The sequence below is a fragment of the Sceloporus occidentalis genome, unplaced genomic scaffold, assembly GCF_023333645.1.
Source record: "Sceloporus occidentalis isolate IW3139 unplaced genomic scaffold, rSceOcc1.0.p SCAF_3, whole genome shotgun sequence".
NCBI classification, from domain to species: domain Eukaryota; kingdom Metazoa; phylum Chordata; class Lepidosauria; order Squamata; family Phrynosomatidae; genus Sceloporus; species Sceloporus occidentalis.
Window position 1 is genome coordinate 187,892,323 of NW_028316983.1, and position 60,948 is coordinate 187,953,270.

General features: G+C 39.2%; 2 protein-coding genes and 1 long non-coding RNA gene across 7 annotated transcripts; 1 reads left to right on the forward strand and 2 right to left on the reverse strand.

Moving 5' to 3' along the window:
- Positions 1-1,664: 1,664 nt before the first annotated feature.
- LOC149317238 (THO complex subunit 1-like) lies at positions 1,665-24,839 on the forward strand. Of its 5 annotated transcripts, XR_016280610.1 has the most exons (23): positions 1,665-1,842; positions 4,382-4,455; positions 4,555-4,615; positions 7,521-7,587; positions 8,004-8,122; positions 10,208-10,256; positions 10,657-10,752; positions 11,967-12,049; positions 12,462-12,535; positions 13,395-13,503; positions 14,309-14,440; positions 15,166-15,266; positions 16,104-16,170; positions 16,480-16,530; positions 17,036-17,106; positions 18,464-18,562; positions 19,081-19,146; positions 20,382-20,465; positions 20,630-20,777; positions 22,079-22,157; positions 22,427-22,512; positions 24,166-24,342; positions 24,446-24,533. XR_016280610.1 is itself a non-coding variant. In XM_089517147.1 (21 exons), exons 1-21 carry the CDS (start codon positions 1,792-1,794, stop codon positions 24,739-24,741), a joined length of 1,977 nt encoding a protein of 658 aa, XP_089373273.1. In that variant the 5' UTR covers positions 1,668-1,791; the 3' UTR covers positions 24,742-24,839. The 5 variants fall into 5 exon arrangements, 2 of the variants coding, with proteins under 2 accessions (XP_089373275.1, XP_089373273.1); XR_016280612.1 differs by lacking the exon at positions 22,427-22,512; XR_016280611.1 differs by lacking the exon at positions 24,166-24,342 and having other exon boundaries at positions 24,446-24,532.
- On the reverse strand, positions 14,109-20,330 carry LOC149317239 (uncharacterized). The gene is made up of 3 exons (XR_016280613.1): positions 18,740-20,330; positions 17,272-17,451; positions 14,109-15,956 (listed from the first exon to the last, which is right to left on the reverse strand). It is a non-coding gene; the product is annotated as an uncharacterized LOC149317239 (long non-coding RNA).
- A 4,330-nt stretch (positions 24,840-29,169) lies between the features above and the next one.
- On the reverse strand, positions 29,170-54,782 carry LOC149317240 (ubiquitin carboxyl-terminal hydrolase 14). Its single transcript, XM_089517150.1, has 16 exons — positions 54,591-54,782; positions 50,721-50,866; positions 50,393-50,425; positions 48,522-48,626; positions 46,359-46,462; positions 44,380-44,438; positions 41,963-42,093; positions 40,615-40,695; positions 39,877-39,965; positions 39,303-39,417; positions 37,776-37,841; positions 36,914-37,006; positions 35,867-35,995; positions 34,169-34,229; positions 31,871-31,978; positions 29,170-29,891 (listed from the first exon to the last, which is right to left on the reverse strand). The coding sequence occupies exons 1-16, from the start codon at positions 54,604-54,606 to the stop codon at positions 29,740-29,742; spliced, it is 1,488 nt and encodes a 495-aa protein (XP_089373276.1). The 5' UTR covers positions 54,607-54,782; the 3' UTR covers positions 29,170-29,739.
- Between the last annotated feature and the right edge of the window lie 6,166 nt (positions 54,783-60,948).

A 60,948-nucleotide genomic window follows, 5' to 3' on the forward strand; every position in this document is an offset into this window, starting at 1 on the left:
GCAACCGCACTGCAGAAATAATCCAGTTTGACACCCTTTCAATTGCCATGGCTCAGTGCTAGGGAATCCTGGGAATTCTAGGCGGGATACATACCGCCATTTAGTACGTATAGGATACGTACTAGGGTTAGGAAGGGGTAGTGCTTCCGCACCCCCCTAACCCTAGTACGTATCCTATACGTACAAGATGGCGGCGCCCCTTCCACATGGGCGCCGCCATCTTTACGTATCGGACGCTGAGCGTCCGTACGTGTCGCAGCCTTTATGACGTAGCGAGTGCGCCCCTGGCGCCTCGCTACGTCACAAACGCGACTGAAAAAGAAGCTCCATTTTGGAGCTTCTTTTTCGGTCCGCACGGGAGCCACGCCGTCTGAAGGCTCCGGCTCCCCCACGGATCTACCGGCGGCGGCAGCAGACCGCCGCAAAGCGGCGGTTTGTACCCCGCCACAGTCTTTGGAGACATTTAACCTTCTCTCTCAGCAAACTCTGGTGTGACAACAAACTACAATTCCCAGGATTTCATAGCACTGGGCCATGGCAGTAAAAACGGTATGAAACTGGATTGTCTCTGGAGTCTGGAGTGAAGGTGCAGCCTGAGTTGGGTCCAAGACACACTGCAGAAATAATCCAGTTTGAGACTGCTTTAGCTGCCCTGGCTCAGTGCTAGGGAACCCTGGGAAGTGTAGTTTTGTGAGACATTGAGCCTTCTTTATCAAAAAGAGCTCTGGTGCCACAACAAACTACAATTCCCAGGATTCCCTAGCACTGAGCCAGGAGAGTTAAAGCGGTCACAAACTGGATTATTTCTGCAGTGTTTTGGACCTTCGTTATTAAAAATGCTCAAGGTCCAATCCATACTGCAGAAATAATCCAGTTTGAGACCACTTTAACTGCCCTGGCTCAGTGCTAGGGAATCCTGGGAATTGTAGTTTTGTGAGAAAGAGCTCTGGTGCCACAATGAACTACAGTTCCCATGCATCTGAGGAAGTACGCTTAAGTCTAGGAAAGCTAGACTTAAGAGGGAGTCGGGGGCTGAGAGAGCGTTTCCTGAGGGCGGGGGCGGCGACCACTCCCCAGTCCTCTCTCCGATTGGCTGAAAACTGTTAGTATGTGGCACTCGAAAGGGTTGGTTGCTCTCAGAGTCAGGGCTGGAGCTGAAATGGGCAAAAGGCACCAAAAATACACTGAAATAGAGCCAGGCACCAAAATCACACGAAAATCTCTGAAAAGTCCCCGTTTTCGTGTGAAAGTCACCACATTAGCAACACTTTAGCTCCGCCCACTCGCTCCATCGGTCGCTAATTGGCTCGCTCGGCTTTCAGTAGACTCAGTGAGGCGGAATGCCTGAGCGCGCGCGCACTGTCAATCACCCAGTCGCGGGAATGCGCGACGCCCCAACTGCCAAAAAAAAAGAGGAAAGAGGGAGAGAGGAGGGGTGAGGAAGAGAAGGTGACGCACGCGACTGGGTGATTGACAGTGCGCGCGCGCCGCCTAACTGCGTCTACTGAAAGCCGAGCGAGCCAATTAGCGACCGTTGGAGCGAGTGGGCGGAGCTTCCTCGCCTCTCCCCTTCTCTTCCTCACCCCTCCTCCCTCCCTCCCTCTTTCCACTTTTTTTTTTTTTGCAGTTGGGGCCGCGCGCATGCGCGTTCGTCCGCCTCACCCGTCGCGCCGCCGGGCGCAAGGGGCGCTCGCTATGGCGGCCGAGCGACGCTGGCGCGGGGCGATGACATCATCAGGAGGCGCCGCCGCTGCTGCCGCTGCCTTGTCGGGTCAGTGAGGAGCCAGGAGGATGTCTCCGCCGCCGCTCTTCAGTTTGCCCGAGGCTCGGCTGCGCTTCATGGTGAGCTCTGCCTTTGGAGAAGGGGACAAGGCGTCCTCCATTCCAGGCTTCTGTCCTGGAAGGGTCCCAAAACGTCCTCCATTCTGAGCATGACTAAGAGGCATGCCCTCCATTTCCACCTTCTACTCAGGAGAAAACCCAAAACGCCCTCCATTTTGACCCTGTCCAGGGTAGCCTTTTGTCCGGGAGAACCTCCAAAATGTCCTCCATTTGGGGTCACAACCAGGGTTGTCCGGGCGTCCTCCTTTTGCAGGAGGCGTGCATTTCCCCTTCTTTCCAGGAGGGCTTTCCCAGTGTCCTCCCTTCTGAGGAGGACCAAGGAGCATGCATTTCGGTTTCTGCGCGCGTTCTTAGCTTTTGTCCGGGGCAAAGTCCTCCTCCTTTCCTCAGTGCCCTCTCTTCTGCGGTGCCTTGTCCTCCTTGGCCGCCTTGCTCTTGTGGCCTCCAGGTACCCTTCTTGGCCCACGATGCCATTGCTCCTGGGGTCCAAGACTCATGGGAACTGCACTCCAAGAACAGTCGGAGGGCGACAGGTTTTCTTCCGTGGAGGCCCAGCTGTGCCGCTGCTTTGTGCCTTTGCTCGCCTGAAGCCATGCGGATGGGGCTGACTCTCTGAAAGCCAAGAGCCACAGTGTACATAGAGCACAGCCCTTCGTTTGGGGCTGCTGTTGTTAATGCTCCAAGCCTTTTTCTGACTTGCGGCGACCCTAAGGCAGTGGACCTGTCACGGGGTTTGTTCACAGGAGGTTTGCCATTGCCTTCCCTTGAGGCTGAGAGAGAGTGACTTGGCCAAAGTCACCCGGTGGCTTCATTGGCTGAGATGGGAACCTTAGGGGTTTATCACACGGGACGGATTCCGTGCAGGGACTGGATTTAAACTGGGGGGGGGGGGGACCTTTTCAGACAACGTTCAGGGTTAACACTAACAGAAAGTAGGGGAAAACCCCACAAAAGCAGGTTGTTTTTCAGACAATGTTAGCATTAATGAGAATTAACATTACATTAACCCAAAGGGAAACTAGATGAAACCCGCTCCTTTTGGTGGAGGGTCAACTGCCCTCAAGTCAATCTTGACTCATGGCGACCCTATGGATGAGACACCTCCAAGACCCTCTCTCCTCCATTGCACTACTTAATTCCTGCAACCCTATAAAACCCATGACCTCCTTAACAGAGTCCATCCATCTGGCATTGGGGCCTTCCTCTCTTCCTACTTCCCTCCGCCTTTCCCAGCATTATTGTCTTTTCCAAAGAGTCCTTCCTTCTCATGATGTGTCCGAAGTACAACAGCCTCAGTTTGGCCATCTTGGCTTCCAGGGAGGTTTCCAGCTTGATCTGCTCTAGAACCCGTTTGTTTGTCCTTTCGGCTGTCCTTGGGATCCTCAGCGCTCTTCTCCAGCACCAAAAATGAATGGATTTTCTTACTTGGGGAAAATCCCGAAAGTAAAAGGGGCATATTTTGTCTACTTTCTGTTTGCGTTAATGTCACATTAACCCTGTCAGGTGTGAAAAATTACCCGCTATTGCATTATTTTTTTCTGGTTATTAAATCCCATTTCTGCATTGGATTTTTGCAGTTTGCCCCCCAGTGATAAACTTCATAGAGTCATAGGATCAGTCAAACCCTGGTCCCCAGAGTCATAGTCCAAAAACCACACCACTGTGCTCCCACACAACCTTTTGAAGCCTTCCACTAAGAAGCAAGACCTGTTTTGTTTCATGGGGTTTCCTCGCCAAAACCCCAAAGATGCTTTTGACTGAGTCCCTTTTGGCAGGGTATCTGTGCCTTCAAGTCACCTGTGGTCTTAAGGTGACCCCAAGAATTTCTTAGGCAAGGAATGCCTTTACTGAAGATATTGTCATAATTTATATCTATATTTAATATAACGTGAAACTAGTTTAACTAGTTTTGGCTTAAGCAAGGCTTGGGGCTTTTTCAACTCTAGACATTCTTTGACTGTAATATTCAGTAACTGTCAGTAGCCTTAGCTAGCATAGCCATTGGGAAGGGATTGTGGGCCTTGCAGTTCAGAAACATCTGGAGTCAACGCAATTTCTATCCTGGTTTAGGTTGTTCTGTGCTAGGCAGAATTGCTGTGTATCCATTAATGTAAAAGTTCCTTAACATGCCTAAGGAGTGCCTTGATTGTAGGCAAAAAATTTTATTTGTGTTATTTAATTAAGCTTACATATGCTTAAACAAATGACAGTGAAGGTAAACTGAATGTAGTTAGAGCAATGCTGAGTAAATATAGGATGTAAAAGCTATTCAGTCACATAGGATAACCTGAAGATAGCTGATGCATCAGTGCCAGAGTTAAACAGGTCTGAATCTTGTGTATGTCCAAGTGTGATTGTTGTTGCTGTGTGCCTTCAAATTGTTTCCGACTTATACTATATGCCATTTTCTGTCATGAAAGAAAGAGTATATGTAAATATTTGGTGTTTAGGAAATATTTATTTAAATTTGCACATATTAATAAAACATTTTAATACTTCTGCTAACAACAAGCCGTTATTCATTCTTTTATCTTTTCAGAATTCTACTCGAGAGGCCCTCAAGGGCAAAAACATTAAACCTTTACTGAGTGCATTCGCTCAGATACCTGGAAGGTAACACATCCCACTTTGTGTTTTCTTGCATAACTTGTACATAATTTAATTAATGTGAAGTCTTCGGCAAAACATTCTCATAGTCTTGTCCATTTGTAGTGAAAATGAAAAAAAGTTTACCCTGGATCAAGCTTTCAGAGTTGCTGTAGAAGAAGAAATTGTGAGTACTTCTTGTTATAACTCTCTATGAATATCGATAAAATTCCCTGCATGTGAATATGAAAATAAAACAATTTAATTTAGATAATGATTACTCAGTTATGAGTTTCATAGTAAGTAAAACATCAATAACATCTTTTATTTATGATGCATCAGAGAAAACATTACCATTAAGGGAAATCACTCCAGGTTGGAACAGACCGGCAAAATATGCCAGCTTCCCGGCGGCTTGGGGGCATGGTGTGTACACAGTGCACACACACACCCAAGGTGGCACTAAATTGCAGTGAAGCCTTCCAGCCATTTACATGACAGCACCTTTTTGACACTTTAGCAGCACGGTGTTTAGATGTTGCATGCCCCAGATGTGCCAAAAAGTGGTGGAAAGGGTGCCCTTTTTCCAGTGTAAAAAGGAGCGGCATTTTGCTGCTTCTTTTTGTGCCGGGAAAAAGCCAAATCGGGGCTGCAGCATGCAATTGCCACGGCCCCAATCTGGTGCTCAAAGGGGCGGCGTCAAGCCACCCCTATGCAGCCATCTGTTTCGTCTCTAAATAATGGTCTCCTTTTTTTAAAAAAAACAACAACTAACCTACAGCTTTATTAAACCCTGCTCTGTTCTTATCTGAATTCATCTATCAGCTGTATAATATTAATAATAATTTCAGCAATAAGGTGCCAAGTATGTTTTAAACAAAGTACAGATTTTGAAAGACAAGGACAGCATCCACCTGGAGGATCACTATCTATTACATGTATTATCAAAAAAGGAGTGCAATGGAGAAAGATTTTTTCTTTCACTGCAGCAGCCCCTACTCTGACAAGTAGATGGGATCTGGTTGGTCTCTTTTCTGGGCAGTGTTCTTTCTGGAATGGAAGGGCAAAGAAAGCTGTCTGAAGCTATTCCTTTTTTGCCTGATCTAAGGTTAGAGAGCTAGTATGGTGTAATGGTTTGAGTGTAGGACTAAGACTGGGAAACCAGTGTTCAAATCCCTCCTGAGCCATAGAAACCCATTGGGTAAGCTTGGGCAAGTCAGAGTGACTTAAAATAAAAAGCACATAGTTAAAACATAAACAAAATACAAATGTTAAAAAAGAGATTAAATCATAAAAAAAAAATTAAAACCAGCTGTGTGCACACACCAGCACAACTGACAAATCCAGGGCTTTTGTTTAGGTTGGGCTGGCCTTATATGTTGACAACAAGGGGCCAGATTGGTCTCCTAATTGACATGATGTTCTTAAAGAGGAACAGAAAGTTCAGTCTTCCCCTGGCCCTTAGGCACACAGCTGGTGGATGAGACCAGAAATTACTGGTATTTGTTACATTTCTATTCCACCTTAAAATAATCCACTTTAGGGCAGTTTACATGGTTTACTCTTCTCTGCTTTATGCTCAGAAGTAAGGTAACAATTTTGAGAAAAAACTAAAAAATTCACATTGTCACAAAATTTGAAGGAGAATGATTGGAAAATGGAAAATCGATGGTATTTAATCACGAACAGATTGGCCAAGATTATTGAGAAAAAACCAAATGTATGTTGGAAATGTCAAGCAGCAAGAGGTACATGGTTTCATGTGTGGTGGCATTGTCCCAAGCTGAAAAGATACTGGAAACAAATACACATAAAAAATGTTGAATATAAAATTTGAACTAAAACCTGAAATATATTTACTAAATATGTTAAATAAAATATCACCAGAAATTGAAAGAAAATACTGGTGAATACTACTTTACTTGATAACAACGGCAATACTACTAATTGCCCAATATTGGAAGAAAAATGACATACCGGACTTAGACTTATGGCTACAAAAATTAATGGACACAATAGAGATGGACAAACTTACAGCATATGTGAAGCAAAAGGACAATTATAGAGCAGAAAGAGATTGGTATCCATTACTGTTATTTTGCAAATCGAGATGGTTATAAAGAAGAGGTCGATTTATAAATTGAATGTATTTGAAATATAAGTACTTATTTTTGGTTAATTAAGGTTAGCACATTTAATGATGTATGACATTTCAGATGAACTTAAAAGAAAGATAACAAATTTATTGATATAAACAGACAGTAAGGGAACTATAATCTTAAAGGTGGGATATGGGAAGACGGAAGTTATTGGAAAAATATTACTGAAGGGGACTAGATACTACAAAACTATGTAATCCTGATAACAATTTGTTGAATCGAGATTTTATGTTTCAAAAAGGAAATAAAAATAAAATATATATTAAAAAAAGAAGTAAGGTAAGTCAGGCTAAGAAAGAGAGCAACTCTGTGCCACTTTGGCTCTCAATCAGAAAGCCTGATTCAGGAGATTCCAAGATCTGGGTCTTTGTGCAACTGCTTCATCTTTTCATAGTATTAGCAGAGCTGAGGCTGCAAAGAATCTCACAGCCTCTTTCTGCACACTTTACACTTTCATGTGAGTAATACTCGATGCAGGCTTCTTTTGTTGACAGTGGCACGAACCACACAGACCAAAAGAAGCAGCTTGTGGCTGCTTTGGGGGCATGGTGTTTAAATTATGCACACTGCCAAAGTGGCCAGAATCCACTCTGGTCCAAAGGGCCAGATTGAAAATTTTGGGAGCAGTCGCTGTGGTCCTGGTCCAGTCACATCTGGAGCAGTCAGAGACCACACCTTCCTGGCTCTCTGCTTCACTCCATAGTCATTATATAGCTATTAATACATTGCAAACAAAATAAGATACAGTAGATATCTGGATCTGCTTGTTCACTGAATGAGTCAGTGAACTGTGTAACTGCAAGTTAGTGAATATGCACATTTAGCTTTTGAAAATAGCTATGTTTCTCTAACTTTTAAAAATCTAATTTATATATTTTAGTAATATTTCAGTTATATGCAACTTACACACAAACTTCTACTACTTTTCCATAGATAAATAAAGCTTCATGTGAAAATGTCTTGGCTATCATCTCTCTTGTTATTAATGGGGTCACAGAAGGTAAGTGTGGTGACAGTTAAAATACTTCAAAATATGTAACTCACATTTCACCATGCTTCCCTTAAATTTAGTGCCCTAAAATATAACTGGACCAAAACATTCTGTTTATTTTGGAATAAAGGAAATTTGTTGAAAAATTATCTTGCATGCTCTTTGTTTGGGTTGTTAGTGGATATCTTCTGGTTTTCCTCACCGACTTATTGCAAAAGTTCAGTAGATTTAGCCTAGATGTATGGCTTATCTACTTTAAGACACACAGAGACTGTAGAAAATTTCTGTTTAGAATTTGCAGAGTCATTTTGATAACTCTTACAAAAAAGATAACTGATACTAGAAAAGTAGAAATCTAAAAGAGTTCTGTTTTTAAAAATCAATGTTACTGTAGCCGATTCATAAAAATATTCTGTCCCTTGAAGGTATCTGCACAGCATCAACTCCTTTTGTACTCCTTGGAGATGTTCTGGATTGCCTTCCTTTGGATCAGTGTGACAGAATTTTTACGTTCGTGGAAAAAAATGTAACTACATGGAAATCAGTAAGTCATATTATTTTAAGAGTCTACTTTTTATGAGACTTTGGATTGTACAAGTTATTTGAATGAATATCTTTTTTAAAAAATATTATTTACCTGTTGTTCCAAATCAAATAATAGAAATTGATTTGTTCAGGTGGACAATATGTGGTACTTCAACTTACTGCTTTTTATCTTAATATTCTGACTTCAAAATGAAAGTGTGTTCCAGTGCTTGTAGCTACTTTGATGGGGGAGCCAAAAAGACAAACAAATGGGCCCTTGAACAGATCAAGCCTGAAATCTCCCTGGAAGCCAAGGCCCTGTACAGATCGGCCATTAAGCACGTCCTGGCAATGTACTAGGGTCGCCTTGGGGCGTTGCTTATATACGCCCCGCAACCCTAGTACGTTGCCAGAACATCAAAATGGTGGCATCCTGTCTACATGGGCACCACCATTTTGACACAACGGCCGCATCGTGTCCAAATGGCGCAGCGCGGCCGTTACGTCCTGGTGCCACTGCATGGCACCTCTGGCACCCTTTCAGCAGCGCTGGAAGGAGCTCTGAAACGGAGCTCCTTTCGTGTCACATATCGCTGGCGTAGCCTTTACACGGCTACGCCAGTGATACAAAAGAGAAAGGGGCCAAGCAGCCCCTTTCCCCACTGCTGTCAGGGTGCCCTTCGGGCATGAAGCCCCAAGGACACCCCTTTCCGGGCCGCTGGGAAGCGACATTTTGCTGCTTCCATGAGGCCTGGAAAAGCAGCGGATCAGGGCCTCTGGGACTGCCGCTGTGGCAGCTCAGGCCCCGATCCGTCAGGGAAAGGGGCGGGTGCAGGCCGCCCCAAAGGAGCGGTCTGTATCCCGCCCAAGATGATGAAATTGAGGCTGTCATATTTTGCCTAAATCATGGCATGACTCCTTAGAAAAGACAATAATGCTAGGAAATGTAGAATGTAGTAGAAAGGAAGACCACATGCCAGATGGATAGACTCAACCAGAGAGGTCATGGTCCTGAATTTACAGGACCTAACCAGAGCAGAGGAGGACAGGGGGTCTTGGAGGTGTCTTATCCCCAGGTTTGCTATGAGTTGGGCTCAACTTGAAGGCAGTTAACAACAATAACAAACAACAACCTATGCCATGTCCATTATCTTAGGTCCATAAGCTTTTCTGTTTCTTACTCCTTTCCTGTTCTTAACTGCTGTCAAGTTGACTTCCATTTATGGTGAGCTTCTAAATAAGATGCCTTCAAGTCACCCTATCATCAACAGCCCTGCTCAGGTTTTGCTTACTCAGGGCCATGGCTTCCTTTATTGCAGTGATGGCAAACGTAACCTTACCATACCAAGCATTATCTTTTTTAGAGAATCATGTGTTCTCATGGTATGTCCAAAAGTACACAGTCTCTTTAGTGACATAATATTTCCAAATATTTTGACACTGTAGACAACTCCTCCCTGGTGCTTTTAGAAAAATAACTGAAATTTTAAGGAAAAAATGAATGATGTGCTATACTTATTTTTTCACCTCAAACCTAAGCTTAATTTAATAGTTTAAATGACATAAAATGATTTAAAATGCTTAAGTTGTAACTTAATTAATATATAAAACCATACTGTTTGGCTGTTTTATTAATGGTAAATAAAATATGAAACCTTAGGTTGGTACAATAAAAAGTGTGAACCTATCTTTTACTAAAGAGATACTCTGTACTGCTTAAGCACATGTATCTTAGTTTTTTTTCCTTTTTGAGAAGTAGGAGGAAAATGAAAATAGAGTATTTTTCTTCATAGTTAGCCAATTGGGTAGCTCTTTATAGTGAAGATTGGATGAAAATATTTGCATCTGCTTTGGATTACATCTGATAGGAAGTGACTGTTCTTACTTTGATCTAAATGAAATTCGTAGTCCCAGATAGTGTATACCAGTGGGAGCTAGCTAAGTGAGCAGTGATGTAAATTCCACATACTGAGTGGGCCTACTGTAGTTTTAACTAGCAGTTGGCTTTAAGGCTCAAGTGAATTTATCACTCGCATCAGTGTAACTAACACTAACTATAGAATATTAACTAATTGTTTCCCTCTTGATTGGTATTTTTTTTTAGAATATGTTTTACTCAGCAGGAAAGAATTATTTGCTGAGAATGTGCAATGGTGAGTAGCTTTTTTCTGCAGATGTACCTGGGAGCTTATTGTGCAATTCATAAAGAGTTGATTAGTCTCCAAATATATTGGATAAAATTATCATATTAAAATTCATTTAAAAATCCTATTTGTATAAAAGCAGTTACCTAGCACTGAGCCAGGGCAGTTAAAACGGTCTCGAACTGGATTATTTCTGCAGTGTGTTTTGGACCTTGGACATTTTTCTCAGTAAGTGAGTTTAGTATTGCTGGCCTAACTAAATAGAAAGGAATTTAAAAAAAAAACTAGGAAAAAGCAATAAAAGTTGATTAATGAAACTGGATTTTTTTCCAAGACTATAATCTCTGCTTGCGAAATTTAACATTACTGGACACGCAATAAATAAATAATGTTTTTGTATCTGTTTTAGACCTTTTAAGAAGATTGTCTAAATCACAAAATACAGTATTTTGTGGAAGAATCCAACTATTCTTAGCTAGATTATTTCCACTATCAGAAAAATCAGGTGAGATTTGATCATTCCTCAAGGCATAATCAACAGTATAAATAAAAGGTTGAAGTGAAATCTATCACATATATTTCAGTTTCAATTATATTCTGTATTTTACAAAGGATCTAATTATTTTAGATGTGTTGTGTGCCATATCCAGGAGTCTCTCTTGTGTTATTATAATTAACATACATTGTAATTATTTTTAAGCTAACTGGCCTCCCTCACAGAGAGCAAATAACTTCATTGCTGCAACAGCTCTACTGGTTACAGGTCTGTTTCCAGGCACAACTTAAAATGATGGTTATGACTTACAAAGCCATGTATAACTTAAATCTTGGCTAGGATGAGCCTGCCTGGGCTCAGAGAACTGCAAGAGAAGTCCTTCTCTCAGTCCCACAATTTTAACATGTGTGTTTCCTGGGAATGGAAGATAGGACCATCTTGGTGCTTGTGCCAAGGTCCTGGTGCTCCCTTCTTACAAGAGTCTAGAATGGCTCTCTCCTTGATGTTCATTGGTCAGGAGCCAAAGACTTTTTTATTCTGACAGACCTCTAAGAAACAAATGTTGTTTTTTTTTAACAAGGACATTTTTGAAAGTGTGCTCTACTGCTTTTAGTTGTACTGTTTTAAACTGCTTATTTTAATTGTGTGCTTTGTATTTAATAACATCACAGTTTTATTACATTTTAATGTAACCATTATATGTCTCAACTATATTGTATTTGTTTTTATTTGTAAGCTACCTTTCGTTATCCTTTTGTGGGAAAGAACAGGATATAAAAGAGTAAATAACAAGAGTAAAAATAATAATACATGTTGAGTATCCCTATCCAGAATTCTGAAATACTCAGAAATCGAAAATTATCTACTTGAGTAGCTGAGATAGTGATACTTTTGCTTTCTGATAGTCAGTGTACACAAACTTTATTTCATATACAAAATTATTATAAATATTGTATATAAAACTACCTTCAGGCTATGTGTGTAAGGTGTACATGAAACATATATTAATTTTAGGTTTCGACTGGGGCCCCATCTCCAAGATATCTCATTATGTATATGTAATTATTTCTAAATCTGAAAAAATCTGAAATCCAAAATACCTCTCTGGTCCCAGTTTCAGATAAGGAATTGATATGTATTGATAGTATCGTCATCTCAGATTATATATCATTATATCTCTTAATACATATTAGTTTTTTAAAGTGTACCTATTTTTCCTACAGGACTTAACTTGCAAAGTCAATTTAATTTGGAAAATATCACTGTTTTTAATACCAGCGAGCAAGAGAGCACCCTTGGACAAAAGGTTACAATAGTCTTTGTATTCTCTGTATATCATGCAAATTCTGTTGGCACCACAAACCTTTGGGAAAGTTATATGGCTGTAACTCTCCAGTAACTCTCAAGTCATAGTGCCAGAGCCTTCTCAGTGGCTGGCCCCCTCCCTGCTTGCTTTTCGCCAGCAAAGCAAGGCATTTTTTATTTAATATATAATTTAATGTATAATTCATATCAGGATGGTTTTTATGAAACAGTTGGGTTTTCTTTATGCTTTTTTGTATTTTTTAATGTGGCTTTATATTGTGAGTAGATTATTTTAATTGTTTTGAATTTTACTGAGATTTTAAAATGTTTTTATCTGTGAACCGCCTTGGGTCCCTTCTGGGAGAAAGGCTGCAAACAAACAAACAAATCCTAAATGTGCTCTTTTCCTTCAGCATGTAGAGGAAAGAGAAGAAGGAATGGAAGTAGAAGAAGGGGAAATGGGAGATGATGAAGCCTCTACTAGTTGGTAAGAGTATGCAAACTAGAGTCATCTATTTGTTTTCAAAGTGAAATATGCATGAAACATCTACAATCAGATTGTTCTTGATTCCTAAACAGTATGAAAATATACTTCTAGAAACGCTAGACATTTCTTGACAGCATGTTTGTTTTTACTTAAATTTTACACAAATGTCCCTTGCCACATATTTGTGAGTTTGAGAAAATGTGGATAAATTGTATCATGAGGATTTTGTTGCCATGTCTAAGGAGCCAAGTGAGAAAAATAAATAACTATAGCATTGCTTAATTACAACAGACAAATACTACTTTTCTCCAGGTGCACATGCCCTCTTAAATGCTGAATTGATAACATTGTAGTTTGTGTTCATGAAATTTCTGAACTATAGTTATTGCCCTTCCAGAGGAGCCATTTCAGAGTTGCTTAAGCAACCTACATCATTTTTTAAAGAGGAGATGTTTGAAAGAGATAATAGAATCATAGAGTTGGGAGAAATCTCAAGGGCCATCTAGTCCAACTCCCTGCCATGCAGGAAGACACAATCAAAGCACCCCTAATAGATGGTCATCCAGCCTCTGTTTAAAAATCTCCAAAGAAGGAGACTCTGCCACGCTCTGAGGTGTTTATTACTGAATTATTGGAGCTTTAGATATTAGTACATCAGCACTGTGAACTGACAAATCACTGTGTGCTCTTCTAGGATATATTGACAGTCTCAGACACACTTCCTGTTTGATTTCCATGTTTATGTCTTCATCTGGATTGGGAGCTTAGTGCAGTAAGGCAGGGAATAAATTTAAGTGAATAAAACAAGTTTGTCTCTAATAACAGAATGTTGGTATGTTTGTTTATTTTTTTTTTCCAGTTCCATTCCAATAGATTACAATCTGTACAGAAAGTTCTGGTCACTTCAAGACTATTTTAGGAATCCTGTACAATGTTATGAAAAGATTTCATGGAAAACATTTCTTAAGGTAATGGCTCTGGTGTACATTTTTCTCCATCTCTGGGAAGATAAGTATTTTTACTATTTCTCAAACTTTCCATTTATAAGATACACCATGTCTACAAATAAGTATTTATAAAAGATTGTATTCATTCTTTTGTAAGTATATAACATAATGAAAGTCTTTATGCACTTTAAAGTTTAAACTTCGTTGAAATCATTAATTCTACAGTTGGACACTGGCTGATAATTATCCATTATAGGGGGATTTTATAGGCAAGTTGGAACTCTGCTTTGTTGTAAGGAAGCATTGAATACCCCCTCCACACACTCACCCAGTTCCTCTCTAGCCTGTGTAATGAGCCAGGAAGGCGAAGGGCCTAGCATACATGTGGTGGCCACCATTTCTACTGACATTTTAGAAAAAAATATTTTAATAGTCTGGGAAGGTATATGGGCATGTCATTTAATTTTTTAAAAACTATTTTTAAATAAACTTCCAAGTTTGGATTATCTGATGCTCCCAAAACATCCAAGACATTTCTGCATAGAGCTGGGAAGTAAATTTGTCTTCCAGAAATTAAAAAACCAACTAACCAGTTTCCTTTACCTTAAGCAGTAAGCATAGTAATGTTATATCTTTTTTTTTTTTTTTTTTTTTTTTTTTTTTTTTTTTTGCATATCTAAACTCCTTATCACCAGGAGACAAAATGGGTGAACAGAAAGGTGTAATAGGAAATATCAGCATCTTTCACATTTGATAAAATTGCAGATATTCTTTGTGACTATGATTTCCTTTAAATTTTGAAATTTGATTTTCTCATTTTCTGAAGTACTCAGAAGAGGTGCTAGCTGTCTTTAAAAGCTACAAGTTGGATGACACCCAGGCTTCAAGAAAGAAATTAGAAGAGCTAAAAACTGGAGGAGAGCATGTTTATTTTGCTAAATTCCTCACAAGTGAAAAGGTATTTACTTAGTGATCCTGCCATAAGAATATCAGTTTCCATGGAAAACGGGCTGATACCTTAACTTGGGTGAGTACAGATCAGCAGGGAAACACCAGCCCTTTTGGCTGTGCAGCATTGCCACAGCAACTAAACCACATGGCACAGCTCCGCAGCAGAAAAGAAGCTGCCTAGAGCGGCTCTTTTTAGCAACATCGTAAGAGCTGTGTAGCAGCCTTTAGAGACGTGTAGGTGCTGAGACACCCACACGTCATCATTATGTCCCGCATGTAGGCGGTGCTGCTCAAAAATGGCACCGGCTGCAAATAGTAGCGCTTGGGAGTGTGTGGTTGGTGCGCGCTCCCTAGCCCTATTATCACCACCAGAACGTTGCTTCCTGATGGTGTGTACCGGGCCTTGGTTAAAAAAATAATTGACAGCCAGTGTTGCTGTCACTAAATCAGTGGTGCTAGAGTACTTCAACTGCTTCAGCAACATTAAATATAATGGCAAAATCTGTGAGGCAACAGATTTGACTCTAATATTTTGAAGCAGTTTCTATGATATTATTTTAAGACCAAACAAGATGTGAGATGAAATGCATCTTTGTTCTTAATGTGCTGTTTTTTAAAAAAAACTGATCATAGCAGATGAGAAGTAGGAATTTAACCCTTTTTTATGCTGTAAAAGACATTTGAGCTGTAGAAAGCCATACATGAGTTGTTTGTTTGTCTGTTTGTTAACAGCTAATGGATTTACAGCTGAGTGACAGCAACTTCCGCCGCCACATCCTATTGCAATATTTAATATTATTTCAGTACCTCAAGGGGCAAGTGAAGTTTAAAAGGTAAGGTAGGAACTTGTCTTGGTTTTAAACTTATACCTTTTTCATAACTTTACCTTTAGTGTATTTTCATTAAGATATGACACACTGCAACTCTTGCTCTGCATTTCATTGTATGCAGTTCTTCGAAAAGTGCTGCTGCTTAATCCAGTGAAAAGGAAGATAATGTAATTCAGAGACTGTGCTTGTTTGGTTTTTACTGTACAGTGCTTTCTCCTGTTTCATGAAATCTTAGGTCTTGTAATGCTTGTCTGTATTCTTCTCATGATGTATTGGAAAACAAATGTGTTCGCATTGCACTTGGAAGAGACTCCTCCTGGTTGTGCATACACCCAACCTAAACAAATTAAGCATTTATTCCAAGTTGTTTTAATTGAAACGAAACTTTGGTTGGATGATGTTTCAGCTTTGCTATCTTTCAGATGGTTATGTAGTTACACTAACTCTTTTAAAAAGGTGTTACTGTTCAGGTGAGTAACTTAAATAGGTAGGATTGGATCCGAAATATGCTTTCTTCTTCTTGTATCTGCGAAAGGATTCTGATACAGCCAAACAATCTTACTGGCAGAATGAGGGATAAAATATTTTTGATCTGTGTCTCCATTCCCCTTCCTGCTGCCACCCATCGTCCACCTGAGAATTTGCTCTGGAAAGCCCTTCAGAATTGAGATGGGGGTGGGGGCTTGCTGGTAACTGCAAGGGAGAGAGAAAATATCAATGAGAACCACTCTCTCTCCCTGCCCACCATCTGATGCGTTGTGAGCAGAACATCACAGATGGAAAACTGTTCTGGATCCAAACCAGTGTATTTCATTTTTTGACTGATTGTTTGCTTTTTAGTTCAAACTACATTCTGACAGATGAGCAATCACTGTGGATTGAAGATACTACCAAATTAGTTTACCAGGTCAGTGCTTTATACTACAAATTATATATAAATAGGTTGTGTGTTATAATTTACAAAAATATCACAATATAAAGTCGGTGATACTTGTTTTTATTGTAGTCTGCTTTTATGGAACTACGTACTGTTGTTTTTATGTTGGGTAACCAAATTAAGCTATTGTAATATACACTGTGAATGAAATACTGGATAACAATTGGAACCCAGAGAGTACTACATTTTTTACACTGATAAATGTCTAATCATAATATTGGTTGGAAAGAGACTTTCAAAGGCACTGTTGCTAATCATGTTGCTTCTTACAATAAGCAGCTACTTTCAGAAAACCCCCCAGATGGAGAGAGATTCTCAAAAATGGTGGAGGTAAGTCTTCATAAACTAAACTGAATTGAATTTCGATTGATGGATGCCATCAACTTAATACAATGTTTCATTTGCCCATTTGGGTGGTTTTCAGCATGTTTTGGGGTAGGGCTCACTCACCTGAAAGGATTAGGGGTTTTCTTTGATCTAATATTGTCACTGGAAACTCAAGAGGTTTCAGGAGCTATGTCTTGCTTTTTACTAGTCTATGTTGATGTACTATTGTGACTTTATTTAGAGAGAGACGGCTTAGCAACAGTTACCTATATATAGGTGATCTCTAAGCTGAATCATTGCAATGCACTGTATTTGTTGCATTTGAAAAGGCATTTAAAAAGGCATAGCTATGTAAAAATATTATATATCAAATATGTATATCCATATAAAAATATTACCTTTGAATGCTATCTGATACAGTCAGATTTTTTTAAAAACAAATCCCATCACTAAAGCCGTAAGTAGTATTAACTGTGTGCTAATACATTTTGTATGCTTGCTTTTACAGCACATATTAAACACAGAAGAAAACTGGAATTCATGGAAGAATGAAGGTTGTCCAAGTTTTGTGAAAGAAAGGTAATAAACTAAAAAAAATAACCTTTAGAAGTTGAATTGGATGAATATTACATTACAGGCTGCATATTCATATAACACCTGCATAAATCCTACCTTGTTCAAGACAATATGTCATTCTCCGTTGTCTTAAACTGTTCTATAATTTTGCAAACAGATTGGACTTACATTTTATGGAATTTGTCATTGTGAATTCTGAATTCTTGCTACTTTCAAGAAAGGTGCCTCGAAATAAAAATTAAAGAACATTACAAGTGTTTGTTTTTTTTTAAACTTTGCACAAAAATTGATGGACTCATTGGCAGCAGATCAAGTGTATTTGGTTCAAGTCCCTTCAAAATGCTGTACCTGTAACAGTTAAAGAAAATTTTAATTGTTAAATAAAAGATTAATTCATACTAATAGTAAAGAACAAGGGAGCTGAAAATAGACCCCCCACATGATGAAAAGTGTCAGAAGCAAAGTGGTGGTAGTGGTACCTGAATCTAACTTCTGAGTACAGAGCTGAGTAGCCTTCTTGACAAGGGTAGGGAAAAATATTAGAAGGCAAAGACAGTTGGAGGAGTGCTACTTATAGGTAAGGAACGAGATTTATTATTTTCTTCATTTATTTGTTTACTTTATTTATATTCCACCTTTCTCCCAGACTGGGATCCAAAGCAGATTCCATAAAAACACATTTAAAACATTTACAAAAAGTTTAAAACTAGTTTAAAGCAGCACATTAAAACACTATGAAACTGAATGAAAAATTGTACAACAGTTAAAAACAAATAAAAAGCATCTATATTCCAAACTTTCTGCTTAACCAAAAAGGTTTTTGTCTGCTGGTGAGAGGAAAGCAGGGAGGGAACCAATCTAGTTCCCCATGGAAAGGAGTTCCAGAGAATTTGAGCAGTGACCGTGAAGGCTCTCAAGTTCTCACTAGGTGAGCCTTTGATGGTGCGGGATTACAAGAAAGCCTTCCTCTGATGATCTTAAAACTGGCAGGTTCATATGGGAAGATAAGGGAGATATGTTTTGTATCCTTTCTAAATTATAGAAAGCTTCTCTTTGGAAGTGTAGAGCAGTGAAATCACCCCTCATAATGCCTTCCTCAAAAAAAAAGTGAGTTCTTAGCTGTCTTAAAAATCTCTCCTGGCCTTCTAGCATTTGCCCAGCTCTGCTCTAAGGAAAGTAGTCATTTGTCAGGTTTACCCCCAGGCTAATGGCAAAATTACAGTGCAAGGCCACTATGCGGGCTCTCCAAGGCCATCCTCTCTGACACAGGGAAGGTAGGGAAGACTTCTGCATACAAGTTCTTCAGAATTTATCAAAGAACTTTGCTAACTTTGATCCCCTCTGCCTTCTTTTTCTGTAGACCAAGTGATTCCAAGCCAATAAAACCTTTTGTGCGTAAGAGACCTGCTCCTGAAGACTTCCTGGGAAAAGGACCCAACAAAAAAATTCTCATGGGGAAGTGAGTCAAGCATGTATATTGTTTCATGCTTTTACTTGTTGCTTTGTGTAGATGTAGAATGGTATGTAGAATGATTACATGAAGCTGTAAGGATGTGCAGATTAGGTTTAATTGTGAATATCAAGCTTGTGCATAAGAATATTTGTTTTAATTACAAGCATCTCTTGCATTCCTTACCTTTTATCCTAGAGTTGGGTTGTTAACTTGTTGTGCAGCTTTTCTTTTAGGAAGCACCAAGACAAAATAAATGCATTTATTATTATTATTATTATTATTATTATTATTATTATTATTTTGCTTTCAAGGTTAAAATCTATTCTGTTACTTGAGCAATTTAGAATAGCAGCAGTCAATGGTGTTGGTTTCTGTCAGAAACTGAAGAAATCGCATGCAGACAGTGATATCTGTTGTTGAGCTAATTACTCTAGGTGTTAGTATGATAGCTGCCCCCCCAATGCTTGACACATTAAAACATCACAAAATGTATCAAGTCATCTGATTTTCATTTCTCTTTACAGTGAAGAATTGACTCGGCTCTGGAATTTATGCCCCGATAACTTGGAAGCCTGTAAATCTGAGAGCCGGTGAGCATGTGAAAAAGAAGGCAAGGAGGGCTTTGGGCTAAAGTCGATTCTAGATCTTGTTGTAGATGCATCCAGAAATATCTCAAGTGTACCAATGATATCAAAATCATTGTGGTTGGGCTCAGGGAGGAGTCCATGGGAAAAAGGCAGAAAGTGACATTTCTTCTCTGGGCTCTCAGAGAACTAAAGAGAAATAGGAGTTTTCAAAACGCAAACATCGCATCCACCTGACTTTTGAGGATTCCACTTTTTTACCTTCATGTCTGCATTACAGCCTTCTCCATTCAGCAGGGCTTCCTGAACCCTGGAGATGCCTACAGTGTGAAATGGGAAGTTGCTCTTTTCTAGATCCACCACTGCATATTACAGGTTGAGTTGCCCTTACTGGAAATGCTTGGGAGCAGAGGTGTTTTGGTTTCGGATTGTTTCAGATTTTGGAATATTTGCCTATACATAATGAGACCTCTTGAAAATGGAGCCCAGGTCTAAACGTGAAATTCATTTATGTTTTGTGTATACCTTGTATACATAACCTTAGTGATAACTTTATACAGTATTTTTAATAATTTTGTGCATGAGACAAAATTTGTGTTCACTGAACAATCAGAAAGCAAAGGTGTCGCTATCTCTGCCACCCATGTGGACAGTTTTGGATTCTGGAGTATTAGAATTCTGGATAAGGGATAACCAACCTGTATTATTATTTTTATTATTTTTATTTAAATGCATATGAAAGGAGCATTTTCTCTCACATATTTTTGCTTCACCTCATTTTATTTACTTAATAGATTTTGTAGTGACAGGTTTTAAAAATTTCAAGTGATTTATCTAAGCATGTAATTGGTATTTGGGAAAGGCTATGTAAGAAGTCTGAGGAAGCGTACTGACTGAATGAATTGGTCAAAGTATTTGGGAAAAATTCTAAACCACTTAACCAAATTAGAGTTAGACTTCCCAACTGTGTGTGGAAAAGGATTAAAAAGAGTTTAGAACATCTCATCACAGGATTTCTTTTTGATTTCCCATTTTGGCAGAAACGCAGGATGTAAGTGCAATAAAATAAATAAATTAGCCACAGCTTTAAAGTTCATTACCGTCCTGTAACTAGTTGTATTTTTCCACAACAGCCATTTTATGGTGGCATCCTCAACACTATCAAAATTTCAAACATATCTGCACTACCAAAAAGTTGGAAATTTGGAAATTTAAGCTTTTAATTTATCTTTGTTTTCTAGAGAATATATGCCAACGCTGGAAGAATTCTTTGAAGGGGCTATTGAACAGGCAGATCCTGAAAATATGGTTGATAAAGAATTTAAGTACGTATTGTGAATCCTTTTCTCTGCTCTTTTACATTTGTATCTGTTCAATTTTACCCAATTTATGTATGTCTGATTCAAACTTAAAGTTTGCTCAGCATGACACCACTGAGAAAACAGTTGTCTTGAAACATGGTGGACTGATTTTGACTTTATCATTACAGAGTTGTGAATAATTCTAACTATGGCTGGAGAGCATTAAGGCTGTTGGCACGCAGAAGTCCTCACTTCTTCCAGCCCACCAACCAGCAGTTTAAAAGTTTACCAGAATATCTTGAAAACATGGTCATCAAATTAGCTAAAGAACTACCCGTAAGTAGTAGTATTGCAAATATTTTATTTTCTCTTTAAATTTCTATGCCAGCATCATTTCTTGTTTCCCGAACCCTAGCATTTTCTCTCTTACATGTACTCTTAATTATGACAGCTCAGAAAATGAAATAAATAAATATTGTTAACTAATCATTAGATGTTTCTAATTATTAACCAAATTTTATGATGATGAGAGTTTTTTTGCCTGTAGTTTTGCTGCTTCATCAATAGAACTATAGTGTCCAAATCAGTGGAAGAGCCACTTGATCGTTTTTGTGACATCCCATTTGGAATATTGTGTCAACTTCTGGGCATGGTATCATATTAAGATTAACTTGATCTTGTTCAGAGGAAGCTGAATAAGGTGGTAAAGGGTCTGGAAACCAGGCCCAGTGGGAAAAAGTGGTTAGGGAAGGGAGCTTGGCATGTTTAGCCTGCAAAAGATAAGTCTGAGAGATAATATGATATCCATCTTCAAATATTTTTAAGGCTGTCATGTGGAAGATGGAGCAGGCTTGTTTTCTGTTGCTTTAGATAGATTCAGACTAGTGGATTCAGATTTGGATTACACATTAGGAAGAACTTCCTGATGGTAGGGAGATATTCTTCAGTGGAACAGATTACTTTGGAAGATGGTAGACTCCTTTTTTGGAGGTTTTTAAAACAGAGGTTGGGTGTCTTCTATTGGGCATCCTTAGCTGTAGATTTACTTCATTGGCAGGATGTTGGACTAGATCATCCTTAGCATCCCTCTATGCCTGCAGTTCTGTGATTTGAACATGCCTACAAACACATTTGCCATCTGCATTGTTTGTGCAATATCTCAGCAGAGAAGAGGCAGAAATCTTGGATTTCCCTCCTGGTTATTTTCTAGTTAATGATATATTAAGAAAGTCATGCTTTCTACATCTACTTTTTCCCTGTCTCATGAGCTTCTTGAGAAGGTATATTTGTGCACTGGACATTCTTTTGGCATTTAATATTCGTCAGTGAAGAAGAATGAGAATGAATCTTGACAATGAAGTTTGAGTGATTTCTGGGAAGTTTATTTGTATTTAGAAAATATCAGTTTTCTGAGTTTCAAAAATGCAGTGAAGTATAGCATAAATATCTTGATTCTGAACTTTAGGTGATAGTTTTGATTTTAGAATAGGTCTCTATATTATTAAACAAGATATAATCTTCAGAAAATTCCAAATGTATTTCTAAAATTTTTGTTCTACTAAATATGCTTCGAGGATCACCACACAGCAGTCCTTTTGAGCAAATTCATCCAGTGATATTCAGTTCTCTCATTATAGCCTCCTTCTGAAGAAATTAAAACAGGCGAAGATGAAGATGAGGAAGATAATGATGCTTTGTTAAAGGAAAACAATGAAAGTAAGACTGTGTTCTTGGGTTTCTCCCCATTTCCTTTGACACATGTTGTAAAATGAGTATGTAAGCAGACCCTTTTTCTTGCCAAGTTGGTCGCTTACTGCTTCTGATCCATGATAGTAATTGTTGCTTGTGTTGTGTATTCAGAATAAAGAACTATAGTTTGTTTCTTTGAAAGCACTGAGCAGAGATTTCATAATCCTACTGTGCAAAAGCTTAGGTTCCTCACGCTTTTATTAGAAATCTTGCCATCTTGATTGTGTTTCATCTAGCATTACTGGATCCATGCTTGATATGAATAGACCTTGAAAATAAGTCCTTTCTGGATGTTATCTGCTTCTAATCATAGCTCCCTTTGGTAAGCTGTGTTCTTCTAAAACAATATCAAACTTGTTTAGCAATATCACACATCAGCTATGGATTGGCAAAATTAATGGTGCATATTCCTGACTTATGAAGTCAATATGATAGTTTTAATCCATCTTCATCTAAAGCATTTCCTGCTCCCCAAGTCCATTTCCTACCCAATTCCATCTCCTTGATTTTGTGAATCAGTGTATGTCTGTAATCTTGGCATATCCTTGACCTTTCCTCCCTCATCCTCAGTCTAGTTATTCCCGCTGCTAAAGTCATTTGCATGATTCTTTCTTCCCCATTTCTCATGTGAATGCTTCATATTCCACTTGCTGTGAATTATGTATACTTCATGCAGTCTTACTATTAATGTTGTTTATTCTGTCATAAATGCTTCTACTTATGACCTGTCTTATGTCTTAAAAACAATATATAAAAGTTATCTTTGTTTTACATTTCCCTTCAACAGAATCCTGCTTATGCTTGTCCTTTTCAGTTGCACTTTCTCATTTTGGCACTATTTGTTCTTTTTGTTACTAATTTTATTTGCCATCTTCTATCTCATTTAGACCGTCTGAAATGCCTCCCAACCCATTACTATTACTTCCTATTACCTTAAAAAAAATCAGAGTACCCACATGAGTTTTTTTTAAGGTGCTACAGCCTCTTACTAACAACAAATACAGTGAGCTCCTCACTGTCCTGCCTATTCAATTTTGGCTTTTTTATTGCCATTTCTTCATCTCAATTAAGGATTACTTTCGGCCTTTCAAAAATTAATGCAAATTGCAATCTTTTACAAAGCATTGAGATTGGCTAGCATACCGTTTCTAATCTGTTACGAACATGGTGTGATTTATAAGCAATTGCTGAGAGGTTTGCCCAATATTGTAGAGCAGTTTAGTTGTTTCAAGCAGCATGAAATCAACCAGAGTAATTTTGCACTTCAGTTTGCTTTCTTTCCTTTTGGGATGTCTGTTGATATCCAGTCTTTAGTGAGAGTGCTATTCAGTGGTCACATAATCCATATATATGTGGTTTGAAATGTAATGATAAAATTGCTGCTAAGAATCAATATAATATACATGTTTATATTTGGAAGCAAGTTCAGCAGTGGCTTGTGGCCTGAGCAGGGAAGTGCCTCCAAAATGGCAAGAGTGAGATCATTCCCCACAGCCATGTTTGGATGATAGGCTGTTCCTGTTTATGCTGTAATGACATTGGCTTAGCTTTGCAGAATAAAAGCAAGGTAATGGTGTTTAAAAAACCAAAAATCCATGCTCACAGCATAGTTAATATTTTCTGCTCTAGTAGTCACCGTGGGGAGTGAAGTCTGGCAGACATGTTGTAATGATTTAACTGTTATATATCATTTCTGTAGCATAGTTATCACGGAGATAAAAAGTCACAATACTGGCATTTAAATAAAATTACCCAAGCATCCATCCAAGACATTGCTGGGCAATTTTTTAAAGCTGGAGCTGCATTAACTTTTTAGGACACATTTTGAACAGGACAGATCACTTCCTGTTTTAAAATAAGTGTCTCCTGGGGATAAATATCCCCCCCCCCTAAAAAACAGTGTGAATGCCCCTCACACTCCCAAGATGATGTTTCATTGCAAAAAAAAAAATTAAAAACTTTTTTTGCAAAACAGCACGAAGGCCCCAAAGGTGATGGAAATGCCTTTCACACCTCTAGAAGACATTTTGGACCAAAAGAATTTTGAGCCTTGGGAGACGGGGAGCAGGGTCACACGAACAGCCATAAGGCTGCATACAGCCTGCACTTTGCCTACCGCTGCTTTAAGAGGAAAATTCTTAACTGATATCTGGTAAATATCAACCAAGTGTGGTTGGTCAGTTTTCAGGAACCACTTTGTTAACTGTCGTTTCTAAAAAGGCTATTATTTAAGTATTCTTTTGTTCTAATTTTAGGTCCGGATGTTCAACGGGACAAACTTGTAACAGGGGAACAGATAGAGCTGTTTGCAAACAAGCTTGGAGAATACTGGGAGATTCTGGCTCCAAACTTGGAAATGAAAGAGTCTGATATAAGGCAGATTGAATCAGATAGTGAAGATGTGAAGATGAGAGCTAAGCAGCTGCTTGTTACTTGGCAAGATCAAGAAGGGATCCATGCTACAATGGAAAATCTGATTACTGCAGTGACCAAAGCAGGATTAAATGACCTTGCTGACAGCCTAACAAATGACAATGAAAACAATAGCTAATTTGGGACTATTTTTTTTATAACAGTTATTGTTGCTAAGTGATGGAGCCTAACATTTGCTAGGCCAATTTAATTTGGTAAACAATAAACATCTTTTAAATAACATTGTCTAGAAATTCCAGAAGACTAGTATTCCTGACCCAACAGGAGTCATTCTACTATGACAAGAAGAGGTGTATGTGTGCGTGTGTGGTGATCTTTTCTATATAATTCAGAACTTAGTGTATGGGTATTTAGAGGTCCATTGCTTTTGATACTGACTCTTCCACAAGGTACATATATGTGAAGATGAATAACCAATTATCCCCTTTCCTATATTAAAAAAGTAGATTGTTCAGTCTGGTCAAGTAAGAAAATTAAGGGTGTACTATATAAGAAGATATTGTATCCAAATTGCTAACAAACCTGTACTTACAGAGAATCACTAAACAAAGTTTTTCTGCCATTGTGGAAGTGTTCAAATGCTGTTGTGACAATAGCATTCTAATTGTCTTGGCCTGCAATTTTGTCACCTTGCCCCCATAATTTTGGATGGGAATGAAAGTCAAAGCACATGACTTCATCCATGAAAGAAAGTGAGGGTTTGGTACTTACCATGAATGTTCATTTTGGGGCAGCCCTAAGATGCAATCCACATACTGTTATTCCCCACATAACAGTAGATGAGACAGGAGCCCTTAGCTCAAAGGTTATTTTCTATTACTGTTGAGTCCTCGTCCTTCTTGCCAGTTGCAGTGTAAAGCTTATCCTATCCGCCTATTAAGATTCAGTGCTCAATTCCACCTATCTTATCCCTACCATTTTCATTTATTATTTATAAGATGATGATGGTGGTGGTGATGATGTAGCTACATGGGAGTGGATGGATTGCTCCTCCAGACCATCCAAAGATGAACATTCATGGTAAGAACAATGAATGTTAACCCTTCATTCTGTGGATGGCATGAGGAGCAACCCACATACTATTGGGATGTACCCAAGTCCTTCAGAGCCACAGTGGATGTAGCCACTCCTTACATTACTAACTGCAGGACAGTCTGCCCAAAGGCTGCCTGAGTTGACTTCAATTTATTGACGTTGTAAGGCTGTATAAACATGGATGGCTTCTTTTACCCTGTGGCATTACAGATACCATGTAATATTGCTGAGACTGCATAAACTGTACTTCTTGCCATGGGTCATGTAGAATCGGGCATACATTTTTTTTTTTTACCTTGGCATCATAGCTAGATCATAACAATGACTGTGGATCTAAAATCCTATTCTGTTACTGTATCTTTTTACTGTCTATCGCACATCTAAAGTGTGCCACTTTTCTAGTGGATGTAAGAAATTTGAGCAGAAATTTGGAAAATGAATAGATTAATTACCTTTATTTAAACAGCATCTGGTTGGGTCCATTGTTAAGGTTAATTTATCCCAGCTGCATAAATCTAGATGCATTGATAGTGCTGCCAACTCTGATACCCTTCTTGCTCATATAATGCCTACTAGAAAAACAATCTTAAAAGTTAGCAATCTTAATTATGCCTTTTTACTGGCTCAAATGGAGGACTTGTTAACCTATTTTAACATTAGATTCAAGTTTCAGTTGGGAAACCTGGGAAATATTGTTGAGGCTGTAAGGTCCCTTCCCTTCAAAAACGTGGGTTTTTTTTTGGGGGGGGGGGGTAGATGGGATCAAAATACACATCCTTTATTATTATGCCCAGTTCTAATATGTGACTGGCTTGCACTAGATCTGTACACCTGGCTCTGAAAGCTTTCCACATATTATATATCCTCTGTGTATGGCTTCCTTGAAGCTTTATCATTGAGTTTGAATAACCTTGCTGCCTCAAGTACAATAGACTTCAACTATTTTAGGTTGTGGTGAAGAAATGGACCCTGATGAAGTAGCTCTGACCTGCTTGGCTTTTTTTGAACATCTGCACTAGCAATGGAGGCCAAGGCAGTGTTGGCCAATATAGTGATGTCAAGACTACCATGGCCCTTTCTATGCAAATCTTTGTTAGCATCTTTTGAACTATTGTCATTGGTTGGAAGGCCTACAATATACCAAGTGCCTTAATTACCTCTGAGGCATCGTGTTATTCCACCCGTCCGCTTCCAACTGGTGAAGAGAATCTTTTTAGTTTGAAATTTGTTCCAGGGGCAATTTAAGTCTACTTGGAATGGACTAAAGCAGCATCTTAAGTATTGGAACACCTGATTTCCCCAATGGGCTTTGTCTCTGTTTAAGTAGTTCTTTTCCATTCATTGATCCTTTCAAATAAATTGCCATGACGACTTTGCTGCTTTCTTGGCTCATCTGAGGATCCTGCCCCCCTCCTGAATTAATGGCACTGAATGTGAACCCACTACTTGCAGATGCGAGACTTGTCTGTGGAACTCAACATGGGTGTTTTTTTCATAAGTACCAACTGCGTTAGTCTCGTTGCTTTTAGCTCTAAATAATCTATGTTGTATTTTAAGACCAATCCAGTCAATTCACCTTGGACCAAAAGGCTTTTGCTATGAGCCTCAGCAGCTGGAAGACTCACATCTGTTACCACTATTATTATGGGAAGAGGGGCTGGAGTTTTATTTTTATGTTGTTTTTCTTGATTTTTCTGTGCCAGTGATGGAAGGGATCTGCTGCTTCATTTGAGGGCAAATATAATTTTGTATAACTACCTGATTTATACATCGGTCTATTGTTACTTCTGCCCACAATCAACCAAAATGTTTATGTGAATACTAAATGTTTTCTAATAGATTTTCTAATGCATTTTCTCCCTATAACCTCCGTTTTTTCAGCTTTAACTCTTTCATTCATTGCTTCTAGCGTCTCCTTCCCTAGGTTACTTTGTAGCTTCTCAAATTTGTTAATTATCTCCCAGATGGAGTTGTGTTGTTTTCCCAGTACTGGAGTTTCTGATGTCATTGTCTTTAAAAAGAACAGGAATGAAGGCTGTGTTTTTGTATTATTCAGAAGATCTGCTGCTCCCTCTGGCACTGTTCCATCTCATTGTTTGCTCTTGGTTTGTCAATCATTTCTTGCACGTTTGTTTTCACTTATCTTTGCTGTCCTGGTTGCAGATGCTGTACACTTCAGCTTTGTCCCCTCCTTGGAACCTCAGTTTCCAAAATGGCAATCTGAAGTGACATATGGAGATTTCTCAGCATCTGAATCCTTAGCTTCTAGCCTTGACCAAGGAGGTAGCTCAGGTTTCTAGCTTTATTGGCCAATTTATTTTCTTCACTCCCCCCCCCCCCCCCCCAAGCACCATCATCTTATCTGGCTTCATTTGTTTTTGTTAGCGTTGTTTTTCTCTCTTAACTGTTCCAGTTCAATTTTGCTGGATGAGATGATTTTAAAAAAAAAATACAGTGGGTCCTTCGTATCGCCTTGGGTTTGGTTACAGAACTCCCCATGGATACCAAAATCCATGGATATGCAAAATCCCATTAATGGTGTCCCTTATATAAAATAGCAAAATCAAAGTTTGCTTTTTGGACTTTATATTTTTGGATATTTTTAAGCATGAATGGTTGAATCAGTGGACAAGGAAGTTCAACTGTACTGTCATTCCTCTCAGAGGCTCACTGGACTGCAGCTATCTGAGTGGGGTGAATCGGCGCATATACTGTAAACCAGTTGTGTGAAGTGTGGGCCTCCATATCTGTTGATGCACTTCTCTCTATACTGCCTGATTTTCTTGCCAAGTTATTTGCCTCTTCTTGATGCCCCCAAAAGCAGCAATTTACCATTAATACCCACTTACCAAAATAAAAATACAACTTGTGCACACTCCTTTTTTTGACAAGTTGTACAGCCCAAAGGTCTTGGGAGCACCAAATGTGCCCACTGCTACACTTTCTCACTCCTATAACATCTTTCATATTATGCTGACCTATGTTTTAGTAGGCAACTCTGTAAGTGAATGCAATGAACAAATGGATGAATGGAATGAATCCTATTTTATATAAAATATAAAGTCTCTTGCTGAGCCTCACTAAACATTTCCTCTACTTTAATTGACTGAACCTAGTTCCAGGTAACAGCTGTGCAGGGTCCGGTTCCCCCAAGCTGAAATGTCTCTCAAAATGGCAACTGAAGTGGTCATGTTTCCTGCCATAATTTTAAGGGAGATTCCAGTGAAAGTACTGGTATGTGTTCTGGAAGTGCTGAAAAATAACCCCCACGGGTTACCTGCAGGTGGCATTGTTGTGACCAGTGCTCAACATAATTACCTCCTTTGCATGGTTTCTGTAGTTAAATCCCAATGAATGGTATTTCAAGATTTATATCTTTCTGTTCTTTTATCATGGATAGTTTTTAAGTGTGGGGAGAGGGAAGTATTATTGTACAAACAGTATGCATAGAAAACCAACTATCCAACCATACTCTTTAAACTTTAACTGGAAGATCAAACAGCAACCATGGTTATGTAAGAAGCATGGTCATTACTGACACCATTTATTTAAAGTCATGAAATGCCAGCAACAGAACAGACTGAGTTGGCACATCAGGCTGAACAAATACGTGATTGCAGCCATTTTTCCATAGGCTATGGGCAGCAGCACTGAATTACATGTTGAGGCAACAATTGATTTTTCACCTTTCTGACAAAGCTATCAGACACAATAGAAAGAATGGAAAGCTACTGAACTGGTAAAAACCATGCAAGAGTTAACAACAGATGATGCATGAGTAGGTGTGTAATAAATATCTTGCTGACAATATTAGAGAAGAGAGGAATCTCACCTTATTTTACCAATAGTTAGATGGTTTTTAAAATGGATTTTTGCAACACAACAATTAAGACTAGTTTGAAATATCAACCTGCTGCCACTATTGAGTGGCTGCATAGTGTAGTGGCTTTAACGCAGATCTTTTAAAATCTGGTCTGGCTTCCTTGCTGGCTCCAAATGAGAGTTCGTATGAACCAATTTTTCAGCATCTATGAAGCTCGGGAGTTAAGAAATTTATTTCACACCTAGATAGAATTGAAGTCTATTGTTCAGCTTCATCTTCCATTAGTTCAATTCTGCGTGGCCCATATAGTAGAACATAAGCTATATGCCAGTCTCCACCCCCAGATAGCCTCAAGATATCTTCAGGTGTAACAATGCTGACTTTGTCGTCATCAAATTTAATCCATTCATCTGTGAATAGAAATAGAGCACTAAGTTATTATTGATCTATTATTGATTCCAATTTACCAAGTTAGTGTTCTAGTGCAGCCACATTATTCAAAGTAAAGGAGCAATAAGACAAAGGTACAATGTATTCAGTTCCGCTAACACACAGTACATTACCGGGGTTCCAGATGTTAGACTGATTAATATGTCTAAAAGAGCATGACCAAAACGATCATAACAGAAGTCTCTATATTGTAGTATACAAGTCAGAGTTTGAGGGACTTCAGGAATCTTACAGCTCTGCTTTGCTAAAAGGAAAATCTGTCCTTAAGATTCTGGCAAATTACATTAGGTAATGTATATACTCATATATAAGTCTAGAAATTTAGGTCAAAAACCTGTCGATTTATCCATGGGCCAATGTAAGTACTGTATCTTAACTCTTATTTAACAGAAGGAACCATACCCTGGTGAAAGGCAAGAGTATAATCTGTCCTGGAAGCACTGACCCTCTCTACTCTCTTGTCCATCCAACCTTAAGAAGTGAGCACAAAGATTTATGCCGGCTGGAATTTTGGATATTCTTTGACATTGTTTTGCTTTGCTTCATTCTGGGCGCCACAATTCAAAAAGGACATTGAGAAACTGGAGCGTGTCCAAAGGAGGGCGACAAAAATGGTGAAGGGTCTGGAGACCATGCCCTATGAGGACCAGCTTAGGGAGCTGGGGATGTTTAGCCTGGAGAAAAGAAGGTTAAGAGGTGATATGATAGCCCTGTTTAAATATTTGAAAGGATGTCATATTGAAGAGGGAGCAAGCTTGTTTTCTGCTGCTCCAGAGAACAGGACCCGGAACAATGGATGCAAGCTACAGGAAAAGAGATTCCACCTGAACATTAGGAGGAACTTCCTGACAGTAAGGGCTGTTCGGCAGTGGAATGCACTTCCTCGGAAGGTGATAGAGTCTCCTTCCTTGGAGGTCTTTAAACAGAGGCTGGATGGCCATCTGTCAGGGACGCTTTGATTTGGATTTCCTGCATGGCAGGGGGTTGGACTGGATGGCCCTAGTGGTCTCTTCCAACTCTACGATTCTATGATCCTTTAGGTCCTTTGTTATTATGTCCTTACGTTTTACCCTCAACTTATCCAAGGGTCATATCAAAATCCATAATTTTGGCACTTAAATCTGACCCCGACTTATACATGAGGTTGACTTATAGTCAAATATATATAGTAATTGCATTGGCCCAGTTTTCTAAAGAAATGTATTGTTCCAACTGGAGAAAAACTGTTTGCAACACTTAGAGCTTGCAAATTCCAGTGCAGAACTAACGTTTACTGCATACATGGTCACCTCAGTGTTCCCTAGCTCCAAAGGTCTTTAAAACTAACACACTCCGTTGTTATAAGGTAGTTTTATATGGACTGATTTGGCCCTTTGACTACAGAAAACGTTGATGCACTTTAGCTGTATTCTGAGGGTACTAAATTGTATCGAACATGCAGTCATATGTCTGGAAATGTGACATAGGGTTTGCAGAAACTAAAGCATAACTCAGGTACTTAAATTTTGACTTTGCCTTCATTTAGTCTTATTGGTGTGTGACTCATATTCTAGTAGTCCTGAACTTTTACTCAGAAATCAGATTCGTGTTTCATTTTAAAATCTCTCAATGCTTTAGCAAGCTTAAGTGTTAACACTTAAGTCTTGTCTTAAAGATTATTTATTGTAATTTATGTATTATTGGGGCAGTAGACTATGTTCCCCCATTTCATCATTTTCTTTGCTTTTTCTTAAGAACATTCAGGTATACTTGTTAGACTCAGTGTTCCACCCATTGCATTTAAATGGTATTTTAAAACTAGCTTTTAAAACTGAAGGTTTTTAAAGAACAGTCTGAGGATGCTATGTTGTAAACTGTTTTGCTTTTTATATTTTAATAGTATCTTTTTCATTTTGAATAACACTGTTACACTGTTATTTTGCTAACATTGCCTCAGTACCTTGTTTTCTTTTAACCCAAGATACATAGTGTCCAGAAGAACTAGATCTTCCCTGATGTGTTAGCACTGCCTGCAGGTCATAATAACCACAGTTACTGGAGCCAATATCTGGAAGGATAAAGAGAGAAAACACCACAGTGTAACCACAGAAAAACACACTTTGCACTTGGTTATCTATGTCCTTTTGTTACCCTCATGAAAAACTTCAGAATTAGAGCCCCAGAAAAATCAAACTAAGGTTTTTAACACAATTTAGTTCTAAACCAATGTCAGTTGGGGTTTTACCACTAAATCCCAGTCCACATACATTTCCATGGAAGCAAGCATCCAAGGTATGTAAGTACACAAAGGACAATATGAAAGGAAGAATGGTTTGCAAAATTAAGCTGAGTGTCTGCTGTTGAGGAACTGTACAGACATACATAGCAAATGGAACAATGTTACATGAAATGCTAACAAAGATCAACATGAATATGGTTCCTCATTTCCAGTTGCACAAAATATCTACAATGAGCTAAATCATACAGATGAATAAATCCACAAGGCTGAAATTGGCCTACGCCCCAAATCCAGCTTGTAAACAGTCTATTTTATGTATTGTTCAAGAATAAGGAACTGGCCTTGCGCACCTCAAAACAAGGTGTAAATCAACCCAAAACATGGATTCAAACATCTAGGGGAGTCTGCTCTGTAAGATGAAACTCCCAAATGTGTTTCTAGACACATTCAAATATATCAACCTGTGCCCATTGGAACAAAAACCAGCTCAAAATTAAGCAACTGGTCTTGAGCACCCAAAACAAGTTGCGAGTTGCTTCTAAACCAGGAAAGTCTCTGTGGGATGGAATTCAAATGTTTCATGTCATAGAAGAGACTCTTCTAGATGTGACATAATTTGGGCTGACGTGCTGCTTGTTTCGGGTATGCAGGACCAGTTTCTTAATCTGAGGCTGACTTTTGTGCAAATAGGCATAGGTTGGTATGTATGAATGGCCTTCAGTTCAAATCAAAATGAGCTTTTCATAGAGAAGACTCTCCTGGGTCTTAAGATGCTGGATATGAGGTGCAAGGGCATTTTGATCTCATGTCCTTATTCATTTGTACGATTTCACAGTATTTCCAAATAGTGACCACATAAGGAACTGTAGCCTGATGAAAATAAGTCACTGACTACATTATTTTTGTTCAAATCAATTACCTGCAGCAGAATACTAAAACAAGTAAACTTCCACTTGCCCTTCAGTAAATAAGTGTCAAAATAAAATTTATAAATAAAAGTTCATAAGAAAATTGAATAAAAAACATTATCAGTGTCAAGAAAAATGAAATCATAACACTGTAACACAGTGCACACAGCTGGAGAAGTAATATACGGAGGGTCCTTGTTATCCACTGAGGTTTGGTTCCAAGACCCCCCGTGGATAACAAAATCTATGGATGCTCAAGTCCCACTAAATACAATGGCACAACAAAGTGGCGTCCCTTATATAAAATAGCAAATTCAAGGTTTGCTATTTGGAATTTATACTTTTTTTAAAAAAAAATTTAAAGCCGTGGATGCTTGAAACCATGGATAAAAAAATCAGTGGATAAGGAGGGCTGACTGCATATGCTATAAAAATAGGTAAAGGTAGTTTCTTGACATAAATGTCTAATTGTAACTGACTGTAGGGGCGGTGCTCATCTCCGTTACTAAGCCAAAGATCCAGCATTGTCCAAGGCCTGCTCTGGTGGTCATGTGGCCAGCATGACTGTGCCGAATGCTGTTACCTTCCCAGTTAAGTGGTACCTATCTATCTACTTGCATATGCATGCTTTTGAACTGCTAGGATGGCAGTAGCTGGGACTAGTGAAGGGAGCTCACTCCATCATACAGCACTCAGTCCTTGAACTGCCAACCTTCTGATCTTCAGATCATTAGAACTGGCGTCTTAACTGCTAAGCCACTGCATCCCTTGTAAGTTTATAAGCTATTACTTGAAAGAAAAAATAGCTTCCTAATCACTCATTTCTGCTCTTCCATGCTCCATTTCTATAGCATTTATGAGCTTTGAAGCCTTTTGCTAATTATTTACTGCAAAACAGTATATGTCATTTAACATAAGCTTACATCTTCACTCTAGTATTCCAAAATATATACTGCATTTTATATTCAGAGAAATTAATGAGAATAATAAAGTCTTCTGGTTGTTTAAAGTTCCTTCTATTAGTGAATATTGTCTTATGGTAATTAAAGTGCGATTTTTAAAAAGAACAACTTGAAATTTGGGGACTATACCTCCTTCAGTGTCCACTTACCATCAGAAAAGGAAAACGGCTCATATTTAACTTCTTTCTGTGCACCATCACCTTTACTAGACTTAAAAATTAACATGGTTTTAGTTTAAATGAGTTAATTTAATGTAAGGTAACATTAAAAATACAATCAAAAGATAACCCTAACAACTGATCCAAGTGCCTCATTCCCAATAAGAAATCATTTAAATATAAAAACAAGTCTTTAACCCACGCTATGTGTTATGGCTCATGGGAAATTTCCTTTTGTCTGGCAGGGTCAGGGAGAGGCTGCAGGAAGATGTGAACATTCAGAAACCCTAATCTTCACATATTCTCTATGATACACACAGTTCTCTGGGGGAGTGGGGATTCTAGATTCAGACCATCACTAAACAGTTCATATTTCCAATCTAATTTCAATGAAGTTTTACTGTTCTGATAATTTCTGATTGAAGTCCATTCTAGCTTCACTATTATATAATAACCACTGTGAAGAATTCCTGAGTTTATTTTGGTTCCCTCTGTCTAAGGCAATATATAGACCATATGATACAACTGCTTGCTGGGCCAATTTCATTCCCCTTTGCTAAAATTCGTGCACCAGAGGAAGAAACCTTGGGGGTTTTTTCCCTTTAAAAAGGAATTTGTTCAGTAAAGGTAGGTGGACATGGAGTGTATGCCTTGTTTAAGAAGAAGAAATGTTTATTGATTAGCCCTTAGGCCACTTCAAAATAACACAAAATAACACTAAAACAAGTAAAACACACTATAAAATCCTATAGAAATTCTATAGCAATTAGAAAAGAGCTAAAATGTAAAAACATAGAATCTGAAAGCCTTGTTTAAGAATAAAAATTGTGTTATTGGAAGCCTGCTTAGCTCCTGAACAAGGTATTCATTCTCCATCAAATTTGTTTTAAATGAGAACTATCTTGTTAAATGAAAGACACTCCCTTTAAAAAACAAATTATGATGGAGTACCAAGGAATATAGCGCTCAGGGAGTTGGGAAGAGGGAGCGGCACACCTATGACCCCTGGCAGATACAGTGCCCATCTTTGCCACAGGGGTTTAACAACAGTTTATTACAGCAAGATTTTTCTGTCAAAATATAAAACATCAAAGTTTTATCAGCCTTTAATTCTAAAAAGGTTGCACTTAACACTGCATGTTTTTTGTTTTGTTTTGTCTGGCACTGGCAACTGGATTTCAAAAGGGATTTCAATGTTCTGTTTAAAGCATTACCAACACAAAGAAATCTGAAAATTGCATATTATTTCAGACACTGGTTCAACCCTCAGCATGTCCTTCAAGCCTGCACATATGTTTCCCCTCCTCTGAACAGCAGTCCTAAATGTGCCAAGTTAGAAGCTCAAACTCCAAAAATAAAAGTCAAGTCAGAAACATAAGTGATGGAGTTAGTCACTTTGCTCTGGACAAGTAGGATTTCTCATAAGCTTTTCTTTCTTGTGAAACTAATGTGAAGTTTGGGAAAGGAGAAAGAAGTGAAACTCGTTATCTATATAAAAACGAGTGTGGCCGCAAGGATTTACTAGACACCACAACAACTCATCATACCTCAAACTGATTTGAAATTATTACTGTTAAAAAGTTCAGCATGGTATACTTCCGCAATAAGAGTTCACCTACACACAACCGACTAGAATTTAAGGTTTAAAATTTAGTAAACTGATATAACAAACTTAATGGGATCACCTACATTTTTTGTCTGTTGATTTACTTTTTTATCTTCCAAATCCTTGAATTTTGACCGGTAGGGAACCATCTTTTCTTGAAGTTCTGGTGTACATAATTCATATACATCCAACATAAGAGGAAACTTAACATCCTAAGGGCAATTAAAAGAAAGGTTTAATGTTTAGCTAATCAACACCAGAGACACTATTGTCCACTACTATTTTAAATGCAATTCATTTAACATGTTTAAACAAGTATTTTCAATAGAGACCTAAGATATTTTTTTTAATGTCTCACTTTATACCAAGTTCGAGTATGGGTCTACGTAACATGATATTATCCTCAATGACTGGTAGTATCTTTCCTGAGTTTCAGAGAATTAATTTTCCTGCCCTATACTGACACACCAGAGTCAAAGCCTGGAATGTCTTGAATGCAAATCATGTTCTCTCCCACAGAGATATGGCCCTAAAAATGTGAAGACTTGCGGGGGAAAATTGAAATACTAGGCATGTTTCACCACATTTATTCCCAAGCTTTAAGCAGACTGTATCATAGCATACAATAGTGCTGAGTTAAGCTGCAACATTTGCATAACAGTTCGTAATACTATGCCTTTCATAACCACTTGCCAGAGAAAGGGAGTTCATAAATTCAGATTCAATAAACACAGTAGAGCCTCGGTATCTTCGGGGATCCGTTCTGGACCATGCTCATCCCCCGCGTATACTACAATCCATGAATACTCAAGTCCCATTGTCCATAATGGTGGCACAGCCACATACACACGCTGCCACTGGGGACAATGCGGGCTTGCCATTCACGGATGCTCATATCTGAGGATGGCATGTCTGCGGATATCGAGGTCCCACTGTAAATAAAAATCCAGTCCTACAAACTTAATTACCACATTTTCTAGCAGAAGAATCTTGAACCTAATCAAGTAGAAGGCATGAGTATGGTGATACAGCTTTCACTTTCATTACAGACAGAAGCTTGGTGACTCATGGGACTGGCCAATCACGAGGCTGACTGAATACCAAAACCTACGGAATCTGAAATACACTACCTTGAGAACTTTGGCATTCACAGATTCTTTCTCTTTGTAGAAGAAACGAACCATCTGAATAGTCAGGTAAGCAGGTAGGCGACTTATTTTTGACTAGAAAAATAAGTCAATTGATCAACAAAACATGATAAACAGTCAATTCTTAAGCTGCAAACACAGACACTCAAGGTTTCAATGAAAAGAGGTTAACAACAGCAAATTATCCATGACTGGACTGGGATGAGCATGCCCCTTCTGGCTTTGCTGCAGTGGGGGCAACTTCTTCTTCAGAGGGCCACTAGCACTAAATAGAAGGGTAAGTGCACCCCTCCAGGTATTACCATGGTGGCAGTTTCGCTTTCAGCAGGAGAAGGCAACTGCCAATGCAAAAGAAAAAGGGCAAGTACACCCTCTTGGCCACTGCCACCCCCACCCCTGTGCACACCAAGTGGGTAAGGATGCCACTGATGTATGTTAGCTCACAGATACTACTGGGTCTGCAAAGCCCAGCTGTGACAGCCACCAGGCTATTTTTCTCTATGCAAGGGAATGGAATGATTCCTCCACCCTTTTCCAAGGATTCCGGGGGACAACGGAGACAACAGGACTCTGCTTTCATAGGTGGAGCTTTCACCCCATCACTTTTCATGTAGAGCAGCATCTCTTCTCCACCCCCAACTTTACAATAAATAGCGACTTGCAGTTCTATGAACCACTGTGAAACTGTGAAGCCAAAGGCATTCATGGCCGGCACTGATGGTTTTTTGTGGATTTTTCGGGCTATGTGGCCATGTTCTAGCTCACAACTGGGAATACTAATTATATTTTGCCTTTATATGCAATTATAAGGCACTCAACACAAGAGATAACCAAGGCTACTTACAGATTTTATGTAAAGGGCATTTCTTTGCAAGGTTGGAGACAGTTTAGTAATTTCTTCTTGAAGGCGCTGAAACAGAAACATAACATTATATCATATCACGTCAGATTATCATCTCAATTTTTAAACCTGCCCTTGCAAAGCTTTTACTTCAATTTCTATTATGTGTAGCATCAGTCAAGACAAAGTTCTTCTGGCAGAACTAAAAGGGGAAGAGTTCTGCAGGAAGGAGGATGGGGAAGTAATGAAAGACTCTCAGTGAGTAGAGTGCACTCTTCCCATCTGCAGTGGTTCCATTCAGGGTGGCCTCGCTGATAGGAAAAATATGGGAGTTCAAGCCTATATTAGTCACTGGATTGTGACATGCACATGCCTGCATTGGCACAGTTGCATGCATGTACTACCATTGACTAATCTGGGGCAGACTGATCTGAAGGAGCTCCAATCAACAGATGGCTAGCCTGTGTGGGCCTACTGTATTTCCAGGAGCCCCCAGGAACACCAGCGATAAGTTCTTTGTTTTGTTCTCCCACCCTCTGCTCTCTGTAAAGAAAAGGATGGAGATACAAAACAATTTCAGATTGTTTCCACAATTCCTGAAACTACTAACTGAAAGAGAAATCCTGGTATCTCCAATCAGACTCGAAATAAGAGTAGGAATTTCTTGGCTAAGTTTATAGATTCAGACCTTCTGGATTAGGCCTACAAATCATCCTCTCTCTGTTTACAATCCGGTGCATAATCATGGCTATCTCAAAAACAGTTCCACCATTAGTACCCTCTGATAAACAACCCATACTAAAACCATGTATGCAATATTTTATTCTGTTGCCCTATTTCAATATTGGTATTCTTATTAGCATCAAATGTTCACTTAGTCATACTCCAAGATTATCTACAGCATATGGAAAGAGGGAGTGACAGAAATAAGATGCAAAATCATGGTGATATAAAAAGCTGCTTAAATTCAAAGCAAGGAACAGGTTTATTCAGCAAGATTTTTAATAATTCCCACTAAGAAGTTAATGTCCCCAAATGCCTATCACAAACTGCTTTTGTATTTTCTCAGTTTCAAACAAAACAAACAGCTTCATTTATATACTGCGTCAAACCGAACTAGCAGTGTCTAAGCGGTTTACAACTGTAAGTTAATTGCCCCCCAACAAGCTGGGTTCTCATTTTAACGACCTTGGAAGGATGCAAACCTGAGTCAAGCTTGAACCCTGGCTAGTATTGAACTTGCAACCTTATGGTTTTGAGTGAGTGGCTGCAGTACAGGCATTTAACCACTGCGCCACCAAAAGCCATCCAAAGCAATTCAAGGGGATCTACTGACACTGGAGTCTGAAGCCCCTTAGGGATTACAGGACTAGTTTTGGTATGTTTTAAAAATCAAAATTTAATCAAATGATCTACAATATTACTGCTAATACCATCCATAACCCTTTCTGGCTTGTTTTGAAGCTAGGGCCTTTCAAATACCTTTTCTATAGAAAGAAAGCTCTCCTAAAGATACTAGAAGTTGCTCACCAATTTAAGACCTGTGAAAAGATATTTAACTTCTTGATTGATAAAACAACTAAGCTGGAGTTGATTCTCTGTTCCTTTTGTGACCTCCTCCTCTTCTGCTTCTGTACATTTCATGCTTTACATAACATTAAGGATAAAAATTGTGAAGACACGTGTTACTGCTCCATTTTAAAAGTTATAGAGCTTAATGTAATATTGAAATGTGTCAACAATGCTTAATTCTTTTTTCAGGAGTTAAGTTCAGTGTTTATATTAACTGTTTTAATTGCAGTGACCAGCTGTTTTGCTTGTAATCAGTACAAGATACGTTTGTGCATCATGACATTTAAAAAAACATAGTTTCAATGCAAAATGGCTGTTCTGTTACATTCTTTTTTTAAAAAAAAACATAGCTCCCACTTTCTGAAATTTTCTTAATTTACATTTTTCATTTCCATCTATCTATTGCTTTGTAAACTACACAGGCAATAATCACAAACAAGCTAGCGAGCATTATTCCTATGAAAACAAAATTTACAAATCCCAACTCTGCCTATATTATCATGACCACCCCTTCTGTATTTGTATAGGATACGTAGTTTCAAATTCAATACTGAAAAACTGATCAATCAAGCTCTTCTTTTTAGGAGGTGCTGCAGCTGCTCCTGAAGCTCCAGAGTCAGTCTGTGAAAGAAAGAAAGAAAGAAAGAAAGAAAGAAAGAAAGAAAGAAAGAATTTTTTAAATTTTAAATTTCTGTAAGCCACAATATATAGGTTGCTAACTCCTTTCATTCCTACAACTTAAGTATTCTATTGATTAGAGCTGCGTATAAGTCTCAGTTTGGACAAAAGGGGGTAGGGCTGGGGGGGGGGCTCTCTGAGAACCATCCTACAACATTTGGGATAAAGAGGAGAGAGAGTACATTAATAAGACCAGGTTTCATGAACATGTCTAGTGGTTCTCTACATTCAAAAGCCACTGATTGCCAACTCTTAATAATTACACTTTGCACTCATGAATTCATATTTCTACTGTGGCTACTCAAAAGTACTCTCATGTATTTCAATATGCAAGTGTTAGCGTGTAAAGATTCCAACCCCACAGTATATGGTATACGGTTTCTCTTATGCCATAAAATATACATTTGAGAAGTCTCTACAATTTCACTAACACTTCAGCTTTTCACTAAGCTTTTAGGAATGTTATTGATTAAAGGCTAAAAGGTTAAAAATTTGGGGAATGAGAAAATAGTCAAAACCCTGGCTAAACAGAGTTTGTGTGCTAGTTTATGTGCTAGTATTTTCTTCCCCTTATACAGTAAAAGTAACTTACTTCCATAACTGTATCACCTTCTATCCCTTCTAGCTTCTGCTGCAGTACTCGCATCATCTGTACCCAACATTCATTGGCATCCTATGTAAGAAACAGATCAAAAGCCAATATATGACATACTGATAGTTTGAAGTTGACAAAAATAATGCAAATAACGTAGACTTAGGCATATTTAAATGAACAGGATTTAAGATAGTCACGATAATTTGTGTGCCAGTGATTTAAATGGAACTCTATCTGCAATGGAGAATGGATCCAACTGACTGGATACAACTACAAACATTTGAATCTGAAGCAGCCTTGGTAACAAACTTCATAGGCTGAAAATGCTGCTGTTCAATGGCAGATTGATAAATGGAAATACATCTTTGATCCAGGACATGATCCTGGATGAGCATGCTGATCTGGCTTGTATTAGAGAGTTGGCTGGATGAAGGTAGAAGGGTTAATCTCCCCCAGCTTTATCCACCTGTGTTCTCTAGGGCAGCTGGCAAGGCCTGGAGGGTGGGGAAACAGAGTGGCAGTGATCTATCAGGACGCCATGTCTCTGTCCCACAGTCTGCTGTGTGAGGGTGTGTTCTTGAAAGTGGATGGCTGGGACAGAATCTGATCGTGTACCACCCAACCCTATTCTCAATAGTATTCCTGTCTGTCCCAGCACTGATGTTGGAATCCCCTCATCTCTTGTACATGGAGACTGCTATATCTGAAGCAGCTCAAGACTTGGCAGGATGCCAGTAATCTGGGTGTGAAGGAACTTTATGTAGTTTCATTGTTATGAACTGAGCACTACTTGGTGGGGTTTAGACTCACTTTGACTCAGAACCTCTGTAGGAGTGGGGAATCAATTAAAATGGTCTGCCCCAGGAGACTTACGGATCTAGATGTATTCCTGATGGCTCTTAGGGAGTTACCATTTAAGCAAGCTATTAATGAGCAACTGCTTGCAGGAAAGCTTCTTATGGAAATGGAAGGTGCTTTGTTTTTTAATTTTTGCATGCTTTTGAATGATTTTATATATATTTTAACATGTTATTTTAAAGTGATGATTTAACTGTATTGTTTTTAGCTTATTTTCTAAACCACCCTTAATCCAGTAAAAAGGCAGCATATAAATAAATGAAATAAATAAATAAAGTATCAATGTTCTTTAAAAAATGTCCTTCTTTATTTGACAGAAGTCACTAAGGAAGCATACCAGTACAACCACTAATTTCGAGTACACATGAACATATGCATGATGCTATTGCCTCAACCCCTAAAGTTGTGAGGCTTCTTGAACAACACATGTATTCCTTTAGAAAAAAACATGCTATCTACACATTGAAAATGGATGAAAAGCATTTACCTGTTGAAGATACTGGCCCTGATCTCCTTTCTCTGCAAACTGGGGAAAGGCCATATGTAAAAACTGGAGGAGAATGATGGGAGGGATACTAGAAGAGGTCTTATCCATGGAATCAAATAAATCTCTAAGAGCTTAAAAATAAAACAGAATTAGTTTCAAAAAGAGATTAAATATTACATCACAATGTACTAAAATTATAATTAATGCTACCAATTCCATAAAATCCCTTATGCCTATAGTAGAACTTTTCAGTCGAGGACTATTTCTGAATCATCTGCACAACCAGTCTACTACAAAAGAAGGTTGAATACATCACACAGCTGCCAAAGACTACATGGGGAAGCTTAGACCTGAAGCCTATTGTTTGTTACTATTAAACTCACAGAATCAATGGAACTCACAAAATTGCAGACTGATAATTATTCAATTAGCTTGTTGAGACCAAGAGTAGGATTTAAGTCTTACTATATGGCAACATTGCATAATCAATAAATCACTTGCTAATGAGTGCTTTAAAATTTAACACATGCTCCTTAAACCATTACTCTTGCAGCACTACTCTTGCAACACATTTTGTTCTTTTGACAATTGCCACTTCACACCGTCACATTTTAAAGCACAATCTGAGTATCTCAGAAAAATAGGGAAATACTGGTTGACGATGAAACATACACATACATAGTTCAATGACATTTGGTTTCAATAATATCCCAGTGGTCAACGTATATAAAGGGGAAAAACCCTCCTCATACAAAGATTCAAGTAAGCCATTAAAAATGGACCCACATATTTACATAAATGTGCAATTTCCTATCTGCAAGGATTAAAATGGTGTGTCATGATATTATGCCTGAGATTTCAAAGGGAAAATTTATTATGTTCTGAAAGCTATACACTTGAAATTACATTAAAACACAATATAGAAGTAAAAGCATTTTTCACAATTTATATAATATCACAAACGTTATTGATCAGCAAGTGGTTATAAATGTTCTCCTAAACCAATAAACACTACTCACCTGACCTTTTTGGTTTGAATCCCTGATTCAGAAAGTTCTAGAGTTTGATTCTAAGCATGTAAAGATTATAAAATGTACACCACTTTGATCTCAAGGAAAAGCGGTATAAAAATAAACAGTTTATTTATTATTATTATTATTATTAATGTGATATTGACTTAATGTGATGTGATATTATGTATTTACATTTTTTTCCTTTTATTATTTTATATAGCTCCTTGAAGTAGACCTTATAAATACACATATTCCAAAATATGTCGGACTTTCTTAGTAAAGCAACTATCTTTTAGGAATCTTGAAGTATGTCTCTTGCTTATTCTGTGGACTCTCCTGGATTTGCCTCCATTTTTGCTTCTTCTCTTTAAGACTTTGCATATTTGGTATCAGGTCACAAAGCATATGAAAGTATATATAAAATATATGAAAGGAATGTGGGCAAACACACCCACCACTACCAGTCCAGCAGCACTTTAAGTAAACCACCCAAAGAGGAGACATAAACAGCTGCTCTGCATACAATGCCTCTTTTTTCATTTCAATTAAAGGTACAAGTTGCCTCCCAGCCCTCCCTTTAATAAATGAGAAAGAGGATCACCACAGAACAGCCCTATGTTCCTTAACCCTCTGTGATGGTCACAGAACCAATTTTATACTTCCCTGACAGATGCAGCTAAATGCAAGCTGCTCAACAGTTTTGTTTTGTTTTGCTAACTTAACACTGAAACATGGAATTTATCCAGAGATTACCATTTTGGATAAAAAGTTCAACTTTAAATAACCAAACAAAACACATTGTTTTGTTTTTTAATGCTGGTTTCTATAACAGCTTAAGAAAGCAGGATCAGTATAATCACACAATTGGATCAAATATGATACATCCTTGCAAGTGGTCCTAAGCCAGGACAATGCCAAAAAAATTCAGAAATATTACTCAATAGATTTGTTTTGAAGGAGCAAAAAAAGGAATGGCTTTTAAACCTTTAGAAACAGCAGGCACATTCAAACCTGTACCTTTACTTCTTTATTTTTTCTTTTTCTTTAAATGGAGTGACATATATCACAAATGGGGGGGGGGGGGGAGAAAACAAAGTGGTCAAGCAGTTGCTATATTCCAAAGTGCACTTTCTAGTTCAGAGTAACCTTAGACTTTTAAAAGCTTCTCTTTACATCTGTAAGTGGCAATTTTGTGGCAACGGACATTATTTTGATAAGCTACATTTTAAAGAGCGCAAGTGCAGTAGCCTAGAGTTCAAAAGGACACTTGATATTTGAAGTGGTGCTAGAGAGATAGAAATTTGAATATAAAAGAGGGAAAAAACACTCTTGCATGAACAGAATTCTGTATGCTTTGTTCCAAGTAACCAAAAGGAGCTTGCACATTGCTGTTCTGATACAAACCTGCAGTAATATACTGAGCCGAGGCCATTTCCCCTGAAGCTCTTAAGGCACCAGCATACCTAAACAAATATTTAAAATAAATTTAGTTCAGCTTTAGAAGCAATAACACATACAAATAACACTGAAGTGGACTTCAGCAAGATGAGCATCTTCTGTGCACTTGTCGCACAGCTATTTTGTGGAAAGGTAGAAACTTTGACAATTCTTACTAGCATTATTATTTTTAATAGGAAAAGGTCATGTAGATGTGAGCATAAAAAGCCATTTTGGATCCTATTTTGGAACAAAGGTGAGATATAAATCAAAGCAAAATAAAATAAGTGTATGCAATGCTTCTAAAGCATTATAAGGTCCATATATCTTCAAATTTGATAAACTTGCTTCTCCCTTGCAGCTGAATTCAGTGAGATGAGGGTTTAACTTATCACTGCATTGCTTTGACCTATTCAGGGAACTGGAAAGGAGAGCATACATTTCTTTCGAAATAGAATCTCTCCAGCTATGCAGATAAGCCAGCCAATCATTTTTAGACATAGTGAGGGTAATTCAAGAATGAGAAGGGGGTCTCAACAGCACAAAGAAATATGGGTAACTTTATATCTGTACTAACAACTTGTGCACTTTAATATCCCATGCCATTTCCTCTTCCATCACTTCTGCCAGCTCAATAAATCCCCCAAATATCAAATAATCCTCTACATTTTGCAATCATTTATTTTTTAAAAAATCACCTTGTTTGATGCATTTTAAAACAATTGTAACTGTTAGGTACAAAGTATGCTGAGTCATGTAGCAGTCATGACCTATCATGACTTACTTTTCTTTTCATTAAAATGTTTGGGGAACATTCAAAGTACAGTCAAAATGAAGGTTCTGATAAAAGTCAAGAACACGGATCCAAATTCCACTTGTACAGCAGGGATCTCCAACCCTTCCTTTCTCTAATGCATCATCCCCTTGCACCTCCTGAAAGGTCACATCAAAGGGCCAGTAGATTGAAACGCTGAAGAGGCCCACAGGAAAGGCAAAAATTAAGAGACTGCTGTATGCAAGGAGTGAGTTCCACTTCCAGAAAGGAACTTTTTGATCTAAATTAAGGATTTTAAGAACAGCTATTCCTACAAAAGATTGTTGGAATGCTTTTAAAATATTGCAGATCCCCTTTTATAAATAAATGAGTTAAACAAGTCATTCATTAGATTCCTACATCTGTAAAGTGCTAGCAAGACTAACCTTTGCCTATTCTGCTTCTTGATGAATTCACAAAGACCAGGAGCAAAGTGGCAGTAAAGAACACACAGAAGTAACATTAAGCATGAAGACACTCTTTTCAAGGCATGGCAAATTCATTTTGTACCAACTACTTAATATTAAAGTACTAGTATATCAGTTACTTTCATATCCCATGATATAGTACATTAGGATTTGTCAGGCATAAGTATTCTTACAAAGCAATATAAATGTACTGAATCTATCACATTCTTAACAGCTAACAAGATGCTGAAAATATTACAGAATAAATTATGCAAGAATAGTTTTATAATAATTACAGTATACAATGTGATTTGTCCAGAAGTAGATCTTATTCCAGAACTGAATGATTATAATTCTACCAATAATTTCATCTTATGTTGTGCTTTAGTTCCCATCAATACAGTGGGCCCTTCTCTTACACGGAGATCCGTTCCAGACCCCCCCCCCCCCGCGTAAGAGAAAAAGCCCCATAAGAAACAATGGGTCTCATGCCTATGGGGTGCCACGGGGTGCATGCCACGGGCGCATGCCCCATTACTCCTTCCGGGGCGCAAGAGGCTTTTTTTCCGGCGCAGCCGCATATGACGCAGGCCCACTGAATAATTTTCATGTTAGAACAGTAGCAACCCAGTCTCAAAGTACTGGCATTTCATAACTATTTTGAACAGTTAAATTGAGAAACATTTAATAACATTAACAATATTTTATATAGTTATAAAACCTACCTCTTGAGGGCCTCTTTCAGTTCTGGCACAGAGCGAATACACTGAACCGTAGCATTCATATAACAAGTATTCCCAAGATTTGTTAAGCCACACGGTAACTCCATCTGTCACAGAAATATATAAGTGCTTGAAAATTTTAGAGAGACCTGTTACTTTAATACTTTTCTTCTAGGAATATATTCTCAACATCATGGTTCAACAGGTTTTTTTATGAACTTGGCAGTTATCTTCTGAGGCTTAGTTGTACGCCTTACCACCAATTTTCTCCAGGAGTTAAGATCAGCTTTTTAAGGCAGACACCAAAAGCACTATGATATTGGCTTTAAAAACATTTCTCTTTTTTAAATCAAAGGATTAAATTTGCTGCTTTTGCTTTTCTCTTTTAATTTTGGTATTGTTTTGTATGTTATTTTGTAAAATGCCCTCAGAACCATCCTCAGGGCCCAAATGATAGTTTGCGGAAGCATTCTGAACTAGAAGAAATTGGTTATTTATGATTATCTTATCTAAGACAAATCTGTAAGCCATCACAAATAAACCAACTTCATCTAGTTTGGAATGTTTCAGACCTTTAACTAGAACATGCTACTCTCAAAGTACAACAACTTTACTAAATACCAGTTCCTTTTCAGGCACAATTTGAAGTGCTGGTCATTGTGACATCACATAAACTATAACTGTAGTTTTTGTTTGTATATTATAATGTAATATAATATAAGATGCTAAGTATGATTAGAAGTATATATGATGGTTGAGTGAGAGGTGCCAAACGTTGGGAGAGGCATTTTTGCATGTGGGCAATAACTGGTGGAGAGAACAAAAATAGGTGAAGTTGTCAGAATGTGGAGAGAATGAAGATGTGTTAGTTAAACAGGATTTGGATATGACAGAACACAGTTAAGAAAGGAGGAGAGGAAGACAGACTATAAGACAAGATTGTGCTGTAGCATTTAAACATTGTTGGTTAGCATTATATTCAGTATAAAGGAATGGTGCAATCACTAATGTTCACATGTTGGACAATAAATATTGCATCTGAAGATGTATTAATTAATGTAATAAATATTACAACTGAAGATGTATTAATTAAATAGTATTACATTTGTTATGAATTATAACCAGGGTGAAAGGATGCTTACTGGCTAATAACTATTATCACTGCTCAGAACAGCAGTAGGGAAGTACAGCCCATGAACTGATACACCTACAGACTCCCTTAAATTCCTGGCCCAAACTTTTTTTCAAATATTTTTTTAAAAAAATTAAAACATCCACACACATTGCCTGAGGAGATGGGGGCATTTCCCCACATTTGGGACTCCACAGTCGTCATCATCATCATCATTATTTTCATTATTAAAATTTACAAATCAGATTCTTGAACTACAAAAGTACAATTAAATTCATTAATTATTTCCTATCGTCAAAGTGTTAGTGATGTTTAAATCAATCTAGCTTTCATTTCTGTTTTCACACTTAAACCTCTAACTATATACAAGTTTTCCTATCTATTAAGCTATCTCTTCTATTAGTATATCAATAATTCCGTTCTTCAAAAGTTAGATAAATCAAATTTCCTATTAAATTCTTAATGCTAATCTATGTTATCTTAAATCCAAACACAAAATACATGCCTCACAAAAAGCAATTGGGGCTGTTCCCCTGCTCCCTGGGAAAGAGCCCTGATTGCTTTTTTTTACAAGGAGAGAGTGTGTGTGTATGTCTCTCTCTTTCCCAGGGAGGAGGGAAACTGCCCTGATAGAATTTTACAAGGAGAGCATGCGTGCATGAAGGGGGCTTTGTCATTTACATCCTTTGCTACATGCCCCTAAGTTGTACCCTCGACTTATCCACAGGTCATAGCAAAATCCAAAATTTTGTCCCCAAAACTTGCCCTCGACTTATACATGGGGCCGACTTGTACATGAGTATATAAGGCTATCTGAAAAAACATAGCCTCTCAATATGTTTGCTTCTCAGTGAAGGGGGGTAAGCCCAACTCCTTTTTAAGTTTACAGCACTACTTCTGTAGCTCTGTACATGCTGGCTTCTGGTGAGAAAAGTAAGCAAGTTCGTAATGCATTTGTTTTTCACTAAATATGCAGTGATACAATGTTTTGCAGTAATTCACACTTTGGGACAATAATGAAGAAGCAGACTTACAGCTGAGGCCAACTGTTCTTCTGTCATATCTTCCACAAAGACAGGCCTGGCTACTGGCTCTTCAGGAAGCGCATCAGCGGAACCCATCATTAATAACGTCATCCCCTGTTCAAAAAAAGGCAATAAAGGTTTGTTATTTGCTGTCAAGTTGGTTTCAACCACAGTCACCATATGAATGAGAGACCTCCAGAAACCTTGGTCACCAATATCCTACTCAGTTCTTGAAAACTCAGGGCTATGGCCTTGATTGAATCAGTCCATCTGATGACAGCAATTCAGAATGTTCTCAAGAAGTTTGAAACAAAATACATGATGGTTTACAAATTTCATAAATTTTGGAGCAGCAATGTTTCTCTTAACTAGAATATCAGAGTAATCACTATTGTTAATAAATAAAAGCATCACCTATTAAGTTGGACATCCAACCTCTATCTTAATGTTTACTTCTTCCAAAAGACAATAGAACAAATAACATTAAAAAGTCCAACAGATAGAATCATAGAATCATAGAATCATAGAATCGTAGAGTTGGAAGAGACCACTAGGGCCATCCAGTCCAACCACCTGCCATGCAGGAAATCCAAATCAAAGCATCCCTGACAGATGGCCATCCAGCCTCTGTTTAAAGACCTCCAAGGAAGGAGACTCTATCACCTTCCGAGGAAGTGCATTCCACTGTCGAACAGCCCTTACTGTCAGGAAGTTCCTCCTAATGTTCAGGTGGAATCTCTTTTCCTGTAGCTTGCATCCATTGTTCCGGGTCCTGTTCTCTGGAGCAGCAGAAAACAAGCTTGCTCCCTCCTCAATATGACATCCTTTCAAATATTTAAACAGGGCTATCATATCACCTCTTAACCTTCTCTTCTCCAGGCTAAACATCCCCAGCTCCCTAAGTCGTTCCTCATAGGGCATGGTTTCCAGACCCTTCACCATTTTTGTCGCCCTCCTTTGGACACGCTCCAGTTTCTCAATGTCCTTTCTGAATTGTGGCGCCCAGAACTGGACACAGTATTCTAGGTGGGGCCTGACCAAAGCAGAATACAGTGGCACTATTATTCTCTTGATCTAGACACTATACTTCTATTGATGCAGCCTAAAATAGCATTGGCCTTTTTAGCTGCCGCATCACACTGTTCACTCATGTTCAACTTGTGGTCTACTTGGACTCCTAGATCCCTTTCACACGTAGTTTCATTCAGCCAGGTGTCACCCATCCTATATCTGTGCATTTTATTTTTTCGCCCTAATTGCAATATCTTACATTTCTCTGTGTTGAATTTCATTTTGTTAGCTTTGGCCCAGCTTTCTAGTCTATTCAGGTCATTTTGAATCTTGATCCTGTCCTCTGGGGTATTAGCTATTCCCCCTAATTTGGTGTCATCTGCAAATTTGATAAGTATGCTCCCTAATAGCAACAAATATGACTGTCAATACTATAATATGAAGAAGAAATTTTATATAATTCATAAATGCATGGTTGGCTCCTAAATTGCTCCTCTGTTCAGCTAAGATAGGGATAGGAATTGTGCAGACCTCAGTTTTTGAACTACAATTCCTACTTTTTCCTAATTGGCTATGCTGCCAAGGACTACAGGAAGCTTCAGTTCAACAACCTCTGGAAGGCAATACAACTCCCCACTCTGACACACCAGGAGCGTAACTTATCCCAAAAATACTATTCATCTGCAGCCCTATCCTGCTCCATACCCATGCCATTCCCAAGAGTTTCCCTCATATATGGAGAACATTTTCAGCCTGCAGCCAACAGAGAGAGGCTGAAAAACATCATTCTGTGAATATTAACTATTTTCTATTCATGGAACGATCCAAGGCATAGCAATTATCTAATGCAATTGCTCAGCTATACTTACATTTTTTATTTTGATGTTTCCCCAGTCATCATCCTAATTGAACAAAACAAAATAAATTATTCCCATGGAATAACATTAAGATATCACAGAACTAAAAGACAATTCAAAATTCAAGGCAAGATATTAGCAAGCCTGTGGATTATCATAGCTATGACTCAAGAAGAGTACATAAGAGAAACATCATTTCCTGTCACTTGTCTTTTTTTTTTTTTTTTTTTACTTAAGGGCAGCTCTTCTAGAAAAGCAACAAGCGAACATTTTTGTTGCTCAAATCTACATTAAATAAATATAATATCTAAAATACGATAAGATTATTACCAAACTCTACCTTTACAGTTCCACCTTTCACCATTACTTTCTGTCTGTCAGGCTGAACTCCAGTCAAAGCAAAAAGTTGAGCTTTGAATACCATTGGAGGTTCATCTGTATTCAACTCCACTCCATCAAATTTCTCCTTGCCCCATTTTACATTAACTGTAAAAAAAGGAAAAAAAGAGATTGTCAAAAAAGGTCTTAATTCTATCAACAACTATTAGTCATTAAGATTGCAAACTGTCATATGTAGTTGAGTCCACTAAGATTTTAATTTAACAATACAGCTTCAGTATATAAATGACAGATGAAACAATGTGTTTCAATGGCAGTAACACTGAAATGTCACAGCAGGTCTATAAAATACTGTAAAGTCAGGTTTGTTTAAGTTTTATAATGAAACCTAAAGGATTTTGTAGGTGAGCCAGATCAAAACTCTTTTAAGTCACAACTAAACCTTTCAATAAATAAATAAATAAATAAATAAATAACTATATGGTGCTTTTGGGCTAGATGCTTTGTCATCAGATCTCTTGTTCACTTTTTGCTAAAAGCATGAGGAGCAAACTTGTGGCTGAGGTCCACAAATGGAGTACCTGCATATTTCCAAATAATTTCATCTGCATGACTCATGTGCCACAGATCCATGGGGGCCTTGGCTTCATTCTGTTGTTGGTTCATCAGGTACGCTTGCAGAAGGCAGTTTTCCTTCCCTGGTTTGCCCTTCAGACAAACCAGATAGAGAATCCAGAATCAGTTCTCGATTTCTTTATCTGGTTTGGTTGGAAGGAAATAAACTGCAGGCAGAAATGTGCTCATCCACACAGCATGATAAATCAACTGCAAAGCAGATTTTGATGATTTATTTAGCCATTCCTGTGCAAGCAGGAGCACTGGAGCAATGTGCACCAGCAAGACAAACCAGGGTTTTTCTAGATCCCTCACTTGCCATGTCACGTAAACATATCCACCAACATTTAACAGTAGCATTGGACCTTTGCTTCCAATAATGAACTTTGCAACACATATTGACCGACCTTATAAAATAGGCCCCATCAGAAAAGATTACTTCCAGGGTTGTACATGACATGTTTTATTATTCCTGCAAGCATGTATGTGGCTAATAGTTTGTTACATGCGTCCAACAGAGCAGTTCAGAAGTGGACTGGGAAGATAGGTAACAGTTTCCGCTCCTTTTACCATTGAGTTTGACATTCTATTTTAAGTCTACAAAGCCACCTCTGGGACAATCACTGGAGTCTCACTGTTCACATGGAAGTGCCCAACTAGCCGTGGGCCTCCCCAAGCACCACAGCTGGCTATATCAACCGCTGTATCTCTGCCTGACCCAGGAGACACCCACTGATTTCTGTAGAGACAACCCTAAAGACAATGATAACTGCATCAAATCGTAAGGTGGATTTTTATGTTTTCTTCACAAAATCTGACATTTTATGAAAAGTCTGTATCTATCCCCACGACTATCCTTACTATCCCCTGCCGATACTACCATCCCTTCTTCCATATCAGTTTTGTGCCAAATGAACCAGCACACGTGTTACCTATTCAATTAAGAGTGGGGGAAGTGTCCCAATAGTACTCGGTATGCTTTCCTTCATTATAATCTACTGTTTATATTTAGTATCCCCATGATAAGTTCGCCTTAGGATCCCCGTAAGTCAAAAACAACTTGAAGGCACACAACCACCACCTTCAGCTAGCTCCAGCCAGTGTGACGTAGTGGTTTGAGTGTTGGACTATGACTCTGGCGAACAGGTCTAATTCACTGCTCGGCCATGAAACCTTCTTGATGACCTTGGGTGGGTCACACTCCCTCAGCCTCAGAAAGGGGCACTGGCAAATCCCTCTGAAGAAACTTTGCCAAGAAAACCCCATGATAGGCTCACCTTAGGGCAGCCATAAGTCAGAAACTACTTGAAGGTACACAGCAACAACAGCAAGTTTTCTTATTACATACAAAAATCTCAGAACGGGCAATGATGTTTTTCATGAAACCACTGCAGCTTCTTTTCATCTTCACTGGACTCTTCTACTAGATTTTGCCACATTGTTTCTATTATCCACTGTCAAATCCCAAACTTTCAACATAACTACGGTCCAAATCACACTGCAGAAATAATCCAGTTTGGGACTGCTTTAACTGCCCTGGCTCAATGCTATGGAATTCTGGGAACTGTAGTTTTGCGAGACATTTAGTCTTTTCTATTGAAGAGTTCTGGTGCCAGGGCAGAACTCTTCAAACTGGATTATTTCTGCAGTGTGTTTTGGATCTACTTTATTGTGTCTTTCAAATCCTTTGCACTTGTAATTTTACTTTTTCCCTATACAGTACTTAATAAGCTATTAGCACCAAATACATAGATCATACCAGCAGCCTATTTCTTCCTTCCCATATATTTAGGAGTTCAGTTCATATACAATGGTTGAGTCATTCAGTCCAGAAAAAATAATATCGCTCTTCAGCTAGTGGGGTTGTAACCAATATACTATCTTATCTGCTGATAAGGGCACCACCACCATTTACAGTGGGCCTTCCACATTTGCTGGGGTTAGGAGTGCAAGATCCCTGTGAAAGTGGGAAAACCAACTATTATTTTTACCTGAGAGAACACCTCTCTAGGCATCTCTAGGTCCTCCAGCACAACTCTATGGTCAACAATGCCAGAATGTGACTATAGACTCATGCTGGAGGACCTACAAATGCCCAGAGGATTCTTTTCTTGAGGAACACGACATTATGGTCAACTTCCTGCAGAGTTTCTCTGGAAGACCTAGCAATGCCTAAAGAGAACATATTAATCAAATCTGCAAATAATCTAAGCCGCAAAAGTCAAAGATGCAAATGTGGGGGCCGACTTGTATAATTTTCCTGTAAGGTGAAGCCAGTCCCACGCTGTGGGTTTGCTGCTTAAATTAATGCGCTCGGCCTGTGCTAAAACAGTGCTCGAAATCACCCCAGATGAGAAGGCAATGTATGTGGAAAGCCATTTTTTTCTAGGTAGAGAGAAACTGCCACCGGAAAACAATGAAAACAAAAAACCTATGTCTGTGCCGCAAAGGAGGGCAAGGCACCACAAAATGCAGAACATGCAAGAAAATGAAAGGCATTCCAAATAAAATCTAAAAACAGTCATATAAACAAAAATCCCATGCTTCTTAGTTATGCTTAAAATGGAGGACCTTTTGAAATTGCTCCAGGACAGAAAGCTGAAATGGAGGCCAGGTCCTGCTCAACATGGAGGACCTTTTGCAATCCTCCTGGAGAGAAGGCTGGAATGTAAGAACATCCTGTAGAAGGAAGACTAAGCCTGGTCGCCCTTGTCATGACAAAACAGAGGACCTGGACAGAAGGCTGGGATGGGAGACAGGCCCCGAAAAAGGAGGACCAAGCCTGTTCAATAGGGAGGGCCTTTGGGAACACGTCCTGGAGAAGGAGGAGGAGGAGGGCCAAGTCTGGGCACACCGGGCCCTGCAACGCCCTTTTGGATCTCCTCCTGGACCCAGAAGGCCGAAATGGAGGGCAGGTAATGGGGAAGGAAGAGGGCCAAGCCTGAGCTCCCTGGCCTTTTGGAATCCCTCCTTGATTCAAAAGGCTGTCATGGAGGACAGGTTCTGGGGAAGGAGGAGGACCAAGTCTGGCCACCTCAGTCCTGCTCAAAATGGAGGACCCTTTGGAATCCCTCCTGGACATAATAAAGCCGCCATGGAGGACAGTTCCTGGGGGAGGAGGACGGAGTCTTCCCGCCATGTCCATGCGGGCTCCATTCAAGCCCAGCCACTTTCCCCCAGACGCAGCGGAGCCCAAAGGCCCGAGCACCGGCCTTCCTTCCCAGGAGCGAGGCCTCTGTAGCGAAGGCGGGCTCACCGGTGAAGAGCGGCATGGCGATGGCGATGGCAGCGGCGGCGGTGGGGTCTGCAGCGGGGCCGGGCTCGGGCGGCGCCTCCCTTTCCTTCTCCTCCTCCTCCTCCGGCCTTCCTTCTGCTCCGCCGCCGCCGCCGCCGGGGTCTCATTCAAACCGGCCCCTCAGGATGACGCTGCAAAGGGCCCCGCTGCGCACGCAGCCCTGGAAATGGCGCCTCTGTCATGACGGAGGAGAGGCGCCTCCCTCCTTCTCTCTCGCCTCAGAGGAAGAGGCCCAAAATGGAGTGTCATAAAAGCACAACACACTCCCAGGAATTATGCCACTCCGTCCTCGGCTTCTTTTAGTCCTGCTCGAAAAGGAGGGCCTTTGAGGGAAGGGAGGGCCTCAACACATAGGAAAACCCAAAAACACTCATCATAAGCCCAGGGCTTCTGAGTCCTCTTCAAAAAAGGGAAATGGAGGACATTTCCACATGTAAAAGGTCAAGAACACTCCTATAAATCCAGGGCTTCTGAGTCCTGCTTAAAAGGGAAGGCATTCAGGGGGAAAGGGAGAGGTTTTCCTACAGGTAAAAGCTCAAAACATCTATAGAAATGTCAGCCCATGGTTTCTTAGTCCTGCTCAAAAAGGGAGGACTTTACCACGTATAAAAGCTCAAAACACTGCTATAAATGCAGGGCTTCTGAGTCCTGCTTAAAAGGGAAGACTATCACATATAAAAGCTCAAAACACCTAGAAATGTCAGTTCATGGCTTCTTAGTCCTGCTCAAGAAAAATGGGGGGCGTGGGCACATAGAAACTGGTTTTAACTACGCTGTTTTAAACGTATGCTTTAATACTTGTTATATTTAATTATTATTTTTTAACTTTTGCAATCAGTGTTTTAGTTCTACCTTTTTAAATTATTGTAACCTGCCTTGAATCCCATTGTCTGGGGAAAAGGCAGGATATAAATCCTTGAACTACATAAATAAATAAATTGCCACCTATGAAAGCTCAAAACACTCATAGAAATGTCAGTCCTGATTAAAAGGGAGGACATTGAAGAAAAATGGAGGACTTGACCACATATGAAAGCTGAAAACGTTCCTATAAATTCATGACTTCTTAGTCCTGCTCCAAAGGGAGGGCATTCAGGAAAAATGGGAGACGTGACCACATATAAAAGCTAAAAACACTCATAAATTCATGGCATCCTGGATATTGTGAAATTCCTGGACTCAAATGGAGGGCATGTCCTGGAAAAGGAAGACCAAGTCTGGTCACCTTTAGAGGAGGAAGAAGGCCAAGACCACCATGTTGGTTGGGCCACCCCTCCTTGCTCCCCTGCACTAGGAACGGGTTTGGGCCCTCACATCAAAGTTGGTTTGTCCTGTTTTGAAATAAACAAAGCACACTCATCCCTCCACATTTGCGGCTTTGACTTTTGAGGATTTGATAATTCACTGATTTTTATTAATATGTTCTCTCTAGGAATATCTAGGTCCTCCAGCACAACTCTATGGTCAACTTTAACCCAAAGTCCCGCTGATGGATTAGAGATTTCTAGAGAGAACACTCCACTAAGCATTTGTAGCTCCTTCAGTTTTTGTTATTTGTGGGTTTTCAACATTCACGGGGGTCCTGTGCCCCTAACCCCAGCCAAAAGTGGAGGGACAACTGTAATTGTTGCTGTTGTGTGCCTTCAAGTCATTTCTGACTTATGGCAACCTTAAGGCAAACCTGGGAGTCAGCGTGGCCTAGTGGTTTCAGTGTTGGACTACAACTCTGGAGACCAGTGTTCAGTTCCCAACTGGGCCATGAAAGCCACTGGGTGACCATGGGCAAGTCACATACTCTCAGCCTCAGGGGAAGGCAGTGGCAAACAACCTCTGAAGAAATCTGGCCAAGAAAACCCCATCATAGGGTCACCATAAGTTGGAAACAACTTGAAGGCACACGACAACAAAGGCAAACAAAGTTGGCAAGTTTCTTCAGAGGAGGTTTGCCATTGGTATCCTCTGAGGCTAATTTTACTAATCTCTGTATGTATGTGCATCTATTAGGAAAAGGGAAATGTTTCCATTAAGCTTCCACATTACAAGATTAGTAACTTTGAGTTGGTTTAAATACATTCTAAGAGCAGAATATATGAACTTTGACTGAAAAGGTATATTTTAAGGTGGTGTAAACATTCTGTCTGTAGTGTTCAACCTGTGATAGCTGTATCAAATAATCAGTGTTGCAGTTAATGAATACACACATCATGGGAGAAAAGCAATAAAACTCTGGACAGGGAAAAACAGATAGCAACCCAGCCCTGTCATTAACTGTTGGAAAGGTAGGAGATGAAGGGGTTGGTACTTACTGTGGAGGTTCATTCTAGGATGTCCTGGAAAAGCAATGCACGCAACTGGATTATTCTCCATTTGCCAGCTCATGTTGCAGAAGGGCTAAGTCCAAGATTATTTCCTGTCAATACAGTTGACTCCTGTGCCTTCACTTTAGTTTCTTTCTGAAGCCTGCTGCACACCTGTCTCATGAATGTTTCTGCTTTTGCATTCCTCAATGAAGTCCATTGGCAAGTCTATAGGTAAGTTCTTCGTGTCTACTATCTCACTTTACTACTACTATTTGCTGCTGTTGTGTGCCTTCAAGTAATTTCTGACCTAAGGAAACCCTATAACGGGGTTTTCTTGACATGTTTTTTTCAAAGGGTGTTTGCCCTTGACTTCCTCTGAGGCTGTGTGTGTGACTTGCCCAAGGTCAAATGTTTGATATATGTGTGTATTCTTTTATTTTTGGTGCAACCATCACTCTAGGGTGATGGTGAATTGCTCCTCTGGGCAATCCAGTATTGAACCTTTAGGGCAAATACCAATATAATCAATCCTTCATTCTTTAGATGGCACAGAGGAGCAAGCCACAAGATTAGGGTGTACTCAATGCTCTTTCCTATAGGGCTATTGTGGCTGCCTCAGACTACATTAGACTGCAAAACAGTGTGCCCAAAGGTGGCCTGTGCTGGCCTGTATTTGTCTGTTTTATAGTTCTTGATAAAGGTTGGTGGTTCTTTTCATGCAGCCACATTGCAGACATCTTCTAACAATGCTGCCACTGTTATTCTCAAGCCAATTTGGGCTCTCTTGCCCCAATGCAATTTATGCCAGGCAGAAATTATACTAGGGGTGGGATACAAAGTTTTCTTTATTTGCTGCAGGAAAAGAGTGTCTGGGGAATTGTTTCCACAGAGCAGGCATGATTAGTGAAACAAGCATCCAAACGCTTATACATTTTAACCAAGCACTACAGCATACTATGTAATTACATTTACCAGTTACATTTTTGGTGGATGTATGCTTGGCAGATCATGTGCATACACATCCCATAATATTCACTTAATTATTTCTGCTTCATTAACATAGTAACTCTGTACCTGGGGTGGCCAGTTTCAGCATTATGATGAGATCTAGGTTACAAAAGTTCCAGGATTTTCCAAGTTCTACATACACTGCTATATCCCCTTGGGGACAGTTGCTTAGGGTGCTATCTCTTTTCCTACCAACTAGCTAGACTTTCTTATCTGCTTGGCATATTCCTCTCAGAGAATTTGACACATCCCAGGGTTGCATAGAAAGAGAAACTGATGGTACTAGCTAACCCATCATGTACTGCCTCGCCCAACAAAACTAGATACGCTATACTTGTTGACAAAGACCATGTTGTATGGGGCCACTTATTTTGAGGTCTAGCAACCTTTGCCACATCATAAGAAATAATATACACACCTTTAGCCAATGTGCTATCAAAACCCTAGCGTCTATATTCCCTAGTGTCTTTGGATTAAAAAAAATTAATGCTTCAACAAATGCACTAGTTCTCTTAATGTATGTGTTTAAGAAACCAAGATGGATGACTAAAGAACTTTCAGCTGAGCTAAGTTTTAAACAGGAAATGTATAAGAAATGGAAAAAGGGGGAAATCACCAAAGAAGAATCCAAACAAATAATAAGCACATGTAGGGGGGAAGTCAGAAAACAAAAGGGCAGAATGAGCTCAAGTTTTCTAGACAGGTTGAGAACAATAAAAAGGGCTTTTGGGGTATGTGTGTAGCAAAAGGACGAAGAAGGAAATGGTAGGGCCACTGCGCGGTGAAGATGGAGAAATGCTAACGGGACAGAGAAAAGGCAGAACTATTTAACACCGTCTTTGCCTCATTCTTCTCAGAAAAGGAAAAGGCTGCTCAACCTGAGGAAAATGGAGCAGAGGACACAATAGGGGAAATACAGCACTGAATAAGTAAAGAGGTACATTCTTGCAAACAAGCTTGTAAAATGTGGGCTAGACAAGGTAACTGTTACATGGATTTATAATTGGTTGACCAGCTGAACCCAAAGGTGTTCAACAATGGCTCCTTTTCATCCTGGAAAGAAGTGACCAGTGGGGTCCCACAAGGCTCTGTTCTGGGCCCAGTGTTATTCAACACTTTATCAATGACTTGGATGACAGAATTGGGGGCATACTTATCAAATTTGCAGATGACACCAAATTAAGAGGAGTAGCAAATACCCCAGAGGACAGGATCAAAATTCAAAATGACCTGAATAGACAAAAAAGCTGGACCAAAGCTAACAAAATGAAATTCAACGTGGAGAAATGTAAGGTACTGCACTTACGGCAGAAAAATAAAATGCACAGATATAGGATGGGGGACACCTGGCTGAACGAAACTACATGTGAAAGGGATCTAGGAGTCCAAGTAGACCACAAATTGAACATGTGTCAACAGTGTGATGCGGCAGCTAAAAAGGCCAATGTAATTTTAGGCTGCATCAATAAAAGTATAGTGTCTAGATCAAGAGAAGTAATAGTGCCACTCTATTCTGCTTTGGTCAGGCCCCACCTGGAATATTGTGTCCAGTTTTGGGCACCACAATTCAAAAAGGACATTGAGAAACGAGCGTGTCCAAAGGAGGGCAACTAAAATGGTGAAGGGCCTGGAAACCATGCCCTATGACAGTGGTTCCCAACCTGTGGGTCGAGACCCCTTTGGGGGTCAAAGGACCCTTTCATGGGGGTCACCTAAGACCATTGGAAAACACCTATTTAATTACAGTTATGAAGTAGCAACGAAAATAATTTCATGGTTGGGGGTCATCACAACATAAGGAAGTGTATTAATGGGTCACGGCATTAGGAAGGTTGGGAACCACTGCCCTATGAGGAACAACTTAGGGAGCTGGGGATGTTTAGCCTGGAAAAAAGTAGGTTAAGAGGTGATATGATAGCCTTGTTTAAATATTGGAAGAGATGTCATATTGAGGAGGGAGCAAGCTTGTTTTCTGCTGCTCCAGAGAACAGGACCTGTAACAATGGATGCAAGCTCACAGGAAAAGAGATTCAACATTAGGAGGAACTTCGTGACAGTGAGGGCTGTTTGAAAGCAGAACACACTCCCTTGGAGTATGGTGGAGTCTCCTTCCTTAGAGGTCTTTAAGCACAGGCTGGATGGCCATCTGTCGGGTATGCTTTGATTTAGATTTCCTGCATGGCAGGGGGTTGGACTGGATGGCCCTCGTGATCTCTTCCAACTCTACAATTCTATGATTCTAGGTAGTACAGGAATACCTTGTTAATCTAAATGAATTTAAGTTTCCAGAACCAGATGAACTACATCCAAGAGTATTAAAAGAACTGGCAAATATAATCTCAGAGCAATTGACAATAATCTTTGAGAACTCCTGGAGAACAGGAGCAATCCCAGGAGACTGGAGGAGGGCAAATGTTGTTCCCATCTTCAAAAAGGGGAAAAAGAGGATCCAAACAATTATTGTCCAGTTAATACCAGGAAAGATTCTGGAGTAGATCATTAAACTGAGTCGGTGAACATTTAGAAGAGAACACCATAATCACAAAAAGTCAGCACGGGTTTCAGAGAAACAGGCCATGCCCGACTAATCTCCCTCTCTCTCTCTTGATAAAAGTACCAGCTTGGTAGATGAAGGGAATACGTGGATATAGCATATCTTGATTTCAGTAAGGCCTTTGATAAGGTCACGCATGACATTCTTGCAAACAAACTTGTAAAATGTGGGCTAGACAATGCAACTGTTAAATGGATTTGTAATTAGTTGAGCGACCGAACCCAAAGGGTGCTCAGCAATGTCTCTTCTTCATCCTGGAAAGACGTGATCAGTGGTTTGCCACAGGATTCTGTTCTGGGCCCAGTGCTATTCCACATCTTTATAAATGACTTGGATGAAAGAATAGGGGGCATGTTTATCAAATTTGCAGATGGCACCAAATTAGGAGAAGTTGTTAATACTCCAGAGGGCAGGATCAACATTCAAAATGACCTTAATAGATTAGAAAGCTGGGCCA

Excerpts from the sequence above, each read along its gene's own strand:
- LOC149317240 (XM_089517150.1), bottom strand. Across the intron at positions 50,426-50,720 it reads TGAAAGGTGGAACTGTAAAG|GATGATGACTGGGGAAACAT; the intron begins GTAGAGTTTGGT and ends TTGTTCAATTAG. Across the intron at positions 31,979-34,168 it reads GCCGTTTTCCTTTTCTGATG|ATATTGGCTCCAGTAACTGT; the intron begins GTAAGTGGACAC and ends TTATCCTTCCAG.
- LOC149317238 (XM_089517147.1), top strand. The coding sequence starts at position 1,792 with ATGTCTCCGCCGCCGCTCTTCAGTTTGCCCGAGGCTCGGCTGCGCTTC. Across the intron at positions 10,257-10,656 it reads TTTGCTGAGAATGTGCAATG|ACCTTTTAAGAAGATTGTCT; the intron begins GTGAGTAGCTTT and ends TATCTGTTTTAG. Across the intron at positions 17,107-18,463 it reads CCAAGTTTTGTGAAAGAAAG|ACCAAGTGATTCCAAGCCAA; the intron begins GTAATAAACTAA and ends CTTTTTCTGTAG.